Here is a 72,089-nt window from a genome sequence, read left to right as displayed (position 1 = left end):
TTAAAATTTAAAGTTTTAATAATTAAAGTTTTAAAATTTAATATTTAAGTTTTTAAATTTTAAAATTTAAAGTTTTAATAATTAAATTTTTAAAATCTAGTATTTAAATTTTTAAATTTTAAAATTTAAAATTTTAATATTTAAATTTTTAAAATTTAGTATTTAAATTTTTAAATTTTAAAATTTAAAATTTTAATATTTAAATTTTTAAATTTTAAAATTTAAAATTTTAATAATTAAGTTTTTAGAATTTAGTATTTAAATTTTAAAATTTTAAAATTTAAAGTTTTAATAATTAAATTTTTAAAATTTAGTATTTAAATTTTTAAATTTTAAAATTTAAAGTTTTAATAATTAAATTATTATAATTTAGTATTTAAATTTTTAAATTTTAAATTTTAAAGTTTTAATAATAAAATTTTTAAAATTTAGTATTTAAATTTTTAAATTTTAAAATTTAAATTTTTAAATTTTAAAATTTAAAATTTTAATAATTAAATTTTTAAAATTTAGTATCTAAATTTTTAAATTTTAAAATTTAAAGTTTTAATTCTTAAATTTTTAAAATTTAGTATTTAAATTTTTAAATTTTAAAATTTAAATTTTTAAATTTTAAAATTTAAAGTTTTAATAATTAAATTTTTAAAATTTAGTATTTAAATTTTTAAATTTTAAAATTTAAAATTTTAATAATTAAATTTTTAAAATTTAGTATTTAAATTTTTAAATTTCAAAATTTAAATTTTTAAATTTTAAAATTTAAAGTTTTAATAATTAAAGTTTTAAAATTTAATATTTAAGTTTTTAAATTTTAAAATTTAAAGTTTTAATAATTAAATTTTTAAAATCTAGTATTTAAATTTTTAAATTTTAAAATTTAAAATTTTAATATTTAAATTTTTAAAATTTAGTATTTAAATTTTTAAATTTTAAAATTTAAAATTTTAATAATTAAATTTATAAAATTTAGTATTTAAATTTTAAAATTTTTAAATTTAAAGTTTTAATAATTAAATTTTTTAAATTTAGTATTTAAATTTTTAAATTTTAAAATTTAAAGTTTTAATAATTAAATTTTTATAATTTAGTATTTAAATTTTTAAATTTTAAAATTTAAATATTTAAATTTTAAAATTTAAATTTTTAAATTTTAAAATTTAAAATTATTATTATTAAAACTTTAAATTTTAAAATTTAAAGTTTTAATAATTAAATTTTTAAATTTAGTATTTAAATTTTTAAATTTTAAAATTTAAAGTTTTAATAATTAAATTTTTAAAATTTAGTATTAAAATTTTTAAATTTTAAAATTTAAAGTTTTAATAAATAAATTTTTAAAATTTTGTATTTAAATTTTTAAATTTTAAAATTTAAAGTATTAATAATTAAATTTTTAAAATTTAGTATTTATATTTTTAAATTTTAAAATTTAAAATTTTAATATTTAAATTTTTAAAATTTGGTATTTAAATTTTTAAATTTTAAAATTTAAAATTTTAATAATTAAATTTTTAAAATTTAGTATTTAAATTTTAAAATTTTAAAATTTAAAGTTTTAATAATTAAATTTTTAAAATTTAGTATTTAAATTTTTAAATTTTAAAATTTAATGTTTTAATAATTAAATTTTTATAATTTAGTATTTAAATTTTTAAATTTTAAAATTTAAATTTTTAAATTTTAAAATTTAAAATTATTATTATTAAAACTTTAAATTTTAAAATTTAAAGTTTTAATAATTAAATTTTTAAAATTTAGTATTTAAATTTTTAAATTTTAAAATTTAAAGTTTTAATAAATAAATTTTTAATATTTAGTATTTAAAATTATAAATTTAAAATTTAAAATTTTAATAATTAAATTTTTAAAATATAGTATCTAAATTTTTAAATTTTAAAATTTAAAGTTTTAATACTTAAATTTTTAAAATTTAGTATTTAAATTTTTAAATTTTAAATTTTAAAGATTTAATAATTAAATTTTTAAAATTTAGTATTTAAATTTTTAAATTTTAAAATTTAAATTTTTAAATTTTAAAATTTAAAATTTTAATAATTAAATTTTTAAAATTTAGTATCTAAATTTTTAAATTTTAAAATTTAAAGTTTTAATTCTTAAATTTTTAAAATTTAGTATTTAAATTTTTAAATTTTAAAATTTAAATTTTTAAATTTTAAATTTTAAAGTTTTAATAATTAAATTTTTAAAATTTAGTTTTTAAATTTTTAAATTTTAAAATTTAAAATTTTAATAATTAAATTTTTAAAATTTAGTATTTAAATTTTTAAATTTCAAAATTTAAATTTTTAAATTTTAAAATTTAAAGTTTTAATAATTAAAGTTTTAAAATTTAATATTTAAGTTTTTAAATTTTAAAATTTAAAGTTTTAATAATTAAATTTTTAAAATCTAGTATTTAAATTTTTAAATTTTAAAATTTAAAATTTTAATATTTAAATTTTTAAAATTTAATATTTAAATTTTTAAATTTTAAAATTTAAAATTTTAATAATTAAATTTATAAAATTTAGTATTTAAATTTTAAAATTTTTAAATTTAAAGTTTTAATAATTAAATTTTTTAAATTTAGTATTTAAATTTTTAAATTTTAAAATTTAAAGTTTTAATAATTAAATTTTTATAATTTAGTATTTAAATTTTTAAATTTTAAAATTTAAATATTTAAATTTTAAAATTTAAATTTTTAAATTTTAAAATTTAAAATTATTATTATTAAAACTTTAAATTTTAAAATTTAAAGTTTTAATAATTAAATTTTTAAATTTAGTATTTAAATTTTTAAATTTTAAAATTTAAAGTTTTAATAATTAAATTTTTAAAATTTAGTATTAAAATTTTTAAATTTTAAAATTTAAAGTTTTAATAAATAAATTTTTAAAATTTTGTATTTAAATTTTTAAATTTTAAAATTTAAAGTATTAATAATTAAATTTTTAAAATTTAGTATTTATATTTTTAAATTTTAAAATTTAAAATTTTAATATTTAAATTTTTAAAATTTGGTATTTAAATTTTTAAATTTTAAAATTTAAAATTTTAATAATTAAATTTTTAAAATTTAGTATTTAAATTTTAAAATTTTAAAATTTAAAGTTTTAATAATTAAATTTTTAAAATTTAGTATTTAAATTTTTAAATTTTAAAATTTAATGTTTTAATAATTAAATTTTTATAATTTAGTATTTAAATTTTTAAATTTTAAAATTTAAATTTTTAAATTTTAAAATTTAAAATTATTATTATTAAAACTTTAAATTTTAAAATTTAAAGTTTTAATAATTAAATTTTTAAAATTTAGTATTTAAATTTTTAAATTTTAAAATTTAAAGTTTTAATAAATAAATTTTTAATATTTAGTATTTAAATTTATAAATTTAAAATTTAAAATTTTAATAATTAAATTTTTAAAATTTAGTATCTAAATTTTTAAATTTTAAAATTTAAAGTTTTAATACTTAAATTTTTAAAATTTAGTATTTAAATTTTTAAATTTTAAATTTTAAAGTTTTAATAATTAAATTTTTAAAATTTAGTATTTAAATTTTTAAATTTTAAAATTTAAATTTTTAAATTTTAAAATTTAAAATTTTAATAATTAAATTTTTAAAATTTAGTATCTAAATTTTTAAATTTTAAAATTTAAAGTTTTAATTCTTAAATTTTTAAAATTTAGTATTTAAATTTTTAAATTTTAAAATTTAAATTTTTAAATTTTAAAATTTAAAGTTTTAATAATTAAATTTTTAAAATTTAGTATTTAAATTTTTAAATTTTAAAATTTAAAATTTTAATAATTAAATTTTTAAAATTTAGTATTTAAATTTTTAAATTTCAAAATTTAAATTTTTAAATTTTAAAATTTAAAATTTTAATAATTAAATTTTTAAAATTTAGTATTTAAATTTTAAAATTTTTAAATTTAAAGTTTTAATAATTAAATTTTTTAAATTTAGTATTTAAATTTTTAAATTTTAAAATTTAAAGTTTTAATAATTAAATTTTTATAATTTAGTATTTAAATTTTTAAATTTTAAAATTTAAATTTTTAAATTTTAAAATTTAAATTTTTAAATTTTAAAATTTAAATTTTTAAATTTTAAAATTTAAAATTATTATTATTAAAACTTTAAATTTTAAAATTTAAAGTTTTAATAATTAAATTTTTAAAATTTAGTATTTAAATTTTTAAATTTTAAAATTTAAAGTTTTAATAATTAAATTTTTAAAATTTAGTATTTAAATTTTTAAATTTTAAAATTTAAAGTTTTAATAAATAAATTTTTAAAATTTTGTATTTAAATTTTTAAATTTTAAAATTTAAAGTATTAATAATTAAATTTTTAAAATTTAGTATTTATATTTTTAAATTTTAAAATTTAAAGTTTTAATAATTAAATTTTTAAAATTTAGTATTTAAATTTTTAAATTTTAAAATTTAAAATTTTAATAATTAAATTTTTAAAATTTAGTATTTAAATTTTTAAATTTAAAGTTTTAATAATTAAATTTTTAAAATTTAGTATTTAAATTTTTAAATTTTAAAATTTAAATTTTTAAATTTTAAAATTTAAAATTTTAATAATTAAATTTTTAAAGTTTAGTATCTAAATTTTTATATTTTAAAATTTAAAGTTTTAATTCTTAAATTTTTAAAATTTAGTATTTAAATTTTCAAACTTTAAAATTTAAATTTTTAAATTTTAAAATTTAAAGTTTTAATAATTAAATTTTTAAAATTTAGTATTTAAATTTTTAAATTTTAAAATTTAAAATTTTAATAATTAAATTTTTAAAATTTAGTATTTGAATTTTTAAATTTCAAAATTTAAATTTTTAAATTTTAAAATTTAAAATTTTAATAATTAAAGTTTTAAAATTTAATATTTAAGTTTTTAAATTTTAAAATTTTAAGTTTTAATAATTAAATTTTTAAAATCTAGTATTTAAATTTTTAAATTTTAAAATTTAAAATTTTAATATTTAAATTTTTAAATTTTAAAATTTAAAATTTTAATAATTAAGTTTTTAGAATTTAGTATTTAAATTTTAAAATTTTAAAATTTAAAGTTTTAATAATTAAATTTTTAAAATTTAGTATTTAAATTTTTAAATTTTAAAATTTAAAGTTTTAATAATTAAATTTTTATAATTTAGTATTTAAATTTTTAAATTTTAAAATTTAAATTTTTAAATTTTAAAATTTAAATTTTTAAATTTTAAAATTTAAATTTTTAAATTTTAAAATTTAAAATTATTATTATTAAAACTTTAAATTTTAAAATTTAAAGTTTTAATAATTAAATTTTTAAAATTTAGTATTAAAATTTTTAAATTTTAAAATTTAAAGTTTTAATAAATAAATTTTTAAAATTTTGTATTTAAATTTTTAAATTTTAAAATTTAAAGTATTAATAATTAAATTTTTAAAATTTAGTATTTATATTTTTAAATTTTAAAATTTAAAATTTTAATATTTAAATTTTTAAAATTTGGTATTTAAATTTTTAAATTTTAAAATTTAAAATTTTAATAATTAAATTTTTAAAATTTAGTATTTAAATTTTAAAATTTTAAAATTTAAAGTTTTAATAATTAAATTTTTAAAATTTAGTATTTAAATTTTTAAATTTTAAAATTTAATGTTTTAATAATTAAATTTTTATAATTTAGTATTTAAATTTTTAAATTTTAAAATTTAAATTTTTAAATTTTAAAATTTAAAATTATTATTATTAAAACTTTAAATTTTAAAATTTAAAGTTTTAATAATTAAATTTTTAAAATTTAGTATTTAAATTTTTAAATTTTAAAATTTAAAGTTTTAATAAATAAATTTTTAATATTTAGTATTTAAATTTATAAATTTAAAATTTAAAATTTTAATAATTAAATTTTTAAAATTTAGTATCTAAATTTTTAAATTTTAAAATTTAAAGTTTTAATACTTAAATTTTTAAAATTTAGTATTTAAATTTTTAAATTTTAAATTTTAAAGTTTTAATAATTAAATTTTTAAAATTTAGTATTTAAATTTTTAAATTTTAAAATTTAAATTTTTAAATTTTAAAATTTAAAATTTTAATAATTAAATTTTTAAAATTTAGTATCTAAATTTTTAAATTTTAAAATTTAAAGTTTTAATTCTTAAATTTTTAAAATTTAGTATTTAAATTTTTAAATTTTAAAATTTAAATTTTTAAATTTTAAAATTTAAAGTTTTAATAATTAAATTTTTAAAATTTAGTATTTAAATTTTTAAATTTTAAAATTTAAAATTTTAATAATTAAATTTTTAAAATTTAGTATTTAAATTTTTAAATTTCAAAATTTAAATTTTTAAATTTTAAAATTTAAAATTTTAATAATTAAATTTTTAAAATTTAGTATTTAAATTTTAAAATTTTTAAATTTAAAGTTTTAATAATTAAATTTTTTAAATTTAGTATTTAAATTTTTAAATTTTAAAATTTAAAGTTTTAATAATTAAATTTTTATAATTTAGTATTTAAATTTTTAAATTTTAAAATTTAAATTTTTAAATTTTAAAATTTAAATTTTTAAATTTTAAAATTTAAATTTTTAAATTTTAAAATTTAAAATTATTATTATTAAAACTTTAAATTTTAAAATTTAAAGTTTTAATAATTAAATTTTTAAAATTTAGTATTTAAATTTTTAAATTTTAAAATTTAAAGTTTTAATAATTAAATTTTTAAAATTTAGTATTTAAATTTTTAAATTTTAAAATTTAAAGTTTTAATAAATAAATTTTTAAAATTTTGTATTTAAATTTTTAAATTTTAAAATTTAAAGTATTAATAATTAAATTTTTAAAATTTAGTATTTATATTTTTAAATTTTAAAATTTAAAGTTTTAATAATTAAATTTTTAAAATTTAGTATTTAAATTTTTAAATTTTATAATTTAAAATTTTAATAATTAAATTTTTAAAATTTAGTATTTAAATTTTTAAATTTAAAGTTTTAATAATTAAATTTTTAAAATTTAGTATTTAAATTTTTAAATTTTAAAATTTAAATTTTTAAATTTTAAAATTTAAAATTTTAATAATTAAATTTTTAAAGTTTAGTATCTAAATTTTTATATTTTAAAATTTAAAGTTTTAATTCTTAAATTTTTAAAATTTAGTATTTAAATTTTCAAACTTTAAAATTTAAATTTTTAAATTTTAAAATTTAAAGTTTTAATAATTAAATTTTTAAAATTTAGTATTTAAATTTTTAAATTTTAAAATTTAAAATTTTAATAATTAAATTTTTAAAATTTAGTATTTGAATTTTTAAATTTCAAAATTTAAATTTTTAAATTTTAAAATTTAAAATTTTAATAATTAAAGTTTTAAAATTTAATATTTAAGTTTTTAAATTTTAAAATTTTAAGTTTTAATAATTAAATTTTTAAAATCTAGTATTTAAATTTTTAAATTTTAAAATTTAAAATTTTAATATTTAAATTTTTAAATTTTAAAATTTAAAATTTTAATAATTAAGTTTTTAGAATTTAGTATTTAAATTTTAAAATTTTAAAATTTAAAGTTTTAATAATTAAATTTTTAAAATTTAGTATTTAAATTTTTAAATTTTAAAATTTAAAGTTTTAATAATTAAATTTTTATAATTTAGATATTTAAATTTTTAAATTTTAAAATTTAAATTTTTAAATTTTAAAATTTAAAATTATTATTATTAAAACTTTAAATTTTAAAATTTAAAGTTTTAATAATTAAATTTTTAAAATTTAGTATTTAAATTTTTAAATTTTAAAATTTAAAGTTTTAATAATTAAATTTTAATAATTAAAATTTTAAAATTTAGTATTTAAATTTTTAAATTTTAAAATTTAAAGTTTTAATTTTTAAATTTTTAAAATTTAGTATTTAAATTTTTAAATTTTAAGATTTAAAGATTTAATAATTAAATTTTTAAAATTTTGTATTTAAATTTTTAAATATTAATATTTAAAATTTTAATATGTAAATTTTTAAAATATAGTATTTACATTTTTAAATTTTATAATTTAAAATTTTAATAATTAAATTTTTAAAATTTAGTACTTAAATTTTTAAATTTTAAAATTTAAAGTTTTAATAATTAAATTTTTAAAATTTAGTATTTAAATTTTTAAATTTCAAAATTTAAATTTTTAAATTTTAAAATTTAAAGTTTTAATAATTAAAGTTTTAAAATTTAATATTTAAGTTTTTAAATTTTAAAATTTAAAATTTTAATAATTAAAGTTTTAAAATTTAATATTTAAGTTTTTAAATTTTAAAATTTAAAGTTTTAATAATTAAATTTTTATAATTTAGTATTTAAATTTTTAAATTTTAAAATTTAAATTTTTAAATTTTAAAATTTAAAATTATTATTATTAAAACTTTAAATTTTAAAATTTAAAGTTTTAATAATTAAATTTTTAAAATTTAGTATTTAAATTTTTAAATTTTAAAATTTAAAGTTATAATAATTAAATTTTAATAATTAAAATTTTAAAATTTAGTATTTAAATTTTTAAATTTTAAAATTTAAAGTTTTAATATTTAAATTTTTAAAATTTTGTATTTAAATTTTTAAATATTAATATTTAAAATTTTAATATGTAAATTTTTAAAATATAGTATTTACATTTTTAAATTTTATAATTTAAAATTTTAATAATTAAATTTTTAAAATTTAGTATTTAAATTTTTAAATTTTAAAATTTAAAGTTTTAGTAAATAAATTTAAATAAATTTTTAAAATTTAGTATTTAAATTTATAAATTTTAAATTTTAAAGTTTTAATAATTATATTTTTAAAATTTAGTATTTAAATTTTTAAATTTTAAAATTTAAATTTTTAAATTTTAAAATTTAAAATTTTAATAATTAAATTTTTAAAATTTAGTATCTAAATTTTTAAATTTTAAAATTTAAAGTTTTAAATCTTAAATTTTTAAAATTTAGTATTTAAATTTTTAAATTTTAAAATTTATATTTTTAAATTTTAAAATTTAAAGTTTTAATAATTAAATTTTTAAAATTTAGTATTTAAATTTTTAAATTTTAAAACTTAAAATTTTAATAATTAAATTTTTAAAATTTAGTATTTAAATTTTTAAATTTCAAAATTTAATTTTTTAAATTTTAAAATTTAAAGTTTTAATAATTAAATTTTTAAAATCTAGTATTTAAATTTTTAAATTTTAAAATTTAAAATTTTAATATTTAAATTTTTAAAATTTAGTATTTAAATTTTTAAATTTTAAAATTTAAAATTTTAATAATTAAATTTTTAAAATTTAGTATTTAAATTTTAAAATTTTAAAATTTAAAGTTTTAATAATTAAATTTTTAAAATTTAGTATTTAAATTTTTAAATTTTAAAACTTAAAATTTTAATAATTAAATTTTTAAAATTTAGTATTTAAATTTTTAAATTTCAAAATTTAAATTTTTAAATTTTAAAATTTAAAGTTTTAATAATTAAAGTTTTAAAATTTAATATTTAAGATTTTAAATTTTAAAATTTAAAGTTTTAATAATTAAATTTTTAAAATCTAGTATTTAAATTTTTAAATTTTAAAATTTAAAATTTTAATATTTAAATTTTTAAAATTTGGTATTTAAATTTTTAAATTTTAAAATTTAAAGTTTTAATAATTAAATTTTAATAATTAAAATTTTAAAATTTAGTATTTAAATTTTTAAATTTTAAAATTTAAAATTTTAATAATTAAATTTTTAAAATTTAGTATTTAAATTTTTAAATTTTAAAATTTAAAATTTTAATATTTAAATTTTTAAAATTTAGTATTTAAATTTTTAAATTTTAAAACTTAAAATTTTAATAATTAAATTTTTAAAATTTGGTATTTAAATTTTAAAATTTTAAAATTTAAAGTTTTAATAATTAAATTTTTAAAATTTAGTATTTAAATTTTTAAATTTTAAAATTTAAAGTTTTAATAATTAAATTTTTATAATTTAGTATTTAAATTTTTAAATTTTAAAATTTAAATTTTTAAATTTTAAAATTTAAAATTATTATTATTAAAACTTTAAATTTTAAAATTTAAAGTTTTAATAATTAAATTTTTAAAATCTAGTATTTAAATTTTTAAATTTTAAAATTTAAAATTTTAATATTTAAATTTTTAAATTTTAAAATTTAAAATCTTAATAATTAAGTTTTTAGAATTTAGTATTTAAATTTTAAAATTTTAAAATTTAAAGTTTTAATAATTAAATTTTAATAATTAAAATTTTAAAATTTAGTATTTAAATTTTTAAATTTTAAAATTTAAAGTTTTAATACTTAAATTTTTAAAATTTAGTATTTAAATTTTTAAATTTTAAAATTTAAAGATTTAATAATTAAATTTTTAAAATTTTGTATTTAAATTTTTAAATATTAATATTTAAAATTTTAATATGTAAATTTTTAAAATATAGTATTTACATTTTTAAATTTTATAATTTAAAATTTTAATAATTAAATTTTTAAAATTTAGTTTTTAAATTTTTAAATTTTAAAATTTAAAGTTTTAATAAATAAATTTTTAAAATTTAGTATTTAAATTTATAAATTTTAAATTTTAAAGTTTTAATAATTAAATTTTTAAAATTTAGTATTTAAATTTTTAAATTTATAATTTAAATTTTTAAATTTTAAAATTTAAAATTTTAATAATTAAATTTTTAAAATTTAGTATTTAAATTTTTAAATTTTAAAATTTAAAATTTTAATAATTAAATTTTTAAAATTTTGTATTTAAATTTTTAAATATTAATATTTAAAATTTTAATATGTAAATTTTTAAAATATAGTATTTACATTTTTAAATTTTATAATTTAAAATTTTAATAATTAAATTTTTAAAATTTAGTATTTAAATTTTTAAATTTTAAAATTTAAAGTTTTAATAAATAAATTTTTAAAATTTAGTATTTAAATTTATAAATTTTAAATTTTAAAGTTTTAATAATTAAATTTTTATAATTTAGTATTTAAATTTTTAAATTTTAAAATTTAAATTTTTAAATTTTAAAATTTAAAATTATTATTATTAAAACTTTAAATTTTAAAATTTAAAGTTTTAATAATTAAATTTTTAAAATTTAGTATTTAAATTTTAAAATTTTAAAATTTAAAGTTTTAATAATTAAATTTTTAAAATTTAGTATTTAAATTTTTAAATTTCAAAATTTAATTTTTTAAATTTTAAAATTTAAAGTTTTAATAATTAAATTTTTAAAATCTAGTATTTAAATTTTTAAATTTTAAAATTTAAAATTTTAATATTTAAATTTTTAAAATTTAGTATTTAAATTTTTAAATTTTAAAATTTAAAATTTTAATAATTAAATTTTTAAAATTTAGTATTTAAATTTTTAAATTTCAAAATTTAATTTTTTAAATTTTAAAATTTAAAGTTTTAATAATTAAATTTTTAAAATCTAGTATTTAAATTTTTAAATTTTAAAATTTAAAATTTTAATATTTAAATTTTTAAAATTTAGTATTTAAATTTTTAAATTTTAAAATTTAAAATTTTAATAATTAAATTTTTAAAATTTAGTATTTAAATTTTAAAATTTTAAAATTTAAAGTTTTAATAATTAAATTTTTAAAATTTAGTATTTAAATTTTTAAATTTTAAAACTTAAAATTTTAATAATTAAATTTTTAAAATTTAGTATTTAAATTTTTAAATTTCAAAATTTAAATTTTTAAATTTTAAAATTTAAAGTTTTAATAATTAAAGTTTTAAAATTTAATATTTAAGATTTTAAATTTTAAAATTTAAAGTTTTAATAATTAAATTTTTAAAATCTAGTATTTAAATTTTTAAATTTTAAAATTTAAAATTTTAATATTTAAATTTTTAAAATTTGGTATTTAAATTTTTAAATTTTAAAATTTAAAGTTTTAATAATTAAATTTTAATAATTAAAATTTTAAAATTTAGTATTTAAATTTTTAAATTTTAAAATTTAAAATTTTAATAATTAAATTTTTAAAATTTAGTATTTAAATTTTTAAATTTTAAAATTTAAAATTTTAATATTTAAATTTTTAAAATTTAGTATTTAAATTTTTAAATTTTAAAACTTAAAATTTTAATAATTAAATTTTTAAAATTTGGTATTTAAATTTTAAAATTTAAAAATTTAAAGTTTTAATAATTAAATTTTTAAAATTTAGTATTTAAATTTTTAAATTTTAAAATTTAAAGTTTTAATAATTAAATTTTTATAATTTAGTATTTAAATTTTTAAATTTTAAAATTTAAATTTTTAAATTTTAAAATTTAAAATTATTATTATTAAAACTTTAAATTTTAAAATTTAAAGTTTTAATAATTAAATTTTTAAAATCTAGTATTTAAATTTTTAAATTTTAAAATTTAAAATTTTAATATTTAAATTTTTAAATTTTAAAATTTAAAATCTTAATAATTAAGTTTTTAGAATTTAGTATTTAAATTTTAAAATTTTAAAATTTAAAGTTTTAATAATTAAATTTTTAAAATTTAGTATTTAAATTTTTAAATTTTAAAATTTAAAGTTTTAATAATTAAATTTTTATAATTTAGTATTTAAATTTTTATATTTTAAAATTTAAATTTTTAAATTTTAAAATTTAAAATTATTATTATTAAAACTTTAAATTTTGAAATTTAAAGTTTTAATAATTAAATTTTTACAGTTTAGTATTTAAATTTTTAAATTTTAAAATTTAAAGTTTTAATAATTAAATTTTAATAATTAAAATTTTAAAATTTAGTATTTAAATTTTTAAATTTTAAAATTTAAAGTTTTAATACTTAAATTTTTAAAATTTAGTATTTAAATTTTTAAATTTTAAAATTTAAAGATTTAATAATTAAATTTTTAAAATTTTGTATTTAAATTTTTAAATATTAATATTTAAAATTTTAATATGTAAATTTTTAAAATATAGTATTTACATTTTTAAATTTTATAATTTAAAATTTTAATAATTAAATTTTTAAAATTTAGTATTTAAATTTTTAAATTTTAAAATTTAAAGTTTTAATAAATAAATTTTTAAAATTTAGTATTTAAATTTATAAATTTTAAATTTTAAAGTTTTAATAATTAAATTTTTAAAATTTAGTATTTAAATTTTTAAATTTATAATTTAAATTTTTAAATTTTAAAATTTAAAATTTTAATAATTAAATTTTTAAAATTTAGTATTTAAATTTTTAAATTTTAAAATTTAAAATTTTAATAATTAAATTTTTAAAATTTAGTATTTAAATTTTTAAATTTCAAAATTTAAATTTTTAAATTTTAAAATTTAAAGTTTTAATAATTAAAGTTTTAAAATTTAATATTTAAGTTTTTAAATTTTAAAATTTAAAGTTTTAATAATTAAATTTTTAAAATCTAGTATTTAAATTTTTAAATTTTAAAATTTAAAATTTTAATATTTAAATTTTTAAAATTTAGTATTTAAATTTTTAAATTTTAAAATTTAAAATTTTAATAATTAAATTTTTAAAATTTGATATTTAAATTTTAAAATTTTAAAATTTAAAGTTTTAATAATTAAATTTTTAAAATTTAGTATTTAAATTTTTAAATTTTAAAATTTAAAGTTTTAATAATTAAATTTTTATAATTTTGTATTTAAATTTTTAAATTTTAAAATTTAAATTTTTAAATTTTAAAATTTAAAATTATTATTATTAAAACTTTAAATTTTAAAATTTAAAGTTTTAATAATCAAATTTTTAAAATCTAGTATTTATATTTTTAAATTTTAAAATTTAAAATTTTAATATTTAAATTTTTAAATTTTAAAATTTAAAATTTTAATAATTAATTTTTAGAATTTAGTATTTAAATTTTAAAATTTTAAAATTTAAAGTTTTAATAATTAAATTTTTAAAATTTAGTATTTAAATTTTTAAATTTTAAAATTTAAAGTTTTAATAATTAAATTTTTATAATTTAGTATTTAATACTTAAATTTTTAAAATTTAGTATTTAAATTTTTAAATTTTAAATTTTAAAGTTTTAATAATTAAATTTTTAAAATTTACTATTTAAATTTTTAAATTTTAAAATTTAAATTTTTAAATTTTAAAATTTAAAATTTTAATAATTAAATTTTTAAAATTTAGTATCTAAATTTTTAAATTTTAAAATTTAAAGTTTTAATTCTTAAATTTTTAAAATTTAGTATTTAAATTTTTAAATTTTAAAATTTAAATTTTTAAATTTTAAAATTTAAAGTTTTAATAATTAAATTTTTAAAATTTAGTATTTAAATTTTTAAATTTTAAAATTTAAAATTTTAATAATTAAATTTTTAAAATTTAGTATTTAAATTTTTAAATTTCAAAATTTAAATTTTTAAATTTTAAAATTTAAAGTTTTAATAATTAAAGTTTTAAAATTTAATATTTAAGTTTTTAAATTTTAAAATTTAAAGTTTTAATAATTAAATTTTTAAAATCTAGTATTTAAATTTTTAAATTTTAAAATTTAAAATTTTAATATTTAAATTTTTAAAATTTAGTATTTAAATTTTTAAATTTTAAAATTTAAAATTTTAATATTTAAATTTTTAAATTTTAAAATTTAAAATTTTAATAATTAAGTTTTTAGAATTTAGTATTTAAATTTTAAAATTTTAAAATTTAAAGTTTTAATAATTAAATTTTTAAAATTTAGTATTTAAATTTTTAAATTTTAAAATTTAAAGTTTTAATAATTAAATTATTATAATTTAGTATTTAAATTTTTAAATTTTAAATTTTAAAGTTTTAATAATAAAATTTTTAAAATTTAGTATTTAAATTTTTAAATTTTAAAATTTAAATTTTTAAATTTTAAAATTTAAAATTTTAATAATTAAATTTTTAAAATTTAGTATCTAAATTTTTAAATTTTAAAATTTAAAGTTTTAATTCTTAAATTTTTAAAATTTAGTATTTAAATTTTTAAATTTTAAAATTTAAATTTTTAAATTTTAAAATTTAAAGTTTTAATAATTAAATTTTTAAAATTTAGTATTTAAATTTTTAAATTTTAAAATTTAAAATTTTAATAATTAAATTTTTAAAATTTAGTATTTAAATTTTTAAATTTCAAAATTTAAATTTTTAAATTTTAAAATTTAAAGTTTTAATAATTAAAGTTTTAAAATTTAATATTTAAGTTTTTAAATTTTAAAATTTAAAGTTTTAATAATTAAATTTTTAAAATCTAGTATTTAAATTTTTAAATTTTAAAATTTAAAATTTTAATATTTAAATTTTTAAAATTTAATATTTAAATTTTTAAATTTTAAAATTTAAAATTTTAATAATTAAATTTATAAAATTTAGTATTTAAATTTTAAAATTTTTAAATTTAAAGTTTTAATAATTAAATTTTTTAAATTTAGTATTTAAATTTTTAAATTTTAAAATTTAAAGTTTTAATAATTAAATTTTTATAATTTAGTATTTAAATTTTTAAATTTTAAAATTTAAATATTTAAATTTTAAAATTTAAATTTTTAAATTTTAAAATTTAAAATTATTATTATTAAAACTTTAAATTTTAAAATTTAAAGTTTTAATAATTAAATTTTTAAATTTAGTATTTAAATTTTTAAATTTTAAAATTTAAAGTTTTAATAATTAAATTTTTAAAATTTAGTATTAAAATTTTTAAATTTTAAAATTTAAAGTTTTAATAAATAAATTTTTAAAATTTTGTATTTAAATTTTTAAATTTTAAAATTTAAAGTATTAATAATTAAATTTTTAAAATTTAGTATTTATATTTTTAAATTTTAAAATTTAAAATTTTAATATTTAAATTTTTAAAATTTGGTATTTAAATTTTTAAATTTTAAAATTTAAAATTTTAATAATTAAATTTTTAAAATTTAGTATTTAAATTTTAAAATTTTAAAATTTAAAGTTTTAATAATTAAATTTTTAAAATTTAGTATTTAAATTTTTAAATTTTAAAATTTAATGTTTTAATAATTAAATTTTTATAATTTAGTATTTAAATTTTTAAATTTTAAAATTTAAATTTTTAAATTTTAAAATTTAAAATTATTATTATTAAAACTTTAAATTTTAAAATTTAAAGTTTTAATAATTAAATTTTTAAAATTTAGTATTTAAATTTTTAAATTTTAAAATTTAAAGTTTTAATAAATAAATTTTTAATATTTAGTATTTAAATTTATAAATTTAAAATTTAAAATTTTAATAATTAAATTTTTAAAATTTAGTATCTAAATTTTTAAATTTTAAAATTTAAAGTTTTAATACTTAAATTTTTAAAATTTAGTATTTAAATTTTTAAATTTTAAATTTTAAAGTTTTAATAATTAAATTTTTAAAATTTAGTATTTAAATTTTTAAATTTTAAAATTTAAATTTTTAAATTTTAAAATTTAAAATTTTAATAATTAAATTTTTAAAATTTAGTATCTAAATTTTTAAATTTTAAAATTTAAAGTTTTAATTCTTAAATTTTTAAAATTTAGTATTTAAATTTTTAAATTTTAAAATTTAAATTTTTAAATTTTAAAATTTAAAGTTTTAATAATTAAATTTTTAAAATTTAGTATTTAAATTTTTAAATTTTAAAATTTAAAATTTTAATAATTAAATTTTTAAAATTTAGTATTTAAATTTTTAAATTTCAAAATTTAAATTTTTAAATTTTAAAATTTAAAGTTTTAATAATTAAATTTTAATAATTAAAATTTTAAAATTTAGTATTTAAATTTTTAAATTTTAAAATTTAAAGTTTTAATATTTAAATTTTTAAAATTTTGTATTTAAATTTTTAAATATTAATATTTAAAATTTTAATATGTAAATTTTTAAAATATAGTATTTACATTTTTAAATTTTATAATTTAAAATTTTAATAATTAAATTTTTATAATTTAGTATTTAATACTTAAATTTTTAAAATTTAGTATTTAAATTTTTAAATTTTAAAATTTAAAATTTTAATATTTAAATTTTTAAATTTTAAAATTTAAAATTTTAATAATTAAGCTTTTAGAATTTAGTATTTAAATTTTAAAATTTTAAAATTTAAAGTTTTAATAATTAAATTTTTAAAATTTAGTATTTAAATTTTTAAATTTTAAAATTTAAAGTTTTAATAATTAAATTATTATAATTTAGTATTTAAATTTTTAAATTTTAAAATTTAAATTTTTAAATTTTAAAATTTAAATTTTTAAATTTTAAAATTTAAAATTATTATTATTAAAACTTTAAATTTTAAAATTTAAAGTTTTAATAATTAAATTTTTAAAATTTAGTATTTAAATTTTTAAATTTTAAAATTTAAAGTTTTAATAATTAAATTTTAATAATTAAAATTTTAAAATTTAGTATTTAAATTTTTAAATTTTAAAATTTAAAGTTTTAATACTTAAATTTTTAAAATTTAGTATTTAAATTTTTAAATTTTAAAATTTAAAGATTTAATAATTAAATTTTTAAAATTTTGTATTTAAATTTTTAAATATTAATATTTAAAATTTTAATATGTAAATATTTAAAATATAGTATTTACATTTTTAAATTTTATAATTTAAAATTTTAATAATTAAATTTTTAAAATTTAGTATTTAAATTTTTAAATTTTAAAATTTAAATTTTTAAATTTTAAAATTTAAAGTTTTAATAATTAAATTTTTAAAATTTAGTATTTAAATTTTTAAATTTTAAAATTTAAAATTTTAATAATTAAATTTTTAAAATTTAGTATTTAAATTTTTAAATTTCAAAATTTAAATTTTTAAATTTTAAATTTTAAAGTTTTAATAATTAAAGTTTTAAAATTTAATATTTAAGTTTTTAAATTTTAAAATTTAAAGTTTTAATAATTAAATTTTTAAAATCTAGTATTTAAATTTTTAAATTTTAAAATTTAAAATTTTAATATTTAAATTTTTAAAATTTAGTATTTGAATTTTTAAATTTTAAAATTTAAAATTTTAATAATTAAATTTTTAAAATTTAGTATTTAAATTTTAAAATTTTAAAATTTAAAGTTTTAATAATTAAATTTTTAAAATTTAGTAATTAAATTTTTAAATTTTAAAATTTAAAGTTTTAATACTTAAATTTTTAAAATTTAGTATTTAAATTTTTAAATTTTAAAATTTAAAGTTTTAATAATTAAATTTTTAAAATTTAGTATTTAAACTTTTAAATATTAATATTTAAAATTTTAATAATTAAATTTTTAAAATTTAGTATTTACATTATTAAATTTTAAAATTTAAAATTTTAATAATTAAATTTTTAAAATTTAGTATTTAAATTTTTAAATTTTAAAATTTAAAGTTTTAATAAATAAATTTTTAAAATTTAGTATTTAAATTTTTAAATATTAATATTTAAAATTTTATTAATTAAATTTTTAAAATTTAGTATTTACATTATTAAATTTTAAAATTTAAAATTTTAATAATTAAATTTTTAAGATTTAGTATTTAAATTTTTAAATATTAATATTTAAAATTTTAATAATTAAATTTTTAAAATTTAGTATTTACATTATTAAATTTTAAAATTTAAAAATTTAATAATTAAATTTTTAAAATTTAGTATTTAAATTTTTAAATATTAATATTTAAAATTTTAATAATTAAATTTTTAAAATTTAGTATTTACATTATTAAATTTTTAAATTTAAAATTTTAATAATTAAATTTTTAAAATTTAGTATTTAAATTTTTAAATTTTAAAATTTAAAGTTTTAATAAATAAATTTTTAAAATTTGGTATTTAAATTTTTAAATTTTAAATCTTAAAGTTTTAATAATTAAATTTTTAAAATTTAGTATTTAAATTTCTAAATTTTAAAATTTAAAATTTTAAATTTTAAAATTTAAAATTTTAATAATTAAATTTTTAAAATTTAGTATTTAAATTTTTAAATTTTAAAATTTAAAGTTTTAATAATTAAATTTTTATAATTTAGTATTTAAATTTTTAAATTTTAAAATTTAAATTTTTAAATTTTAAAATTTAAAATTATTATTATTAAAACTTTAAATTTTAAAATTTAAAGTTTTAATAATTAAATTTTTAAAATTTTTAAATTTTAAAATTTAAAGTTTTAATAAATAAATTTTTAAAATTTAGTATTTAAATTTTTAAATTTTAAATCTTAAAGTTTTAATTCTTAAATTTTTAAAATTTAGTATTTAAATTTTTAAATTTTAAAATTTAAATTTTTAAATTTTAAAATTTAAATTTTTAAATTTTAAAATTTAAATTTTTAAATTTTAAAATTTAAAGTTTTAATAATTAAATTTTTAAAATTTAGTATTTAAATTTTTAAATTTTAAAATTTAAAATTTTAATAATTAAATTTTTAAAATTTAGTATTTGAATTTTTAAATTTCAAAATTTAAATTTTTAAATTTTAAAATTTAAAGTTTTAATAATTAAAGTTTTAAAATTTAATATTTAAGTTTTTAAATTTTAAAATTTAAAGTTTTAATAATTAAATTTTTAAATTTTAAAATTTAAAGTTTTAATAAATAAATTTTTAAAATTTAGTATTTAAATTTTTAAATTTTAAATCTTAAAGTTTTAATAATTAAATTTTTAAAATTTAGTATTTAAATTTCTAAATTTTAAAATTTAAAATTTTAAATTTTAAAATTTAAAATTTTAATAATTAAATTTTTAAAATTTAGTATTTAAATTTTTAAATTTTAAAATTTAAAGTTTTAATAATTAAATTTTTATAATTTAGTATTTAAATTTTTAAATTTTAAAATTTAAATTTTTAAATTTTAAAATTTAAAATTATTATTATTAAAACTTTAAATTTTAAAATTTAAAGTTTTAATAATTAAATTTTTAAAATTTTTAAATTTTAAAATTTAAAGTTTTAATAAATAAATTTTTAAAATTTAGTATTTAAATTTTTAAATTTTAAATCTTAAAGTTTTAATTCTTAAATTTTTAAAATTTAGTATTTAAATTTTTAAATTTTAAAATTTAAATTTTTAAATTTTAAAATTTAAATTTTTAAATTTTAAAATTTAAATTTTTAAATTTTAAAATTTAAAGTTTTAATAATTAAATTTTTAAAATTTAGTATTTAAATTTTTAAATTTTAAAATTTAAAATTTTAATAATTAAATTTTTAAAATTTAGTATTTGAATTTTTAAATTTCAAAATTTAAATTTTTAAATTTTAAAATTTAAAGTTTTAATAATTAAAGTTTTAAAATTTAATATTTAAGTTTTTAAATTTTAAAATTTAAAGTTTTAATAATTAAATTTTTAAAATCAAGTATTTAAATTTTTAAATTTTAAAATTTAAAATTTTAATATTTAAATTTTTAAATTTTAAAATTTAAAATTTTAATAATTAAGTTTTTAAAATTTAGTATTTAAATTTTAAAATTTTAAATTTTAATGTTTTAATAAATAAATTTTTAAAATTTAGTATTTAAATTTATAAATTTTAAATTTAAAAATTTAAAATTTTAATAATTAAATTTTTAAAATTTAGTATCTAAATATTTAAATTTTAAAATTTAAAGTTTTAATAATTAAATTTTTAAAATTTAGTATTTAAATTTTTAAATTTTAAAATTTAAAATTTTAATAATTAAATTTTTAAAATTTAGTATTTAAATTTTCAAACTTTAAAATTTAAATTTTTAAATTTTAAAATTTAAAGTTTTAATAATTAAATTTTTAAAATTTAGTATTTAAATTTTTAAATTTTAAAATTTAAAATTTTAATAATTAAATTTTTAAAATTTAGTATTTGAATTTTTAAATTTCAAAATTTAAATTTTTAAATTTTAAAATTTAAAATTTTAATAATTAAAGTTTTAAAATTTAATATTTAAGTTTTTAAATTTTAAAATTTTAAGTTTTAATAATTAAATTTTTAAAATCTAGTATTTAAATTTTTAAATTTTAAAATTTAAAATTTTAATATTTAAATTTTTAAATTTTAAAATTTAAAATTTTAATAATTAAGTTTTTAGAATTTAGTATTTAAATTTTAAAATTTTAAAATTTAAAGTTTTAATAATTAAATTTTTAAAATTTAGTATTTAAATTTTTAAATTTTAAAATTTAAAGTTTTAATAATTAAATTTTTATAATTTAGATATTTAAATTTTTAAATTTTAAAATTTAAATTTTTAAATTTTAAAATTTAAAATTATTATTATTAAAACTTTAAATTTTAAAATTTAAAGTTTTAATAATTAAATTTTTAAAATTTAGTATTTAAATTTTTAAATTTTAAAATTTAAAGTTTTAATAATTAAATTTTAATAATTAAAATTTTAAAATTTAGTATTTAAATTTTTAAATTTTAAAATTTAAAGTTTTAATTTTTAAATTTTTAAAATTTAGTATTTAAATTTTTAAATTTTAAGATTTAAAGATTTAATAATTAAATTTTTAAAATTTTGTATTTAAATTTTTAAATATTAATATTTAAAATTTTAATATGTAAATTTTTAAAATATAGTATTTACATTTTTAAATTTTATAATTTAAAATTTTAATAATTAAATTTTTAAAATTTAGTACTTAAATTTTTAAATTTTAAAATTTAAAGTTTTAATAAATAAATTTTTAAAATTTAGTATTTAAATTTATAAATTTTAAATTTTAAAGTTTTAATAATTAAATTTTTAAAATTTAGTATTTAAATTTTTAAATTTTAAAATTTAAATTTTTAAATTTTAAAATTTAAAGTTTTAATAATTAAATTTTTAAAATTTAGTATCTAAATTTTTAAATTTTAAAATTTAAAGTTTTAATTCTTAAATTTTTAAAATTTAGTATTTAAATTTTTAAATTTTAAAATTTATATTTTTAAATTTTAAAATTTAAAGCTTTAATAATTAAATTTTTAAAATTTAGTATTTAAATTTTTAAATTTTAAAATTTAAAATTTTAATAATTAAATTTTTAAAATTTAGTATTTAAATTTTTAAATTTCAAAATTTAAATTTTTAAATTTTAAAATTTAAAGTTTTAATAATTAAAGTTTTAAAATTTAATATTTAAGTTTTTAAATTTTAAAATTTAAAGTTTTAATAATTAAATTTTTAAAATCTAGTATTTAAATTTTTAAATTTTAAAATTTAAAATTTTAATATTTAAATTTTTAAAATTTAGTATTTAAATTTTTAAATTTGAAAATTTAAAGTTTTAATAATTAAATTTTTAAAATTTAGTATTTAAATTTTTAAATTTCAAAATTTAAATTTTTAAATTTTAAAATTTAAAGTTTTAATAATTAAAGTTTTAAAATTTAATATTTAAGTTTTTAAATTTTAAAATTTAAAATTTTAATAATTAAAGTTTTAAAATTTAATATTTAAGTTTTTAAATTTTAAAATTTAAAGTTTTAATAATTAAATTTTTATAATTTAGTATTTAAATTTTTAAATTTTAAAATTTAAATTTTTAAATTTTAAAATTTAAAATTATTATTATTAAAACTTTAAATTTTAAAATTTAAAGTTTTAATAATTAAATTTTTAAAATTTAGTATTTAAATTTTTAAATTTTAAAATTTAAAGTTTTAATAATTAAATTTTAATAATTAAAATTTTAAAATTTAGTATTTAAATTTTTAAATTTTAAAATTTAAAGTTTTAATATTTAAATTTTTAAAATTTTGTATTTAAATTTTTAAATATTAATATTTAAAATTTTAATATGTAAATTTTTAAAATATAGTATTTACATTTTTAAATTTTATAATTTAAAATTTTAATAATTAAATTTTTAAAATTTAGTATTTAAATTTTTAAATTTTAAAATTTAAAGTTTTAGTAAATAAATTTAAATAAATTTTTAAAATTTAGTATTTAAATTTATAAATTTTAAATTTTAAAGTTTTAATAATTATATTTTTAAAATTTAGTATTTAAATTTTTAAATTTTAAAATTTAAATTTTTAAATTTTAAAATTTAAAATTTTAATAATTAAATATTTAAAATTTAGTATCTAAATTTTTAAATTTTAAAATTTAAAGTTTTAAATCTTAAATTTTTAAAATTTAGTATTTAAATTTTTAAATTTTAAAATTTATATTTTTAAATTTTAAAATTTAAAGTTTTAATAATTAAATTTTTAAAATTTAGTATTTAAATTTTTAAATTTTAAAACTTAAAATTTTAATAATTAAATTTTTAAAATTTAGTATTTAAATTTTTAAATTTCAAAATTTAATTTTTTAAATTTTAAAATTTAAAGTTTTAATAATTAAATTTTTAAAATCTAGTATTTAAATTTTTAAATTTTAAAATTTAAAATTTTAATATTTAAATTTTTAAAATTTAGTATTTAAATTTTTAAATTTTAAAATTTAAAATTTTAATAATTAAATTTTTAAAATTTAGTATTTAAATTTTAAAATTTTAAAATTTAAAGTTTTAATAATTAAATTTTTAAAATTTAGTATTTAAATTTTTAAATTTTAAAACTTAAAATTTTAATAATTAAATTTTTAAAATTTGGTATTTAAATTTTAAAATTTTAAAATTTAAAGTTTTAATAATTAAATTTTAATAATTAAAATTTTAAAATTTAGTATTTAAATTTTTAAATTTTAAAATTTAAAATTTTAATAATTAAATTTTTAAAATTTAGTATTTAAATTTTTAAATTTTAAAATTTAAAATTTTAATATTTAAATTTTTAAAATTTAGTATTTAAATTTTTAAATTTTAAAACTTAAAATTTTAATAATTAAATTTTTAAAATTTGGTATTTAAATTTTTAAATTTTAAAATTTAAAGTTTTAATAATTAAATTTTAATAATTAAAATTTTAAAATTTAGTATTTAAATTTTTAAATTTTAAAATTTAAAGTTTTAATACTTAAATTTTTAAAATTTAGTATTTAAATTTTTAAATTTTAAAATTTAAAGATTTAATAATTAAATTTTTAAAATTTTGTATTTAAATTTTTAAATATTAATATTTAAAATTTTAATATGTAAATTTTTAAAATATAGTATTTACATTTTTAAATTTTATAATTTAAAATTTTAATAATTAAATTTTTAAAATTTAGTATTTAAATTTTTAAATTTTAAAATTTAAAATTTTAATATTTAAATTTTTAAAATTTAGTATTTAAATTTTTAAATTTTAAAACTTAAAATTTTAATAATTAAATTTTTAAAATTTGGTATTTAAATTTTAAAATTTTAAAATTTAAAGTTTTAATAATTAAATTTTTAAAATTTAGTATTTAAATTTTTAAATTTTAAAATTTAAAGTTTTAATAATTAAATTTTTATAATTTAGTATTTAAATTTTTAAATTTTAAAATTTAAATTTTTAAATTTTAAAATTTAAAATTATTATTATTAAAACTTTAAATTTTAAAATTTAAAGTTTTAATAATTAAATTTTTAAAATCTAGTATTTAAATTTTTAAATTTTAAAATTTAAAATTTTAATATTTAAATTTTTAAATTTTAAAATTTAAAATCTTAATAATTAAGTTTTTAGAATTTAGTATTTAAATTTTAAAATTTTAAAATTTAAAGATTTAATAATTAAATTTTTAAAATTTAGTATTTAAATTTTTAAATTTTAAAATTTAAAGTTTTAATAATTAAATTTTTATAATTTAGTATTTAAATTTTTATATTTTAAAATTTAAATTTTTAAATTTTAAATTTTAAAATTATTATTATTAAAACTTTAAATTTTGAAATTTAAAGTTTTTATAATTAAATTTTTACAGTTTAGTATTTAAATTTTTAAATTTTAAAATTTAAAGTTTTAATAATTAAATTTTAATAATTAAAATTTTAAAATTTAGTATTTAAATTTTTAAATTTTAAAATTTAAAGTTTTAATACTTAAATTTTTAAAATTCAGTATTTAAATTTTTAAATTTTAAAATTTAAAGATTTAATAATTAAATTTTTAAAATTTTGTATTTAAATTTTTAAATATTAATATTTAAAATTTTAATATGTAAATTTTTAAAATATAGTATTTACATTTTTAAATTTTATAATTTAAAATTTTAATAATTAAATTTTTAAAATTTAGTATTTAAATTTTTAAATTTTAAAATTTAAAGTTTTAATAAATAAATTTTTAAAATTTAGTATTTAAATTTATAAATTTTAAATTTTAAAGTTTTAATAATTAAATTTTTAAAATTTAGTATATAAATTTTTAAATTTATAATTTAAATTTTTAAATTTTAAAATTTAAAATTTTAATAATTAAATTTTTAAAATTTAGTATTTAAATTTTTAAATTTCAAAATTTAAATTTTTAAATTTTAAAATTTAAAGTTTTAATAATTAAAGTTTTAAAATTTAATATTTAAGTTTTTAAATTTTAAAATTTAAAGTTTTAATAATTAAATTTTTAAAATCTAGTATTTAAATTTTTAAATTTTAAAATTTAAAATTTTAATATTTAAATTTTTAAAATTTAGTATTTAAATTTTTAAATTTTAAAATTTAAAATTTTAATAATTAAATTTTTAAAATTTGGTATTTAAATTTTAAAATTTTAAAATTTAAAGTTTTAATAATTAAATTTTTAAAATTTAGTATTTAAATTTTTAAATTTTAAAATTTAAAGTTTTAATAATTAAATTTTTATAATTTTGTATTTAAATTTTTAAATTTTAAAATTTAAATTTTTAAATTTTAAAATTTAAAATTATTATTATTAAAACTTTAAATTTTAAAATTTAAAGTTTTAATAATCAAATTTTTAAAATCTAGTATTTATATTTTGAAATTTTAAAATTTAAAATTTTAATATTTAAATTTTTAAATTTTAAAATTTAAAATTTTAATAATTAATTTTTAGAATTTAGTATTTAAATTTTAAAATTTTAAAATTTAAAGTTTTAATAATTAAATTTTTAAAATTTAGTATTTAAATTTTTAAATTTTAAAATTTAAAGTTTTAATAATTAAATTTTTATAATTTAGTATTTAATACTTAAATTTTTAAAATTTAGTATTTAAATTTTTAAATTTTAAAATTTAAAATTTTAATATTTAAATTTTTAAATTTTAAAATTTAAAATTTTAATAATTAAGCTTTTAGAATTTAGTATTTAAATTTTAAAATTTTAAAATTTAAAGTTTTAATAATTAAATTTTTAAAATTTAGTATTTAAATTTTTAAATTTTAAAATTTAAAGTTTTAATAATTAAATTATTATAATTTAGTATTTAAATTTTTAAATTTTAAAATTTAAATTTTTAAATTTTAAAATTTAAAATTATTATTATTAAAACTTTAAATTTTAAAATTTAAAGTTTTAATAATTAAATTTTTAAAATTTAGTATTTAAATTTTTAAATTTTAAAATTTAAAGTTTTAATAATTAAATTTTAATAATTAAAATTTTAAAATTTAGTATTTAAATTTTTAAATTTTAAAATTTAAAGTTTTAATACTTAAATTTTTAAAATTTAGTATTTAAATTTTTAAATTTTAAAATTTAAAGATTTAATAATTAAATTTTTAAAATTTTGTATTTAAATTTTTAAATATTAATATTTAAAATTTTAATATGTAAATATTTAAAATATAGTATTTACATTTTTAAATTTTATAATTTAAAATTTTAATAATTAAATTTTTAAAATTTAGTATTTAAATTTTTAAATTTTAAAATTTAAATTTTTAAATTTTAAAATTTAAAGTTTTAATAATTAAATTTTTAAAATTTAGTATTTAAATTTTTAAATTTTAAAATTTAAAATTTTAATAATTAAATTTTTAAAATTTAGTATTTAAATTTTTAAATTTCAAAATTTAAATTTTTAAATTTTAAAATTTAAGGTTTTAATAATTAAAGTTTTAAAATTTAATATTTAAGTTTTTAAATTTTAAAATTTAAAGTTTTAATAATTAAATTTTTAAAATCTAGTATTTAAATTTTTAAATTTTAAAATTTAAAATTTTAATATTTAAATTTTTAAAATTTAGTATTTGAATTTTTAAATTTTAAAATTTAAAATTTTAATAATTAAATTTTTAAAATTTAGTATTTAAATTTTAAAATTTTAAAATTTAAAGTTTTAATAATTAAATTTTTAAAATTTAGTATTTAAATTTTTAAATTTTAAAATTTAAAGTTTTAATACTTAAATTTTTAAAATTTAGTATTTAAATTTTTAAATTTTAAAATTTAAAGTTTTAATAATTAAATTTTTAAAATTTAGTATTTAAACTTTTAAATATTAATATTTAAAATTTTAATAATTAAATTTTTAAAATTTAGTATTTACATTATTAAATTTTAAAATTTAAAATTTTAATAATTAAATTTTTAAAATTTAGTATTTAAATTTTTAAATTTTAAAATTTAAAGTTTTAATAAATAAATTTTTAAAATTTAGTATTTAAATTTTTAAATATTAATATTTAAAATTTTATTAATTAAATTTTTAAAATTTAGTATTTACATTATTAAATTTTAAAATTTAAAATTTTAATAATTAAATTTTTAAGATTTAGTATTTAAATTTTTAAATATTAATATTTAAAATTTTAATAATTAAATTTTTAAAATTTAGTATTTACATTATTAAATTTTAAAATTTAAAAATTTAATAATTAAATTTTTAAAATTTAGTATTTAAATTTTTAAATTTTAAAATTTAAAGTTTTAATAATTAAATTTTTAAAATTTAGTATTTAAATTTTTAAATATTAATATTTAAAATTTTAATAATTAAATTTTTAAAATTTAGTATTTACATTATTAAATTTTTAAATTTAAAATTTTAATAATTAAATTTTTAAAATTTAGTATTTAAATTTTTAAATTTTAAAATTTAAAGTTTTAATAAATAAATTTTTAAAATTTGGTATTTAAATTTTTAAATTTTAAATCTTAAAGTTTTAATAATTAAATTTTTAAAATTTAGTATTTAAATTTCTAAATTTTAAAATTTAAAATTTTAAATTTTAAAATTTAAAATTTTAATAATTAAATTTTTAAAATTTAGTATTTAAATTTTTAAATTTTAAAATTTAAAGTTTTAATAATTAAATTTTTATAATTTAGTATTTAAATTTTTAAATTTTAAAATTTAAATTTTTAAATTTTAAAATTTAAAATTATTATTATTAAAACTTTAAATTTTAAAATTTAAAGTTTTAATAATTAAATTTTTAAAATTTTTAAATTTTAAAATTTAAAGTTTTAATAAATAAATTTTTAAAATTTAGTATTTAAATTTTTAAATTTTAAATCTTAAAGTTTTAATTCTTAAATTTTTAAAATTTAGTATTTAAATTTTTAAATTTTAAAATTTAAATTTTTAAATTTTAAAATTTAAATTTTTAAATTTTAAAATTTAAATTTTTAAATTTTAAAATTTAAAGTTTTAATAATTAAATTTTTAAAATTTAGTATTTAAATTTTTAAATTTTAAAATTTAAAATTTTAATAATTAAATTTTTAAAATTTAGTATTTGAATTTTTAAATTTCAAAATTTAAATTTTTAAATTTTAAAATTTAAAATTTTAATAATTAAGTTTTTAAAATTTAGTATTTAAATTTTAAAATTTTAAATTTTAATGTTTTAATAAATAAATTTTTAAAATTTAGTATTTAAATTTATAAATTTTAAATTTAAAAATTTAAAATTTTAATAATTAAATTTTTAAAATTTAGTATCTAAATATTTAAATTTTAAAATTTAAAGTTTTAATAATTAAATTTTTAAAATTTAGTATTTAAATTTTTAAATTTATAATTTAAATTTTTAAATTTTAAAATTTAAAATTTTAATAATTAAATTTTTAAAATTTAGTATCTAAATATTTAAATTTTAAAATTTAAAGTTTTAATTCTTAAATTTTTAAAATTTAGTATTTAAATTTTTAAATTTTAAAATTTAAATTTTTAAATTTTAAAATTTAAAGTTTTAATAATTAAATTTTTAAAATTTTGTATTTAAATTTTTAAATTTTAAAATTTAAAATTTTAATAATTAAATTTTTAAAATTTAGTATTTAAATTTTTAAATTTCAAAATTTAAATTTTTAAATTTTAAAATTTAAAGTTTTAATAATTAAAGTTTTAAAATTTAATATTTAAGTTTTTAAATTTTAAAATTTAAAGTTTTAATAATTAAATTTTTAAAATCTAGTATTTAAATTTTTAAATTTTAAAATTTAAAATTTTAATATTTAAATTTTTAAAATTTAGTATTTAAATTTTTAAATTTTAAAATTTAAAATTTTAATAATTAAATTTTTAAAATTTAATATTTAAATTTTAAAATTTTAAAATTTAAAGTTTTAATAATTAAATTTTTATAATTTAGTATTTAAATTTTTAAATTTTAAAATTTAAATTTTTAAATTTTAAAATTTAAAATTATTATTATTAAAATTTTAAATTTTAAAATTTAAAATTTTAATAATTAAATTTTTAAAATTTAGTATTTAAATTTTAAAATTTTAAAATTTAAAGTTTTAATAATTAAATTTTTAAAATTTAGTATTTAAATTTTTAAATTTTAAAATTTAAAATTTTAATAATTAAATTTTTAAAATTTAGCATTTAAATTTTTAAATTTTATAATTTAAAGTTTTAATAAATAAATTTTTAAAATTTAGTATTTAAATTTTTAAATATTAATATTTAAAATTTTATTAATTAAATTTTTAAAATTTAGTATTTACATTATTAAATTTTAAAATTTAAAATTTTAATAATTAAATTTTTAAAATTTAGTATTTAAATTTTTAAATATTAATATTTAAAATTTTAATAATTAAATTTTTAAAATTTAGTATTTACATTATTAAATTTTAAAATTTAAAAATTTAATAATTAAATTTTTAAAATTTAGTATTTAAATTTTTAAATTTTAAAATTTAAAGTTTTAATAATTAAATTTTTTAAATTTAGTATTTATATTTTTAAATATTAATATTTAAAATTTTAATAATTAAATTATTAAAATTTAGTATTTACATTATTAAATTTTTAAATTTAAAATTTTAATAATTAAATTTTTAAAATTTAGTATTTAAATTTTTAAATTTTAAAATTTAAAGTTTTAATAAATAAATTTTTAAAATTTAGTATTTAAATTTTTAAATTTTAAATCTTAAAGTTTTAATAATTAAATTTTTAAAATTTAGTATTTAAATTTCTAAATTTTAAAATTTAAAATTTAAAATTTTAAAATTTAAAATTTTAATAATTAAATTTTTAAAATTTAGTATTTAAATATTTAAATTTTAAAATTTAAAGTTTTAATAATTAAATTTTTATAATTTAGTATTTAAATTTTTAAATTTTAAAATTTAAATTTTTAAATTTTAAAATTTAAAATTATTATTATTAAAACTTTAAATTTTAAAATTTAAAGTTTTAATAATTAAATTTTTAAAATTTAGTATTTAAATTTTTAAATTTTAAAATTTAAAGTTTTAATAAATAAATTTTTAAAATTTAGTATTTAAATTTTTAAATTTTAAATCTTAAAGTTTTAATCCTTAAATTTTTAAAATTTAGTATTTAAATTTTTAAATTTTAAAATTTAAATTTTTAAATTTTAAAATTTAAAGTTTTAATAATTAAATTTTTAAAATTTAGTATTTAAATTTTTAAATTTTAAAATTTAAAATTTTAAGAATTAAATTTTTAAAATTTAGTATTTGAATTTTTAAATTTCAAAATTTAAATTTTTAAATTTTAAAATTTAAAGTTTTAATAATTAAAGTTTTAAAATTTAATATTTAAGTTTTTAAATTTTAAAATTTAAAGTTTTAATAATTAAATTTTTAAAATCTAGTATTTAAATTTTTAAATTTTAAAATTTAAAATTTTAATATTTAAATTTTTAAATTTTAATATTTAAAATTTTAATAATTAAGTTTTTAAAATTTAGTATTTAAATTTTAAAATTTTAAAATTTAAAGTTTTAATAATTAAATTTTTAAAATTTAGTATTTAAATTTTTAAATTTTAAAATTTAAAGTTTTAATAATTAAATTTTTATAATTTAGTATTTAAATTTTTAAATTTTAAAATTTAAATTTTTAAATTTTAAAATTTAAAATTATTATTATTAAAACTTTAAATTTTAAAATTTAAAGTTTTAATAATTAAATTTTTAAAATTTAGTATTTAAATTTTTAAATTTTAAAATTTAAAGTTTTAATACTTAAATTTTCAAATTTTAGTATTTAAATTTTTAAATTTTAAAATTTAAAGTTTTAATAATTAAATTTTTAAAATTTAGTATTTAAATTTTTAAATTTTAAAATTTAAAGTTTTAATAAATAAATTTTTAAAATTTAGTATTTAAATTTTTAAATTTTAAAATTTAAAGTTTTAATAATTAAATTTTTAAAATTTAGTATTTAAATTTTTAAATTTTAAAATTTAAAGTTTTAATACTTAAATTTTTAAAATTTAGTATTTAAATTTTTAAATTTTAAATTTTAAAGTTTTAATAATTAAATTTTTAAAATTTAGTATTTAAATTTTTAAATTTTAAAATTTAAAGTTTTAATAATTAAATTTTTAAAATTTAGTATTTAAATTTTTAAATTTTAAAATTTAAAATTTTAATAATTAAATTTTTAAAATTAAGTATTTAAATTTTAAAATTTAAAGTTTTAATAATTAAATTTTTAAAATTTAGTATTTAAATTTTTAAATTTTAAAATTTAAAGTTTTAATAATTAAATTTTTAAAATTTAGTATTTAAATTTTTAAATTTTAAAACTTAAAGTTTTAATACTTAAATTTTGAAAATTTAGTATTTAAATTTTTAAATTTTAAAATTTAAAGTTTTAATAATTAAATTTTTAAAATTTAGTATATAAATTTTTAAATATTAATATTTAAAATTTTAATAATTAAATTTTTAAAATTTAGTATTTAAATTTTTAAATTTTAAAGTTTAAATTTTAAAATTTAAAAATGTAAATACTAAATTTTAAAAATTTAATTATTAAAATTTTAAATATTAATATTTAAAAATTTAAATACTACATTTTACATTTTACATTTTACATTTTACATTTTACATTTTGTTACATTTTACATTTTACATTTTACATTTTACATTTTACATTTTACATTTTACATTTTACATTTTACATTTTACATTTTACATTTTACATTTTACATTTTACATTTTACATTTTACATTTTACATTTTACATTTTACATTTTACATTTTACATTTTACATTTTACATTTTACATTTTACATTTTACATTTTACATTTTACATTTTACATTTTACATTTTACATTTTACATTTTACATTTTACATTTTACATTTTACATTTTACATTTTACATTTTACATTTTACATTTTACATTTTACATTTTACATTTTACATTTTACATTTTACATTTTACATTTTACATTTTACATTTTACATTTTACATTTTACATTTTACATTTTACATTTTACATTTTACATTTTACATTTTACATTTTACATTTTACATTTTACATTTTACATTTTACATTTTACATTTTACATTTTACATTTTACATTTTACATTTTACATTTTACATTTTACATTTTACATTTTACATTTTACATTTTACATTTTACATTTTACATTTTACATTTTACATTTTACATTTTACATTTTACATTTTACATTTTACATTTTACATTTTACATTTTACATTTTACATTTTACATTTTACATTTTACATTTTACATTTTACATTTTACATTTTACATTTTACATTTTACATTTTACATTTTACATTTTACATTTTACATTTTACATTTTACATTTTACATTTTACATTTTACATTTTACATTTTACATTTTACATTTTACATTTTACATTTTACATTTTACATTTTACATTTTACATTTTACATTTTACATTTTACATTTTACATTTTACATTTTACATTTTACATTTTACATTTTACATTTTACATTTTACATTTTACATTTTACATTTTACATTTTACATTTTACATTTTACATTTTACATTTTACATTTTACATTTTACATTTTACATTTTACATTTTACATTTTACATTTTACATTTTACATTTTACATTTTACATTTTACATTTTACATTTTACATTTTACATTTTACATTTTACATTTTACATTTTACATTTTACATTTTACATTTTACATTTTACATTTTACATTTTACATTTTACATTTTACATTTTACATTTTACATTTTACATTTTACATTTTACATTTTACATTTTACATTTTACATTTTACATTTTACATTTTACATTTTACATTTTACATTTTACATTTTACATTTTACATTTTACATTTTACATTTTACATTTTACATTTTACATTTTACATTTTACATTTTACATTTTACATTTTACATTTTACATTTTACATTTTACATTTTACATTTTACATTTTACATTTTACATTTTACATTTTACATTTTACATTTTACATTTTACATTTTACATTTTACATTTTACATTTTACATTTTACATTTTACATTTTACATTTTACATTTTACATTTTACATTTTACATTTTACATTTTACATTTTACATTTTACATTTTACATTTTACATTTTACATTTTACATTTTACATTTTACATTTTACATTTTACATTTTACATTTTACATTTTACATTTTACATTTTACATTTTACATTTTACATTTTACATTTTACATTTTACATTTTACATTTTACATTTTACATTTTACATTTTACATTTTACATTTTACATTTTACATTTTACATTTTACATTTTACATTTTACATTTTACATTTTACATTTTACATTTTACATTTTACATTTTACATTTTACATTTTACATTTTACATTTTACATTTTACATTTTACATTTTACATTTTACATTTTACATTTTACATTTTACATTTTACATTTTACATTTTACATTTTACATTTTACATTTTACATTTTACATTTTACATTTTACATTTTACATTTTACATTTTACATTTTACATTTTACATTTTACATTTTACATTTTACATTTTACATTTTACATTTTACATTTTACATTTTACATTTTACATTTTACATTTTACATTTTACATTTTACATTTTACATTTTACATTTTACATTTTACATTTTACATTTTACATTTTACATTTTACATTTTACATTTTACATTTTACATTTTACATTTTACATTTTACATTTTACATTTTACATTTTACATTTTACATTTTACATTTTACATTTTACATTTTACATTTTACATTTTACATTTTACATTTTACATTTTACATTTTACATTTTACATTTTACATTTTACATTTTACATTTTACATTTTACATTTTACATTTTACATTTTACATTTTACATTTTACATTTTACATTTTACATTTTACATTTTACATTTTACATTTTACATTTTACATTTTACATTTTACATTTTACATTTTACATTTTACATTTTACATTTTACATTTTACATTTTACATTTTACATTTTACATTTTACATTTTACATTTTACATTTTACATTTTACATTTTACATTTTACATTTTACATTTTACATTTTACATTTTACATTTTACATTTTACATTTTACATTTTACATTTTACATTTTACATTTTACATTTTACATTTTACATTTTACATTTTACATTTTACATTTTACATTTTACATTTTACATTTTACATTTTACATTTTACATTTTACATTTTACATTTTACATTTTACATTTTACATTTTACATTTTACATTTTACATTTTACATTTTACATTTTACATTTTACATTTTACATTTTACATTTTACATTTTACATTTTACATTTTACATTTTACATTTTACATTTTACATTTTACATTTTACATTTTACATTTTACATTTTACATTTTACATTTTACATTTTACATTTTACATTTTACATTTTACATTTTACATTTTACATTTTACATTTTACATTTTACATTTTACATTTTACATTTTACATTTTACATTTTACATTTTACATTTTACATTTTACATTTTACATTTTACATTTTACATTTTACATTTTACATTTTACATTTTACATTTTACATTTTACATTTTACATTTTACATTTTACATTTTACATTTTACATTTTACATTTTACATTTTACATTTTACATTTTACATTTTACATTTTACATTTTACATTTTACATTTTACATTTTACATTTTACATTTTACATTTTACATTTTACATTTTACATTTTACATTTTACATTTTACATTTTACATTTTACATTTTACATTTTACATTTTACATTTTACATTTTACATTTTACATTTTACATTTTACATTTTACATTTTACATTTTACATTTTACATTTTACATTTTACATTTTACATTTTACATTTTACATTTTACATTTTACATTTTACATTTTACATTTTACATTTTACATTTTACATTTTACATTTTACATTTTACATTTTACATTTTACATTTTACATTTTACATTTTACATTTTACATTTTACATTTTACATTTTACATTTTACATTTTACATTTTACATTTTACATTTTACATTTTACATTTTACATTTTACATTTTACATTTTACATTTTACATTTTACATTTTACATTTTACATTTTACATTTTACATTTTACATTTTACATTTTACATTTTACATTTTACATTTTACATTTTACATTTTACATTTTACATTTTACATTTTACATTTTACATTTTACATTTTACATTTTACATTTTACATTTTACATTTTACATTTTACATTTTACATTTTACATTTTGTTACATTTTACATTTTACATTTTGTTACATTTTACATTTTACATTTTACATTTTACATTTTACATTTTACATTTTACATTTTACATTTTACATTTTACATTTTACATTTTACATTTTACATTTTACATTTTACATTTTACATTTTACATTTTACATTTTACATTTTACATTTTACATTTTACATTTTACATTTTACATTTTACATTTTACATTTTACATTTTACATTTTACATTTTACATTTTACATTTTACATTTTACATTTTACATTTTACATTTTACATTTTACATTTTACATTTTACATTTTACATTTTACATTTTACATTTTACATTTTACATTTTACATTTCACATTTAACATTTTACATTTTACATTTTACATTTTACATTTTACATTTTACATTTTGTTACATTTTACATTTTTGAATTTTGAATTTTGAATTTTGAATTTTGAATTTTGAATTTTGAATTTTGAATTTTGAATTTTGAATTTTGAATTTTGAATTTTGAATTTTGAATTTTGAATTTTGAATTTTGAATTTTGAATTTTGAATTTTGAATTTTGAATTTTGAATTTTGAATTTTGAATTTTGAATTTTGAATTTTGAATTTTGAATTTTGAATTTTGAATTTTGAATTTTGAATTTTGAATTTTGAATTTTTACATTTTACATTTTACATTTTACATTTTACATTTTACATTTTACATTTTACATGTTACATTTTACATTTTACATTTTACATTTTACATTTTACATTTTACATTTTACATTTTACATTTTACATTTTACATTTTACATTTTACATTTTACATTTTACATTTTACATTTTACATTTTACATTTTACATTTTACATTTTACATTTTACATTTTACATTTTACATTTTACATTTTACATTTTACATTTTACATTTTACATTTTACATTTTACATTTTACATTTTACATTTCACATTTAACATTTTACATTTTACATTTTACATTTTACATTTTACATTTTACATTTTGTTACATTTTACATTTTACATTTTACATTTTACATTTTACATTTTACATTTTACATTTTACATTTTACATTTTACATTTTACATTTTACATTTTACATTTTACATTTTACATTTTACATTTTACATTTTACATTTTACATTTTACATTTTACATTTTACATTTTACATTTTACATTTTACATTTTACATTTTACATTTTACATTTTACATTTTACATTTTACATTTTACATTTTACATTTTACATTTTACATTTTACATTTTACATTTTACATTTTACATTTTACATTTTACATTTTACATTTCACATTTAACATTTTACATTTTACATTTTACATTTTACATTTTACATTTTACATTTTGTTACATTTTACATTTTACATTTTACATTTTACATTTTACATTTTACATTTTACATTTTACATTTTACATTTTACATTTTACATTTTACATTTTACATTTTACATTTTACATTTTACATTTTACATTTTACATTTTACATTTTACATTTTACATTTTACATTTTACATTTTACATTTTGTTACATTTTACATTTTACATTTTACATTTTACATTTTGTTACATTTTACATTTTACATTTTACATTTTACATTTTGTTACATTTTACATTTTACATTTTACATTTTACATTTTACATTTTACATAATACATTTGACATTTTACATTACATTGAATTTTGAATTTTGAATTTTGAATTTTGAATTTTGAATTTTGAATTTTGAATTTTGAATTTTGAATTTTGAATTTTGAATTTTGAATTTTGAATTTTGAATTTTGAATTTTGAATTTTGAATTTTGAATTTTGAATTTTGAATTTTGAATTTTGAATTTTGAATTTTGAATTTTGAATTTTGAATTTTGAATTTTGAATTTTGAATTTTGAATTTTGAATTTTGAATTTTGAATTTTGAATTTTGAATTTTGAATTTTGAATTTTGAATTTTGAATTTTGAATTTTGAATTTTGAATTTTGAATTTTGAATTTTGAATTTTGAATTTTGAATTTTGAATTTTGAATTTTGAATTTTGAATTTTGAATTTTGAATTTTGAATTTTGAATTTTGAATTTTGAATTTTGAATTTTGAATTTTGAATTTTGAATTTTGAATTTTGAATTTTGAATTTTGAATTTTGAATTTTGAATTTTGAATTTTGAATTTTGAATTTTGAATTTTGAATTTTGAATTTTGAATTTTGAATTTTGAATTTTGAATTTTGAATTTTGAATTTTGAATTTTGAATTTTGAATTTTGAATTTTGAATTTTGAATTTTGAATTTTGAATTTTGAATTTTGAATTTTGAATTTTGAATTTTGAATTTTGAATTTTGAATTTTGAATTTTGAATTTTGAATTTTGAATTTTGAATTTTGAATTTTGAATTTTGAATTTTGAATTTTGAATTTTGAATTTTGAATTTTGAATTTTGAATTTTGAATTTTGAATTTTGAATTTTGAATTTTGAATTTTGAATTTTGAATTTTGAATTTTGAATTTTGAATTTTGAATTTTGAATTTTGAATTTTGAATTTTGAATTTTGAATTTTGAATTTTGAATTTTGAATTTTGAATTTTGAATTTTGAATTTTGAATTTTGAATTTTGAATTTTGAATTTTGAATTTTGAATTTTGAATTTTGAATTTTGAATTTTGAATTTTGAATTTTGAATTTTGAATTTTGAATTTTGAATTTTGAATTTTGAATTTTGAATTTTGAATTTTGAATTTTGAATTTTGAATTTTGAATTTTGAATTTTGAATTTTGAATTTTGAATTTTGAATTTTGAATTTTGAATTTTGAATTTTGAATTTTGAATTTTGAATTTTGAATTTTGAATTTTGAATTTTGAATTTTGAATTTTGAATTTTGAATTTTGAATTTTGAATTTTGAATTTTGAATTTTGAATTTTGAATTTTGAATTTTGAATTTTGAATTTTGAATTTTGAATTTTGAATTTTGAATTTTGAATTTTGAATTTTGAATTTTGAATTTTGAATTTTGAATTTTGAATTTTGAATTTTGAATTTTGAATTTTGAATTTTGAATTTTGAATTTTGAATTTTGAATTTTGAATTTTGAATTTTGAATTTTGAATTTTGAATTTTGAATTTTGAATTTTGAATATTGGGTTTGCTACGTTTAGCATTCGGTTCGTCCCCGCAAACGAGTCGGGTTGAAAGTTATCGAGGCCAATGCTGTCTTCACCAATAACCTCTACAAGGAAATTGCGAAGGAAAAGAGGAACGTCTTCTAAATTCTGTTAAAGATAATTTTCAATCGGAAGTGCAAGAATTGAACTTTGCGGAAAGTACAAAATGAGCTGATGTCATCAACGGATGGGTTGAAGACAAAACCAAGAAAAAAATCAAAAACTTGATTTCACCTGACTCCTTGTCTGGTGACACTCATTTGATCCTCGTAAACGCCATTTACATGAAAGGAGATTACAAATTCGATACCAAGAACACCCAAAAGCAGCTCTTCTTCCTCAACGAATTTGACGAACAAATTTTGATCAATGTAGTATATTAATTTATATTTTAAAAATATTACTTAGAAATAATGCTAATGTGATTCATGATAACGTAAAAATATGGTGAGCGTTTTATATATTTTTATTGCTTACATTGCTAGGCAATAGCATTGCCAAAATCGATCGACTGTTTTTGTTGGCAAGGTTTTGTGGTCGTCCCGTTGTGATTTATTAAAATTTAAACCATACTGTTGTATCGAAAACTTACACACACTATCTAACTATCATCGTAGTCAAAAACAAGGGGTCTTCAAAACACTAACCAAACGAGCCTAAGGATATCTGCCATACACTACAGAAGAACAAGAACACGCAGAAGAACAGGCCAATGGCCAAACGCTCAGAAATAAGACGAACAATGAGACTTCATGATAATAATAAAGATACACCTAGTGAGCCCACGATTGGTAAAGCTTTTCTCCCATATATATCTAAAGTTACCGAGAGAACAGGAAAAATCTTATTAAAACAAACAACACAGTCTCAGATCTACCAAAGATAGGAGAGGCTTCTGGGATTTACCGCAAACCATGCTCTTGTGGGAAAGTATATATCGGTATTACAAAAAGTTCAAGAGGGTCTAGAATTAAGGAACACAAAATAAGAGCAAGAAAGCCGTTATTAAATGACTCTTTCTATGATTCTGACTCTTAAGGGTCTTAAGTCACCACCTACTTCACCCCCTTCCTAGAATCCGAGTTTATAAAAACTCTGGGATTCATTTATTTCGGAAGATTTTACCCGAATTTTTCAAGTGTTAAGATCGATGTTCTTTTAGTTAATTTTACTTACTGTTTGTCAAAACAATGATTTTAATATTCGTTAAGTTCAACCCTTTTGCCAAGTATTTAAGTAAATCTATATCTTTCAATTTTTATATTTTAATTGTTTTGATTTTGTTTTTCTTATATTTATTTTGTTAATATAGTTAGGTTGTTTATAACTAAGTTTTAATGAATCCCGAACTATATATTTAAGTACAATAAAACAGTGAGTAGAAATTATCTAATATTTCGGTATGGTGAAAGGTGTGAGTATTGAGTGTAATACATCACCTTAGTTGAAGGAGATCTGTTCAACAAAAACAATGGTTAGTGATATTGAAATTATAGAGTAAGAACTGTATAGTCTAACCTCATCAATATCTTGTGTAAAATTAAATCGCTCCCCTTAACCTGTTGTAACGAGTCTTTCAAAAAGACTTTGGTTATACCGATTGAATTATCATCGGTAACCCGTTACAACATCGAACTGAAATTATGTACACCTTATATTTTATCTTTAACTCACGCTGCGACAAATATATATTTTTTCTTTTGCTATCTCATATGGAAGACAACAACACCTTCTGTAAAATTTGAAGCAAACCATCATTTTTATTTTGTATCGATAACAAAATCTGATAGAAATCTATTCTTCAGGCACAACAAATATATTTTACTTATTAGAATGTAAATTATATATATAATAATAAACATGAATGGAAATATAATTGCAGTCCTAGACAAAAGTTTACAAATCCTAGGATATAATTGTTTGAAATAACAAATAAACAAAAACTATAAAAAATAATATTAAACTAAACACTCTGTATATTAAAATACAAAATAATAATAAAAATACACAGTGTATACTGCAGTTTATTTTTGTATTATAAAAAAATTATAAAAAGTAGACAAAGCCCTAGATTTTTAAAACCTTTTAAATTTCATTTATTTTGGCAATTTACCAATATTGTTTAACTTTTCATTATAGTGTGCGAATTAAAAATATTAGTTTTAATCATGGCAAAGCGAAAGGAAATCCCAATGGACTTACGAAAACAAATGATAAATTTTAGAAATGAAAGTATGTCGCACAATCTGATTAGTGAAATTCTGCGTAGCAATAAAGGGACCATATCCAAAATTGTAAATAAATCTGATACTCGTGGATCTGTTGCGGACCTCGCAGTACGGATACAATTCGCATAAAGCGTATATCCCAGAAAAATCCCAGATTGATAGCCAGTGATTTTCATCAAGAATTACTACAGGGTAATGTACAAACTTTCTTCGATAAGACTGTGCGGAGAAAATCGGATTATTTGGAAGAAAACCTGCAAAGAAACCCCTTATATTAAAGAAAAATAGATAGAACATGCTTAGTTTTGCAAGAGAGCATCTTTCGTGGTCCAACGAGAAGTGAGGATTGATGTTATTTAGCGATGAAAGTAAGTTTAATTTATTTGGAAATGATACACAAACAGTCCCTTAAAAACACTAATTATCGACACTTAACATGGAGGAAGCAATGTTATAGTATGGGCCTGAAAAAATGGATCGATTTATTTCTGGAAACATATTAAAGGACCATCATCTTTCGTGGTTTATAATATGCCATTAAGATGATTGTTTCAACTGGACAACAATCCCAAGCATACTTCCAAGTGAATAGAAGTATGTTTCGAACAAGAAGAAGTACAAACTTTGGTATGGCCTTCACAGTCACTGGATATAAACCCCATCTTTGGAACTATTTAGGAAGAAATGTACGGCAGCATACAATAAAAAATAAGACACAGCTACTGAAAAGGCTGCAAATGGAATACCAATGGAATTTACCAAAATATTGATTGACTCCATAAGAACAAAAGTTGTGCAGCGGTTATACAAGGTGATGATTCTACAATGAAATATTAATGCTTCTATTGTTTTGCGTTTATTATTCGAAAATTATTTTTTTTTTGTATAAAATTCTATTTTACTTTATAATATCTTAATAAAAGTAAATACAATTTCTAGAAGCACTTTTATTAATATTGAATTTCCAAATATTAAAATTTTTTGATTTTTTTTTTATTGTTAATGCTTATCTATACATATAAATAAAATTGGTGTGTCAGTTTGTAATATTGAAATAACTGTTTTTTACTACATGCATATGAATATAAATACGGTACATACACCAAAATAACATTTTTTCCAATTTTTGTCTCTCTGTCTGTTTGTTCCGGCTAATCTCTGAAATGGCTGGACCGATTTTGACGGGACTTTTAATGGCAGGTCGCTGATGTAATAAATAAAGAGTAACTTAGGCTACTTTTATTTTAGAAAAATAAAGTAATGTCGCAATGTCCAAGTACTGTCCAGTACCACGCGCAGCTCACGCGCAGCTCACTGGGCCGTCATGTCAGGCGTCTCCCAACACTTCCCCCCCCCAACGATTGTATGATAGTTTGATCTTACAAATTATATATTACGGATGTCCATGTCTAAGTCGAATGAGAGTAGTTCTGAGAGGAATGAACGATTACAATTAGATAGAACGCGTCCTTCATTGTTAAGGACTCAAGAATCTTTGGAATCATCGTCTAGAAAACAATCGTATTTAACACGCTATCGGACGAAGTCGCGAGTACAGCTAGTTTTTATTATAATTATAATGCATGTTTAATAAATAATAATAATTAGTAGCTATATTATATCTTTTTCATATTTCCTTTAAAAATGTTTTTTTTTTGTTGTTTTAAATTTATTTTGAGGTAAATCGAAATTTTTTTACTAATGTCGGCAAAATTTTAAAATCTTGAAGTTTTACTTTAAATATTTTGATACCAGTTTTATGTAACGATTCTTCTTTTAACAATTCATTAATTTAAATTTTTATAAAATTTTATCAGTTTATTATTAATTTTGAGCTGTCTTATTGTTTGTGGATATCCCACGTTTCATCCGTTTTGAAGGCAACATAATTATAGTATTTGCTGGTATTTTAAGAACGTTCATCAGTCAATACTTCGTCATGATCATAATCTGTTCAAACAAAAATTAAAATCCCTGATTGATTTTATCGCATAATATTCTTTTTTTGATCAAACACCCCGGTAACATTTATCGGACTTGAAGATAAAATTCGCCCAGAAGAAATAGATCAAATTATTTCAGCTGAAATAAAGGAAAATTTTCAATTTTTGTCAATGACCATAAAAATTTTCACAAAATTTATTTGGTCTTAACTTAAAACTATTAAGGATCAATTTTAAATAAATAGTCAATCAATAAAGAATAGTACTCAATTTTTTATTATTATGATTAATGAATACATCAAAGAAATTATGTATATAAGTAATCTACTTCAATTTTCGATTTACAAAGTAAATGAGGTTATAGTTGCTTTATTCGAAAAGTTGTAAATCTACATATCAGATTGACAACTGTCTAAAATTTTTCTTCCTTATGTATAATGAATATTATTTCGGATATTTTTTTACGTCAAATATGTCAGTTCACTTCTAAACGAATTGGAAGAAAAATTAAAATTTAAATAATGAAAATTTTATTCAATAATTTAAATTAATATATGCTAAATACAGTCTTAACAAAATTGTGCCCAACAAAAAAGGACCCACTGTTGTAATAATTAGGTTTCACAGTGTGACTGATACATTTTTGGATTCTAAAAAACCCTATTTTCTACTTTTTATGTATTATTATATAAATATACATATCTACATTGTGATTTTGGTCTAGATGTCTAGACGCTTTATTTCTACATCATATTTTGTTAAATTTACTAACTCGTATTTTAGTCCAAAAATATCATTTATTACTTGAAACCAATAAAAAATAATAATAATTAGCTCTTATTTTTCTTAGATTATTGTTATAAACTAAAGATAGAGGAAACTGTTTACGTCCTCTACAGAGTACAACTTTTTCTACATTTATTTCACATGTTGATTTTAATTATACAGTTTAATTGTTATTGCGTACAGACGTACAATAGTAGTTGTATTAGTATGTAGATTTATCTCAAAATCATTCAATTTAATAAATATTCTGTTATATTTTTGATACATTTTAAATTTTATTAACAAATTTGTTATTTAATCCCATTGACAATATTTTAGAGAATACTGTACTACGATAACCATATCTGATTGATTTGAATTCAATCTTCATTTCATTAATTATATCGAAATAAAGACGTCAAGCATATTACACCATATACTGTGTGAGGACGTTAAACACCCTGTATATTTTCAAATACACAGACATGTGCAAACATTATTGTACTAACCAATGATGAAGATATTTAATCGCAATTGCTCAAGAGAAGACAATTTTCGGTTGAATCCTTCATTTCCGAATCTTGATTGATAATTGTTTGGTACTCTTCTGTATTTATTAGGTCATTTTCATTGTCTGTACTAAAATCTTTGGTTAAATTACATTCCATAACAGTTTTCTCATCTGATTTTGATGTGGAGCTATCGTGGGATTCGTCTTCTTCTTTCACCATTTCCATTGTTATTGCTCCTTAAATGTGACATGAAATGTAATAATACGGACTTAATTTATAAAATATGCGTAATTTGTTACCAGGTGAAGCTGGGGCTGTACTTGGAGACATTTTTCCACATTTCCCTAACAAATAATAGGTCATCAATTGACCTTTGCCTTTAACTGCAACGAGACCGCGTTGTTCGAATAGGTACCCGAAATGTTGAAGAATTTGACATGTTTCCTCGGTAACCTAATAAAATTTAATAATCCCAAATACATATATGCCAATGAAAAGCTAGTTAATGAAGCACATAAGACTATTATGAACATACCTGAATACAGCCTGCTTTTCCCGTACTCTCCATTCTAGAAGCAACATTCACAGTGTTTCCCCAAATATCATAATGGGGTTTTCTGGCACCGATCACGCCCGCTGTAATAGGTCCATGATTGATTCCTAACTTGAGCACGAAGTGATTGAACGATTGTTCGTTAATGCTTTGCAGAGCTTTCTTTAACTCCAGAGCAAACTCGACTAATAAAGCTAAATGGGTCCAGCGAATGGTTATTGGATCATCAGGCTGAAAAGGTAAATAAAAATGGAGCATAATTATACTTAATTGTCTTTAAATAAACGACTTAATTAACCTTTACTTGTCTTGTTGGATTGAGCCCACTGGCTGCCATGTAAGTAGAGCCGATTGTCTTAATTTTAATAACATCTTGAAACTGAGGCCATTCTAAAAGCTAAAATTATTTATTTTATTTCATGTTTGAACTGAAACTAAATTGAGCTCACCGCATCAAAATCAGATATCACTTCGTTTAAAAATCTTAAACATTCAAGACCTTGATTGTTTACGGTTTCTTCCGAATAAAAATCTGTAAACGTTTAACACATATTGAAATCTTATAGCTAATTTTTTAATAGTGGTACCTGAAAAATTAGGCATAGAAGCGAATAGAACACCAACTTCTGCATAGCTCTGGGAGTAAAGTTCGTCGTGTTTTCTATTTCTATTACCCATGAAATGGGTTGCAACGTGTGGTGGTAAAATATTATAAACGAGAGCTTCATTTCGTCGTTTCATGTCTTCAGCAAAATCACGTTGCTCATCTACTTCAGAACGCCATAAAAACAAAACACGTGCCACTTGTTCCATCTTAAAAACGAAAATGTCGTTTAATATTATCACAGGTAGTTCTATTTATCGTATTTATACATACATGTCTTGTTAGAAAGGACAATACCAACGTAGCAGTTAATAGTAGGCCGGAGAGTGTATATTTACCTTTAGTTAGGCTAAAACATTTGAAAAACAATTAACAACTAGTCATACCATAATAACCAATAGATACCTAGTCCAATGTTTACGAGATTCCTCACAGTCTAACGCTGAACCCAAGACGAATATATTAACTAAACATTGCACACAAGTTATTAATATCATTAGTATACTTTTCCATAAATATGATAAACATGTAGGCAGAGAAGAAGCGACCAAAATTAAAACTAAATAATAACTAAAGTAAGAAGGATATAAACATGCAGAATTTAAATCCTCTGTTGATGAACAATTATCTGGACCCCTTTGGAATTGGCTGCATGAAACCTAAAATCAATTATGTACGTACCTATAAAGGAGTAATTTACACAAAAAAAAAATGGATTACCGTATCAATTATATTTACGGACCCTAATAGTACTATGCAAGTCGTTGATAGAATTCGCCGTAAAGCCATCGATTCCTTGAAAACTCTCCAACATTTAGGCTAAAACATTACAATATACATGGGGTTACTGTCAGTTGATTTGCCTACCGTGACCGGATATTCTTCCACTATGGTAACAATCACTAATAACATAAATACTGAATTCTGTGTACAATATGCAAAGTCGACAGTAAGGTCGCTAAAAAAATAATTATAGGAAATATTTACCATTTCTTTTATACACACATATATAAATATTGAAATGTGCATACCTTGGCATAATTATAAATGTGGTAACAGCTATGGCTAATCTCACTATTAAAAACATCAATAAAGTAAAACTGGAAAAAGTTTCAATGTGTTGATGATATGATTTCTCTTTTTGCGGGTCTGTAAATGCTAACGTGATTAATTTTGTGTTCTTCGACAATTCTCTAAAACAATACAATATTTTTTTGTTGCAGTCACATTTTTAATGAATAAATTATATACTTGTGTCCATCTCTGCTAACTAATTCCTTCCTTAATCGGATTTTAAAGTCTGCCGAATCTGTTCTGCATCTGTTAACGTTCGTTTTCTGAAATAAATTGCTACTAAACTGGTCGTTCAATTTTTACATTTCTAACTTACGTTAGCCTCTTCTTCTTTCACATCCGAAGATATATCAGCTATTACACAACTTTCTTCATCTGGCATAATTCCACCACCATTTTGTACTTCGGCCTTTGATTCCTGGAACTGGAACACTTGGCATTAACAAGCTTTTATATTTAATATGATATGTACATACTGGTTTAAGAACTCTGACAATGAAATAAGTTTTTAAGCCAGCTATTCTAAGCGCCTCATCTCTTTTCTCACCATAAGCTGGTTCAACTTCAAACTCTCCGTTAAGAAACGAAAGCGTTGTCGCTGAAATATGAACCCTCCTGAAAATACATAATTATTTCCAATTATGTAAATTATTTCAGCACTCAATAGATAAATGACTGACCCTGCCATTCCGCTGCTCTCCATTTTATTTGCGAGTTCAACATCTTTCGAATAAACATCGAATTGCCATTGCCTTTGGCCCAAAACACCAGCTAAAACAGCACCGGTATGAATACCGACTCTCATGTCAACCGGGGAATTCGCCGTTTGTTGAACATATCTAAAATTGTTAATTAAATGTTTGTACAAACGGTTAAATTATTTTTATACTTTATTGCTTTGACCATCGATAGCCCCATATGTACACATAAAACAGCATGGTCTGGTTTTTCTTTGGGTGCACCACTAATACAATAATAGCAGTCGCCCAATATTTTTATCCTCAATTGTTGGTATTTCTGCAAAAAAGAAATTAATACAAATTATCTTACATAAATTGTGGCTTTTACCTCGGCAAGTTTATCAAATCTGGCGAACAATTCGTTCAGCATTTTGACCAGTTCTTGAGCGGAATAGGTCGACGATATTGCCGTGAATCCTACGATGTCTGCGTACAAAATACTAAAATCGTTTTATTTTAAATTAATGTTGAATTAAGTTGAATGAATTGAATACTTGCCTTACGTTCTCATGCCTGTTCATGTAAATCTTCTTAAATTGACTGTCAGTTTGGTCCAGGTCTTGCCTCATTTCCACAGCCACGTGTTCTGGCAAAACCGACAGGAGAAGATTTTCCTGTAAATTAATAATGAAATCGAAATGTGTTTTGTGCGTATTAAAATAGAATTATTGTCGTCACCTGTTCGGTACTTTGTTCCTCTATTACCAATTTCATTTGAAGAGATTGTCTTGTTTCTAAGAAAGCTCGCCGTTGTTGTTTATCATCCACCAAATACAACGTTAAGCCCAATAAGTTTGTTGTAAACAACAATATAAAATTTGATACATGCTGAAAATGTAATAGACTTAGACAAGCACATATATTCATAGCCGTATTACCTGTTCGACAAAATGTAAATTAGATTTAGAAAGTCCAATAACAGCAGCAATATACGAAGTACAAGTCCCTATGCTCAGAATTATGCAATATCTCAATCTTAATGGTAAAGTAACATAAATTAAGTAGTCCAAGAGCAACACCCAACCCAAACTGTCCCTCGATGTAACTTCGTTCTTCTTTAAAAATAACGCCGCCAAAACTTGAGCATTAGCAATGTGCCAACTTATGTGCGGAATTGCCGCCCAAATTAATTTCGATTTGTAATTTTGCTTGCACCATATTAATAAGGAACAGTTCATTACCAAAAATGCCCCCATAAAACCAAAAATAAACAAATCTTGACCACTAGGAACCTGAAACCATTTGAACATATATCATAATTTCATTAAGATGCTGCTTGGTCATGTGTTATGGAATTCAAACAAACACTTACTGCAATCATGTAAATATCGAATAAAATAGCAGCAATTAGGAAACATTCGAGACCGGCCCTTTTTTGTTTAACGCTAAAGCTTTGGTACAATCTTTCTAAAGAGGAATCGGTAAAAGTGCTCACCAAAAAGCACTTTTCCTTCATCTTGTCACGATCTTTATCTTTTTGCTCCTCCATGGTCATTGTCGTTATTTTTGTATTTTATTTATGGTTTATTAACATCATCTAAAATATACAAGAGAGATCTAAATCTACGATTTTATTCAGAGTTTGAATCTACTTTATTACACTGATGACAAGCAAATAATATTTTTATATGTTATTAATAAAGGAAAATAATTGTATGTATTTTGCTTATTTCTTTAATACATTTATCATCGCCGAAAATCGAATTGTTATTAATGCATTCGACCTAATGAAGCAATACTGATGAGCAGCACAGAAAAAGAAGAAGAAGAACTACTACTACATCCAGTTGCAATCGGACAAACAAACCGTATTAATCGCAGCAGAGAACGACATTCATGTTTCGCGTCGTTTTCGATTTTCAGTTTGAAATTATTTCACATAACCTATATAATTATGTATTCGTCGGGTTATCGATTGGGAAATTGGTGGCGGTGTTGTGGGGGTGCGCGGACCGAATTCGAGCTTGGGAGGAAGCTTACTGCCACCCGGAGCCCGAAACACCCGGAGCGGCGGGACACTCGAGCATGCGTCCAACACCAAAGCTCGTTATATCTGCTACTCTTGACAACTGCAATGATTTCTTTGCATCTCTAAGAAGATGAATATCTATTTAATTTTACTGGCTATCGGTTCTCCTAATTATTTTTGCCCTAACAATATAAAAATTTAATGACGATATTATAAAATGAATAAATTTTTAAAATATCTTTATTTGCAATTAATATTATAATCACCCTCGTTAACAACAACCTCTTGCCACCTAGTGTGCAAATTTTCATTCCCGAGGATAAAAATCAATTGGTTTTTGGGTAAAATCTCTCGGGATGGTTTATTGAAGATCATCCAAAATTTCAAATTAGTAATAAATGGAAATCCGAGGATACAATATCAGATGAGTATGGTGGGTGAGACAGTGTCTCCCATCCCAATTCATTTTTCGAGTGTTCATCTTGTATAGTGTAGTCTTACATTATCTTGAAAATATTCAAAAATAAATAACACATACGTGCATATTTATAATATTCTTGATAACATATGACGGCAATTATTGTAGACAAATTTATAATCTGGAAAGCCTTTGACCCTACTGGATTTTGAGAGAGAATGCATGACAGAGAGTAAAAGATTCTCACTACGAAGCAAATTTGTATACTTTTACTGTCTCTGTCGTACATGGTCTCTTTCAAAATTCAGTCGGATGAAATGATTTTCAATTGATATATCTATAGTTGTCCAGGTTTATTCATCGACGTTTGTTAGAATTGTTTCCTGACGTTTCGTTAGCACGAGAGGCTAGCATATTCAGAGGTCTGATTTGGTTCGTGTCACTTTGACATCTGATTGACAATGAAATGACATCTTAGATAATTGATGTTCTATAAATTCTTATCTGCTTAGCGATTTTGGTGTTTTTGGCCATATTTTATCAAGCTTCAATATGAGAGAAAAGTTGTAACCGCCGTGAAGTTACTGGGTTGTTCTTTCCTATTGGTATGAGGTCTCATTCTTCGTCTTATTTCTGAGTGCTTATATCCGTGCCTGTAGTGTTTTTTCTAAATGCTTGCTCTTCAGCGAAGTGGTGTGTGACTCATTCGATTAGTGTTTTGATGATATTTTGTTTTTAACTTGGATAATGGATAATTGACCAGTTTTTGAAAATGCCGATCAGTGTGTGTAAGTTTCCGGCATACTTTATGGTCCAACTGTTCACCCATCCAAGACATCCAAAAAAGATATTTGGTTATCCTTCTTTAATTCCATTATAATTTGATGTTCTTAAGTTGAGGTGTTTTAGAAACTGTTCTAGTTTTTCTTGTCTATGTTTCCATATGACGAAAGTATCATCTACGTAATGACATTACGTCTGTGGCAAATATTTCTGATACCATGTGTAAAGATTCATGGACAGAAACATTAGTAAAAAATGGCACTATGTATAAACTGACCAGTTTATCATTTATATCAAGATGTAATCATTTAAATATCTCAAAAAATGAGTGAAATCTTTGATAAAAATTGGGGTGTGTCTGATATGAGGTTGTAGTAATTTGGTAAAATATTTAGTTAAGTTATATGTTCTTCTTCTGATTTGATTAATTGCTTTTGGATATCTGTTGGTATAGACGTTTTCTTGATGGTGTTTTTTAACTTTCTCTGTGTTGGATTTTTAGTTGGTTCTCTATAGCTTAAGGGTCCAGGACTTATTTAATCTTGTTTTTGCAATCCTCAGATTTCATTATAACAGTTGCATTTCCTTTATCTGCTTGAAAACTATGATACTTTTATTCAAGTTTAGAATTTTAATCTCTCGTCACTTCATACTTGTTAGATTGTTTATCGGTGGTTTAGCTTTCTTCAGAATGTTAAAGGTTTCCACGCGAATTTTCTTAGCTACATTTTCATGTATACCGAAAACTTACACATTAAACGGTATTTATATAAATTGTCCAACTATGATCCAAGTCAAAAACAAGAGGTCATCAAAATACTAACCGAACTAGCGAACAGAATATGTGGCACACATCACCTCGCTGAAGAACAAGAGCAGTTAGAAAAACAAACCTAACAAATATTGATACGAAAGCCTTAACCTTTACAATATAATTTTTTTATCTTCCTTTACATATATTTGCTAAACAATGACTTGTTTTTGTTGTCATTCTGTTAAGCGCTGAAGAGGATTTATAATAGAACTGATAAATCGATCAATCAATTAATATAATAAATATATTTTCTATGTTTATATAATAAAAACTTATCGGTGGTTTGTGCTAATTTTCTCAAACAGTTTAAAAAGAATTTTAAATGATGATAGCACTCAATAATGGGTCTGTTGTATTGTTTTCCAGTTAGGTTCTTGATAACATTCTATTGGTAATAATGACAAATTTGTTTTATCTTTTTACATTTTTATCTTTATATCAATTGTACTTTGCGCAAAATAATAGAAGTAATCAACAAGACAAAATAAACGTAGTTTTAAAAACTTTTTGATGTCTTTAAATTTTTCAATTTGAACTAATTTTAAGTTCAATGCATAATATTGTTAAACAAGTAACAAGAATTGTTATGGAACAAATGACGAAACAAGTGTTACAAAATTATAAATACATGTATATAAAATATACAATAGAAGAAACTATTTCTAAAGCAGAAAAACGTCAATTCAAAAAATATGCAATGAAACTGGAAGTGACGATATTAAAATTAGCAAATTATAATTTAAAATTACATGTTTGTTTAGTTTTAGATGGAAGTATGTTCGATTATATAATAGTAGGAGCTGATATATCTGATGCTGTTTTTGGTATCTGATTGTCTGATACTGAAAGTAACAAGGAGCTAATCCTCAAACCCGGTTTACCACCTAATTTACTAACAGTCCATGTTTCTGGATTTACTAGGATCGCAATGAACATGATAGCAAGTCGAGGTTACTCGGTATTCCCTAAATATATTAATAAGACATCTGGCTGTTCCAGAGTATGATCCGATTGGCAAATGTGCAGTGGGTAAAGATCGGAATAAAGGAACTGGCGTTCGATTCACAAAACAAATGGATATAAAAACCTGCGTGTAGATGATGCGAGTCTAATTCCTATATCCTCATCATCCCATGCCGATTTGTATGATCTTATTCGAGAAGAGTGACAGTGAAATCATACAAGGGAGTGTAAATTAAATACAATGTTTATTTATAATTTCAATATTAATTATTAGGCATAATTAATTGAAATAAAAATCATGTCTAAACACATATTACATTCATAAAATATATTATTTTCCTGATGCTGAAAGTGTTTGTCAAAATATGCGCCATCTACAAACGGATAGATAAAATTAGAGATGTAAACTACACTGAAGTAACCATAATCAATACATTTCATTCAAAACTGTATGTCACACAAATATAAATTTTAACATCAAGTATATTTAAAATAGTTTACGTTATCTGTTTAATTATTTAAAAAACGTAATATTCCGATATGTCCAATTGTTAATATAAATAAGTTATGCTTATTATTTAAACATAACACCGATAATGATAGTTTCTAATTGTTTTATTTACGTAAAAATTTACATAAATAGCAGGCCGTTTTGTAAATACCACAGTTTAAAAAGTTAATTTTTGCAGATAAGTTTGATGGTGTATGTTTATCTCTCACATTATATATGTTAATCTTTCCTCCCAGAACTATAGGATTGAACGAGAAACCTTTGAAATGTTGCTTAGAATAATATATTTAAGTATAAGTGTTACCTTATTACTTGCATATTGTATCAGCGCAGAAAAAAATGACTGCGTCGAAAAATACGAAACCATGATAAATGAAGCCGTAAAACATGCCACAAATTACACATTTGCAAAAGATGCTAAGAGTTATAAACCACAAAATTCTTCTGTTGTAAACTGTAGGTAGTAGTTTTTATAAAGTTAGTAATAAAACTTTAGGTTTTTATATAATTTTATAATTGTTGGTGGTGGAGCAACCGGTTGTGTCATTGCCAGTCGATTATCGGAAATAAAAAAGTTACTTTTAGAAGCAGGAGACGTACTGATGAATTCATTAACATTCCAGGACTTGCTTAGGTGGGAATGAACAGCAAACATAATTGGGGATTCTATAGAGTCCCCCAGAAAACCGCATGTAGGAGGTACCTCCTTGTTAAATGGACTGATGTTAACCAGATGTGGAAGTCCCGCAGTTTTTGATCGCTGGGAGTCTTTAGGATGTACAGGTTGGTCTTATAAAGACGTGCTGCCATTCTTTAAAAATTTCGAAGACTTTCACAAAACCCGATCGAATACGGTTGTCAATTGGGAGTATCATGGAAGTGGAGGAATGGATTACGTTAGATTTAGTCCGTTGAATAATTCCAGAATTACCCCATTTTATGAGGGTTTAAAAGAACTTGGTTATAATCAAACAGATTACAATAGCCCCCATCAAGTTGGTGCCGGACCGATCCAGTTTAGTATGAAGGATGGAAAAAGATATGATTCATATACAGACGTTATAAAACCAATGCTATACAAATCTAATTTAGTCGTACAAGGAAATAGTTATTTCAGTTATAATAACAAAAACTATTTTGCTGAAGCGAAACAAGAAGTAATTATATCAGCTGGTGCGATTCAGTCACCTCAGTTACTTATGTTATCTGATGTTGGACCAGCAGCTCATCTAAAAGAAATGAATATTGATATAATTAAAGATTTACCAGTAGGTAGCAATTTAAGAGATCATCCTCTACTGAATATCATTATAACTCATAATAAAACGAATGGTACGAACACATCCTTGCGCCAGGATACTAAAGATCTTTGTGAAGACCGTGGAGTACTTTCATCGTTTGGAGGGTTTTCTGATGTATTTTATTATTCATCAGAATTACAAGAAAACAAAACTGATCCAGATTTAGAATTTATTTTATCTCCTGTAACTATAACTTCCATTCCAGATTTAAGTAATCGAATAACCCGAATTAAACCGGAAATTATAAAAAACATTCTCGACACTGTAGGTAAAAGGAACGCGTTTTCGTTTTACGGTAATAATGAATACCCAGAATCTGTAGGAACAATTAGACTTAAAAGCAACGATCCCTACGTGTATCCTTTAATCGATCCCAATATATTGGATAAACCGAATGATGTAAAGCGCATGTTATTAATAATTTCCACTCTTGTAAGATTAACACAGACCGAAGCTTTCAAGAAAATCGATGATCAACTCGTGCCGGTAGACATTGAAGAGTGCAGCAAGCTCGAAGCTAATTCCGAGAAACAATAGTTATGCATTATAAGACACATGACGAATTCATCCTACCATCCAGTTAATTCTTGTCCAATGGGAACAGATCCATCAAATGGAGCTGTTGTTAATCCTAAATTAGAAGTACATGGTATAAATGCTTTAAGAGTTGCAGATGCATCTTTCCGACGGCCTTGTCCAATCATCCGATGGCAACTTGTATGATGATTGGTGAAAAAGTTTCTACTGACATTGTTAACAAATACAATAAAATTATATAGTTCAATTAAATAATACTTTTATAATTAAATTAGGTACGCCAGTTGTATTTAAACTACAATAGTATTGCAAAATATAAATTAGAAAAGTATAATTAACTAAAAAGTAGTAAATAATCCACGTCTTAATTACGCGAGGAAATTAACTTTTTATTGCGCATAATTCAATATTAAAAATTCGTTTTACCCTTTTTTAAAATTACTTTTAAATTTAGTTTTGAAGAAGAACAAACTCATTTTGGATGCATTTCGAGGGGTAAAGTTGGTTGTTAATAAAATTTTGTGCGTTAAAATTAAAAAGAGAATTTATTATTATTTTAAATAAATACGACGTGGTCAATTAGTCAAGTAAACTGTAACAAGAAAAATTGTTATCTGTAGATAGATAGGTAGGTAGGTAGTAAGTTGACACAATTGTAAATTATAGTGTTTGTGTCCGTTTGTGATTTACTCCCTTTCACCTCTCCTTTTGTGTACGTTCGGCCTTCTTTGGAATTCTTATCTACATTTACACCAGCATCCAATTGTACACAGATGGCTTTATACCAACTTCAACTCTTCTCCTCTTCTCCATTTCATTTGTCGACAACAAAAGGAAACAATTTCTGAAACTGCCTCTATTTGCAATTATGCCGGGGGGAGAGATGCTGCTGATAAAAATGTGCTTGCACAGAACACACAAATCTCACTCATTGTCGCCTTAATTAATATATATAATATCAATAAAATATTGAATATTTAAGATTTTGACTGATCAAGTTTTACTTGAGTCATTTTAGGTGCTACAAAACTATAAGTGTACTATATTCATAAATATAATTCATTATACAAGCATTAACAAACGAGCAGATAAAATGTATAGACTGAAACAATTTCACGGTTGTTGAATTGGGCTCGTTCTCGGATGCGAATAAAACAGACATAGAGAGTGGAAAGTGTCAGTAGTAAATAAAAAAATATAAAACAAATCCGTTTGATAACGTGATTGATCATTCGTTTAATATTTCACCTAGGCAAAAAGAAAAAAGCTATTTGCAACCGACCATAAATCTCGAAGGCGTTCAACCAGCATAGCTGCTCCTTTTACTGCTTTTGCTGCCTGCTTTTTAAAATAACTCTCATTTTTGCGAATACAATGGCCACATAAAATATTTTATGCTTCCCCGACTATGATTTACTATGAGAGTTTACCATAACTGCGACATATACAAACATCTCTTTAAAGAGAGGCCGCCCTGTCGTGGAACCCAGGGATCCTTTCCTCTCATCTCTATCGACCATGAAAAAATATTGCCAAATCGCCAATACATGGACTCGACTTCACTGAACGAACAGCAATATCAGATAATTTTTTTCATTATATTCATGCTAAAAATATGACAAGTCTAAGAAAAACTTTATTTATCATTCATTTATTGATAAATTAACATCTAGAAGCTATTATCCAAGTGTTACAAACAATTTAAATCCTAAATGAAATCAGACAGAACCAGAAAGTAAGAAGGTAAGTCGATGTTGATGTTAACGTCGATCTCGGTGTATCGAACGCACGAACCAACGATGTTGTTTCCGATTTAGTCCCAGTTGTTTATATTGGAGATTTGATTGATCAGCAACGTAACAGAACACAGAAGTGCACAATTGAAATCAATTGAGTGCGGCGTGTTTGTTTATTGACCCAAAACGTGGACGGACGGGGATGGACATCGCATCGTCACCATACGATTTATCTTTGATGTTACAAACATATTGTGAATAATCCATCTGCAAATATCCATATTACAGTATTTTACTGTTAATTAGAATGTTTCCAACGTTAAATACACAGCATAAATAAAAAATTTAATTGAAAAAATTTATTTCAACATCATTTGTTTGGTAGAAGTCTGTCTGATGTTTCCTGGTTTCACTTTATCACATTCTTTAAGGTAGAGTAATAGACATTTGTCATAAAGTGCGTATTAGGCCATAAATCCACATAAAAGAGTCCCGACGTACCTAAATTCAAATAAAAATTCTAGATGGTGATGGTGATGAGAATGTTCTGCCGCAGTGAAAATATATGACACACTAAAAACAATATTTCTAAAGTAGGTACATTATTTCTCTAAAATCCACTTCAATAAATATGGAAAATTATGTTTTAATTACGTTTGTAAATGTTCTTTTCAATAGAGAATATCACACATAAGAGTTTAAAGTTTGTTTTAAAGTATCACCGATCAATATAGTCTCCTACTTTCAGATCATTGTAGTCGTCGTACGTGATACTCAACTTGATACTTTCATCATATGTTTAAACTCATTTACTTATCATCATAATTTTGTGAACGCATATGTAAATATTAAATTTTTACATTTTAAATTGACATATATATCCAAGCCGATTATTGTTGTTGGCAAAGTCATCAAACATATCAAACAAAAGTCGTTTAATAGACAGGCTAAGTTTTCGTGTATTCCATCAATATTTGGTAAAGCATAGATGGCGAGATGAAAATTATCGAGCGGTGAAAGTTTCGAATTCGCGTCCTGGTAAATGACAAATGGCCGGAAACGACTGCAGCCATTCCCAAAGATAAATGAATTATCCTTCGATTATGCATAATTCCTGTCCTTTCGGTTAACATCCTTTGCAGGACTCACTCCCACTAACATTTCCCGCTCGTTTCACGTCCTAAACAGAAAATTTCATTTCGATATGTGTTATTGACTGAGACTGACTTTTACCCAACCACAATAGAACCAACCCTAAATAACCAATTTTGAGTCTTTGTATTCTAATCTCCGGCATTCGTATTATTCAATGATTTATCCCACCATTTATCATCGTTAATTTTTTTTCTCTTTATTCTAATATTTACTTTCACTATTCATTCATTCTCTCTGTTACGTCTTAATGATATAATAAAGTTGTGTTCTGAAATATTCATCTCGAGTAACTTTCAGAAAATATAAATATAGGAATAGATTGGAAAAAGACAACGTAAAAAGCGTTTGAAAAGCTTAGAAATTAGACTTGGAAAAGATTATTTCCTGATGTGTGAAATAAATATTCTGGAATCCTTTTAGCTTCTATAAATTTATTCAGAAAAATATAAAAGGAAAAAAATTTAGTAGCGAACCGTTTTTTTTTTTTTCAATGGTCGACCCTTACACTGCTAAGTAACATAGCAGGATCGGAAAAGCAGGAATAGGAAATACAAGTCGACAGGAAACGATGTACTTTAACATTAAAACCTTGACAGAGAATTTACATCGTTCTTTCCTGGTTTAAGCCATTTCCATTTGGGGAAAACAGTGTGTGTGTGCGAGTGTGTTGTTTCGTTTTCTGCTTGAAGAAACCACACTATTCCACAATCCGGGACTTTGATAAACATTCCAGTAGAGAGAGTCAGGTAAATATGTGTGGACTTCGGACTAGACAACTTCAGTCCAACTTATACCATGCTGTACTATTTTACAACCGCGGTGAATATTTACACAATATCCACTAACGGGCGGTTTAATTGTTTCATTATCCCCAACCAAATATTTTGTTAAGCTCTTGACATTTTTGTTGTAATTAAAGTTATGGATGGCAATTAAATGTAAATATATGTTTGTCACATCATTTAATTTTAATTATTTCAAAATGAGATATTAAATTTCACCGTTGACCAATGTACGACAAGAAATAACGTTTGGAATTTGGCGGGAATCACATGTAAATCTGATATCCGGACATCTAAAAAGACGCTCACAGAGGCAGTAGGTAGGTAGGTAATCCTGGTGGATCGTAGGATCTGGAGGAGAGGAAAGGTCGCGTCGTGTCGCGTCGTGTCACACGTCGCGTTCCCTGAAATTGACAGGTTAATCGCGTTATGAATCGGATGGGAGGAGAAAGAAGAGATAGGGAGGAACATCTCTTAACCCGTACGAACATTTATCATAAACTTACTTATTACCAAATCCGAGCCAAACCGAACCCAGATATAAATTTATATACATGTTCTTGCCCTTTATACTCCACATTCTGTATGTCTGTCTGTCTGACTGTTCGTGACACGTTATAACATTAATACTAGTGCCCGTTCTGACACTGACAATGACACGATATTCATGACCTGTCCATACATTTATCACACTCTGCATTACTTGTTACAAAATAATATAACCATTGATTTTACTTATTTTAAGCCTGTTTTACTAGTTTGATCCAACATTACATTTAATTTCATTACATTACTTTAAACACCAAAATCTGTAATTTAAAAGTGGCAAAAGAATTAAAATACGTAAGCTTTGTAACAACTTTAATTGGATTTAATCTAATCATATGTATACTCCATAATAACTTTAATTGGTTTTAATCTAATCACAAAGAGAATAGGTATTATTATTGAAATATGATATTTTTTATCATTTTTACCAAGGTAAGGTAAAATGACGCAAAATAAATCTATTAAATTGATTAAAAATAAATGAAAGAAGTTAAACGTAAAAAGTTGACCGATGTTTCATGGCCGTTTCTTTCTAACTTGAAGGAAGAGGTGGACTTTTTGCCGTTTTTCTGTCCGTCCAATCTTTAGTTTTTTTTTCTCGTAGTAGATACAAGTTTCCACGATTGCACAGAGAAATTACTCCCTTCGGTAAGTTTGCCTTTCTTTCATTCTTTCTTTGCCACCTTGCATGAACTTCAATACTAACGAATCGCAGTGTCCTTAATGATACTATTCCAAGTTTGAACCTTTTTTATATCAGTCTTAAAATAAATGTATACACGTTTCTTTCAATACCAGGAAAAATAATAAATAATTTAGTAACGAAAACGTTTTAATTTTTACATTTCCAATAATTAAATTGTTAGGAGCAAAATCGTTAACGTCATTTGTGACAATATAGCAAATACAACACTAAATGGCATAGGGGGGATATACAAAACGAAACAGTGTTAGACAGAAACAAAGTGAGGGAGTGAGGGAAGTGAATGTTTGGTGTGAGCTGGACACAAAACCGCTTAATGCACACTTGTGTCTTTATTTTTCCACAACTGGTCTCTCAACCACATTGCCAAACAAACTAATGTTCGTACATAACTTGACAATGATTAAAACAATCGCATAATTGGCTCATGACAAAAAAGAACTTGAGTAAAATTCATTATTATTATTAAAAATGACATTGTTTTAAAGTCATTCATATATTTAATGATAGCTTAATAATAACAAACCAATATGGCAAAAAATACAAATCATTAACAACAACATATCTTTCGATTCAAATGAACTTGTCATGTATTCTTTTTTTTTTGCTTCGATTGTGTTAATTTTTAATGTTACAAATGTTATATAAAAGCAGAAACAGTTTAGTTGACATAAATCTTAATTTCCTCCTTGGTGAGGCTGCATATATTTATTCTGCAGGATATCAACCCCCAGTGTCCCAAATCGCATGTTATATTATATATTGTACCAATTGCTTTGGGACTAAGAGATCCTTACATAATTACTAACCATAATATCTTGCTACGTCAAGGCCATAACTACTCAATTATTGTTATATTTAGAATGTGATCTTTCTATTTTAGATAGCATATTGAGTAATTGTAATAAACGATTAATAATAAATTTAGGTTATTTCTGTAATAGAAATAGGCATCCCAGTTGTTTGAGTTAATGTCGAGAACGAAGTGAACTAATAAGAGCAAACATTTCGGCTTGGAATACTAATTTAATTTCGGGGTGTAGAATTTTAGAGGCGCGCACAGCAAGCGCACTTCTCCTCACAATCCGGCACATAAAAGTTTATCTTGAATAACTCGCTTTAAATCTGTCATAATCTGGAGTTATGAAGAGGAAGGCGACACATCTGGAATTCTGGAGACGACCTGAGGTTAAATTGTATCTTGGAGCCTCTTGGGGATTGTCCGTCCGTCCGGTCCTGAAATTGTGCGATAAAAGCGGCCGGTTCATTTGTGCTGTTTTTCTACACGCCGCAACTTGCAACTTCTTACCGACTTTTTGCGGATAATTCCACTTGTGAAATCGTCCCCGACATCTTATGTTAAGCACCTGACGAGATGAAACGATCGATCGATGGTTCCACTGCCATACCACTTTTACTACTATAAGTAGCTCGTGGAGATTGCGATTGCACGACGAAAAAATATTAAATTATATTTTTTGCTCTTCCCTCTTCTCCCTTCACACTCACTGCTTCCACTTAACACCAGATTCAAACCATCAATTTCTTCTACATGTTATAAACGTATGTAGATACTTATTTCTTCTTCCCTGATTAATTATATATTATAACTTGTTGGAGAGAGTTATAAAATATGATATTAATAAAAGAAATAATAAATCCTCCAAGTTGCACTGTGGCCAATTTTAAATTCACAGTTGGCAATGAGTTCTAAAATTACGGGACGTTTTCACTTTTTTTATAAAATATTTTTGCGGCTTTTTCTAATTATACATGTTATAAATTCATGTTCAATATGCCGAGTAAATTATGTTCCATTTTAATTGGTTTCGTGTCTTTATTCTAATTTCTCCTTCATAATTTCTGATAACTAATCTTGCTTAATGAATCTAACTTACAGGACAAATGGAAACAAGGGAAATAAATTGTTTAAATACAAGAGTAATTTATGAATTAGGGACTATACGTTTGTTTTATCATTACTATCAAAACATTATTTACAAGTCTGTTGATAAATTATGATATATAAAGTATGTACTTTTGTACATTATCATACGCTGTATTGTCGTGTAATGTAGTATACCCTTGTGCAAAGTAATTTTTCTTATCAAATTGTCCAATTGGGATTACCGCTAAATACCTACTTATATATAATATATTTATTTTGATCTATTTACACACTTAAATATATGGGTTTATTTATGTAAATATTACTGTGTCCAATAAATACCCGGAATCTTGTTATAAAATAAAAGAAATATTTTTTCTTCCAAATGTCCATCAACATCTTCGATTCGGCTTTTATGTACACAATCCACTCGTCCTCGAAGTGTTTTTTGAGTCTAGCGAATATACAGAGCTAAATCAAAATTCAGTGTTTTCAGTACCAATCGAGATCTGGCCCAAGACATCCTTGAAAATAATAATGACGGTCTTTTTGATATGCCAGTATCAAAGCAAGGTCACTTATTGTTCGCTTTGCAAGGACCAATTCCTTAATTTGGCGACACAATAGTTTAAATAGACAGATTCTGGGTACTTTTTAGATACAATAGTATTACTTTGAAAATTAATTTTGAGCAATTTCGTATCTTTTTAATAAATGAATAAATCGTTTTAAAACTAATTTTTTACCTGAACTATTGATTATACTGTCTTGTAATTTTATTGGAAGGATAATTAAAATCCGTTTTGATGGGTTCATTAATTATTAAAACTCATTAATTATATTCTTTAGACATGCCATCTAATTTGTCTTTGAAGAATGCCATAAGCTACTGAGTCAATCAAGAAACCAAGTGTTTTTACCGGATTAATTAAACATATTAAAAAATTATTAAACTGTCGACGATATGGTCCTACCAAATAACACAATAAAAACCGGAAAGAAATAACAAATTTCGACTTATAATTTATTTAAAATATTTGATCTGATTTTAATTCTGAATTAATGACATTATCAGTATCGAGTTGTTCACTTCATTTTGTACATAACGTAAATAAGAATCGTTAGTGATTATCAAGACAAAAACAAATTATAAAAAGCAAAGAGAAGAGAATAGAAATGATTGAATATATCCGTAAAAAGTAAAACTGTGTAATACCTAGTGTAAAGAATCTACTTTCTGGCTTAAGAAAAGGTGGAGGGGGTGAGCGAGCGTAATCTGAGAGCATTTGAACGTTTGTTTTGTTGCGGAAGGTCGCATTAAAGCACGGAAACAATCAAAATAATAGCCGGGCCTAAAATAAGGAGGGCAAGAAAAAAGAGGAATGCGAAGTGTATACCTCAATATACCTACGCACACTTAGTCCATCAAATAGGTAAAAGAGCTACCAAGCAAGTAAAGGAACAAACAGTATTCCAGTATTCCCGTCCTATCCGGGAATCGATTCCCTTGCGCCGCGCCGCGTTGAACCGACCGTACTTTGCAGAGCACCGATTCTCAATTCCAGAGCCGGTGCCAGACTGGCAGTTGTAAAGCGGTCGCAGTTGACGTAGGGAGTTGGACACACGCAGTTACCATTCGAACGCGAGGGCGTCGCGACGCAATCATTTTTGGTTCTGTGATTTGTGTCGATCCTGTTACAAGACAAGATTGTGTCCGACGTGCTTGCTGTGTTTCTTAATTCGTGTGTTGTATCTGGAACAACAACAATCTGCAATTATGTGGCGATCCAAGAATTGTGGATTATAGAGATAGGTGAGTTTCAATGGAGAAAAAACGCTTGACGTTTTCTCCGCAGGTTCTAGGTTAAGTACTACTAGGTAGGTTGTCGACGACGTCGTTGTCGTCGTTGCCGTCGTAGTCGACGTAGCGGTTGTCGTCACTCAATCCAGTTAAATATTTCAATTCACATTTCAACGAGACTAAAAATATTCGATATAGTTATGCTTTAAAACTATATTGTATATGTATAATTAGGAAACAGATTGCATATATTAAATAATAATAAATATGTTAAAGTATGATAAATTGTTACGCATATATATATGTACACGAACTGAATTATTTTAAAATATAAATCAATGTTTAAGAGAATTTAAAATGTAGTGATAAATAAATATGTATAAATGGAATAAATTACATATATCTGGAAATAAAATAAAATCGAATAGAATTTGCGGTCATAATTTAAAGAGAGTAATTCGATAAAGTTTGTGTTGTGTAGTGTTCCAAACATCAAGCAAAAGTTTATTAAAACAAAGTTTCGAAATGAATGAATTATAATACACTACTATAGGACAATGTAATTACAAATTCTATTAATATTTTTTCCCACACTTTCCCTCTCTCCCGCTCCTCTCTCCCTCTCGTTTTACTTCAACCCGTTTAAATTCCCGCAAAGTTAAAAACATTGCAGGTATTTAATTAAAATTTTAAACATTCGACCAGAGTTTTTTTAAATGAAATTTAATATTTGTATTCATGTTTCATTAGAATTTCACCATCGGTTATTGGTTTCAAACAAATTAATAATGAATGACAAAAAAACTTTTTATTGTGTAAAATCCATTCGTTTTATTAAAAATTGAATAGATAAACAAAAATAAAATTGTGAAATGGTTTTTGTTAGTTAGTGAGAGATGAACGAAATAAAATTTAATATAACACGTTCAAGATTTTCTACTAACATTACTCATAAAGATGGTTGAAGATGAGAGAAAGCGGCCAGATATTATAAATTTTCCCTCCTTTTCCCCATCGCATATAATCCAGAATATAGTGTACGCAAAGGCGGCATTCAACACCTCATAAAACATTACTACAATTATTTATGTTTTTCTATTAAAAATAATAAATGAGGTAAGTTACCTATTCAGTGTGAATATTTCGAATGTATTTACATTTTAAATACATTTCAACATACATATATGTTAACAAACACCACAGCAATGCGGAAATAATTTATACATTCCTGAAAAAATAATTAAATCCCTAAAAAATGATGGAACGAAAATCGTGCGCATTGTTAAAATACGAGCAATTAAACTCGATTGGAAAAACAAACATCGTTATTCATTCGTCGGTGGGGTGGCGCATTTCATCAGCGAGGCGAAAATGACGAAAATGGCGAAATGCATTTCCTCACATCAGAAATCGAGATTGCACCTACGACTCACTCAAATTAACTTTATCCGACTGGTAGGGGAGACTATTCATTGTGTGCTTGCACTTTGACGAATTGCAATTGCAACTGCTGCTTTTAAGAATCAAAATCGACAAAAATACGATCGTTTCAATCGAATCAAAATTTCCACTTAAAACGAAATCAATTTATTATCCTTTTAAAGGGTATTTACTTTCCTTTCAATTATTTTAATAATACGTAACTCTTTGTGACTTTATAAAATTATTTATATTGATTTTGTTTGATGTTTCATTAGATGTTAAGCTTGATAAATCGGTATCAATTGATTAATGAATGTTTTCTAGAGTGGCCAATTCGATTTCGGCTTTCCAAGATAAATCTCCGGCGATTATTTCGTATCCAGGTGTTGATACTAATTTAACCAAAACCAAATTATTAATGAATTTCACATTGCCCCCTCTAGACGTTTTTTTTAAGTCAAAGTAATTAGGATATTTCAACCATTAGGAACCGCTAATACGGTTTGGGCTGCCTCTAATTAGTCCTAAACATGCATTCAACGCAATAAATAATCGCATGGCATCGAATTACCATAATAGGTAAATAGTTTTATGTTTAAAGCAGAAATGACGTAATTATACGAAACGTACACCGATTTACCGGTCTTTGAAACCATATAATTTATTATAGGAAATATATACCTACTGTTTGTTTGTTTACAGGTGAATTATGACCATAACTTACTACGACCCTATTTGTAAACAACCCTAATGAGATACATCTAAATCGATGTTACAATTTGGTTTTACTAATTAACTGATCCATTAATTCTAATTAAACGATAATAATTATAGCATGGTTCTCGAATAATTTTAATTTCTAATATTTTGTCTGTTCGAATTCGAAAATATTTATTACAATATAATTATCAGGTTGCGATCCAATTAAACCGTACAAAATAAATCACTTAAAAAAATGTCTCTATTAAGTGCAACATAGTAAAGTAGAGTGCAGAATACGAAATAGTTTTCCGCGACAATTAATCGTAAAAACGTACAAGTTCCAAAGGAAAAAAGGGTAAAAAGCAGCGTCGCGCAAACTGGGGAAAACGTTCTGTTTTTCAGCTGTTGAGAGAGAGGAAAATAGAGCCCAAAATACATAGAGAATAGAGAATAGAGAAGATTGAGAATAGAGATCGATGAGCCAATGAAAGGCGGCGACTCTACGTTCTACGTTCGGGCAACGAGCTGCAAAACAAGACGGAATTATATTTGCCAGAAACCGAACCAAAGTCGCAATGCGAGAAACGTTCAGACACCAACGCGATTTCACTTCGCTTTGATTTTTTCACATGCGAAATTATTCATTCTCTTTTATCAAATGATTGATTTTTAAAATGTTATCTATTATTTTTGTCGGTTGTCGGAATGAATTAAGATACGTGGTTACTTTGTTTGGAGATTTAGTTATGTGCGTTGTGGGAATTGTTTATTCAAATTAGGTCTACTTGTACACTTTTATGTTGTACCTTGTACCCAACAACCGCTTATCAACCGACGCATATATGAATATCATTTTCTCATATTTTCATTTTTATTTACTTTAACAAATTTTGAATTAATTTTATAGAAACAGATTATTTAATAAAATTTAAGTGATTTTAATTAATTTTACCTTAGTCCACATTAATTCCGAATTAGTAGGTGTTTTTAATTTCATTACTACCTTTTCGATATTTCCAAACACATGCAGCTTTTTAATATGTGAAAGTAAAATACAATTATTATGATACTATTATTGGAAGAACGGTTTTTAATTAAGCTTCGTATAAAAAGTGATAAATTATATAAAATGTTTGGTAATTAAAGTTTCCGTCTCGACACAGGGTATTCGAAGTGTTTCTGCTTCTGTTTTTGGGTCGGTTGCCACCATTGAAATTGCCTCCTCTTAAAACTTATTAAGGAATAATAATATAAATTTTAATTAAAAGCCCGCTGATTATGTCGTACACAAACGTTGAAAGAGTAATAAAATTTAATATTACTCCACTTTTATTTAGTTCGCATTGTGTGTTTACTTCTGAAAGACTTTAGATAGATTATTTAAGATTTTTTGAATTAAAATGGATATTACAATACTTCTTTTCATCAATATTAATTCTCTCATTCTCATTTTTGCAAATCTGCTCGGCTTACTTTTGCATTTCTAATGGATCGAGTCATACTGAATTAAGCACAAATAATTAAAAGAGAATGTTTTTAATGGTGCCTCCCCCGTTTTATAAAGTTAGCTCTCAGTGAAACAAATGTGCAATATAAAAAACCTTCAAATCCACTCTCCTATTTCACAAAAATGTTCGATAAATGAAACAGTTAGGCAAGTTAGTTGTTTCTAGATTAGGCAGTTGTGATTAGTTAGCGGCGATCGGTCGAGTGGATCTGGTTACCGTTACCGTTACCGTTAAATTAGTTTTCGGAGTTCGGTTCTCGCCTTAATAAAGTGAATTAGCCGCTGCCGTTTTAATGAAATAATATAGAAATTCGCCTCGTCGACAATTAGGGCGGTGTTTTCCGGGTGTTCCGGGGACCGCAACTGCTGCTCGTTTTCAGTTTGAGCAAGACGGATTTTAATCACACACACACAAGACCCTTCTGACCCTTTCACGTCCACTTTCAGAAGATGCTAATCGGTTAGGTTTGGGGAGTTGCAACTTGTTACAAAGGTAACAACATAATATGAGACATAATGGAAACATATTATCCTCCGCTACCGCCAAAATTTACACTCAACGAGCGCACTGATTAATTTATAATTGTCCATTAAGCCGCTGGTTATATTTTCAGAAATATACAAATACATTTTTTTGGCTAAACACGGAATGCATACTTCTTTTTTAGTTATTTAAACCAGTTTTTTTAGAGTAGATTAAATTACAGTATTGAATTTATTTTGACCAAAAAATAGTTACATATGGCTAACGAAATTTCAAATGTTAAGTATTGTTCGAGTAATTTTCAACTATTTTCATTCAATTATTAGGAAGGCAGGAAAGTAATATCAATCAATTTATAATAAGCCTTTATTTTTAATTAATAATATATTCACCCACGTTATCAACAATCCTTTGCCAATTAGTGCAAATTAGTGTTAAACTTTCTGTTTGAAATTATGGTGAATGCGCACTACATAAAACGAGAAATATTTACAGCAGTACAGTTACTATTTTATATGCGTCTTTATTCAATTCTTGCCAAGTAGATTTTCAATCCCAGTCCGAAAAAAATTAATCGGTTATGAGTAAAATATCTCGAGGTGGCATTTTAAACATCAAATTTTTAAAATTTTAAGCCACTAAGAAAATGTTGTAGGGTTAATGATAAATAAAAAGCTGAGGGTGCAATATCAAGAGAATATAGTGGGTGAGGTAGTACCTCCCATTCCAATTCATTAATTTTTTCCAGTATTTATTTTACACAGTGTGGTTTTGCATTGTTGTGTTGCAGAACGCCTTTTCTATTGACAATCACCGGATACTTTACTACTAAATATACTAATATTTCAATACAATTGTTTATAGTAAAGGTCCCCATTAACAGTTTGTCAAGGTTTCAGTATTTTAAAGTCCAGTTCAATTCCGCGAATACTCCAACAAATATACCCGGATTTATATTACTTGGTGTTGTTTCATTTGGAGAGAATATTTTTTACGTTTTAAATTGTTTGATCAAAGTGTTCTGTATAGCACCGTTGAAGCAATACGTTCATGTAATGGATCGATTGGCGTTGTTCTCGACAGACAGACAACAACAGCTCTGCGTATTTTTTCAATTTGCAGTAAATGTTCCTGGATGGTCCACCAAGGTTACTTCCACTTTTACTTTTAGCATTTCGCAAGTCTTTCTGACATAAAAAAATTTAAATATTTGGAACTGGTCGAAACGAATTCTATAAATGTACCTCATTCTCGTCACTAGTAGTTTATGTAAAACCATAAATACAAAATACCAAAGTCAACTAATTACCTAGTTGAAGAAAGAGAGTTTATAACGTGATAGATATATTCAAGTTATCATAAAAAATGGAATAGAAAGATTGTACATTTTAATTGTAAAATAGTATGTGTAAAATAATATTTGTTAATTGTATTTAAATTATATTCAAAACTAAACGGACACATAATTTTAAACAATAAAAACAAACTTTATTCTATGTTCAAAAGCTAAGCTTTACGATTTCTTTACACTTCCCTCGGGGATTTGTTTCATTTGACTGGATGGTCCATACAAATAAATATTCTCTCCTCTAAAATACGGAAATATTCCCGCAACATTATTGTTTTCTCCCGTTCAATTCGGAAAACTTCAGTTCTGATAGGAAGAATAACAGAGGAAGAAGTAGAAGAAGAAGAAAAGGAATCAGATTACTTAAAAATATATATTCAGTCTGGTAATTTAATAGCGGATTGAATACAAATTTATTCATAAGGTCGAGATTGAAATGAGTTCGAGTTGGAGGCGCAGCCGAAATGCAAAATGTTTATGAATTTAGATTTGTTTGGCAGTGTACACTGTACATTAAAATTGAGGCATGCATTAAAGAATCACTTCCTCCTGCTCCTTCTCCTTCCCTTCTATATTTAATTTCTCTTTCCCTCTTCCCCCTTTTCGGGATTATTGCATAAATATTAAACGTGGATCTGACTGTTTAGCATAAACATGTTTCCACTTACTACTTAGGTTCCACTATCGATTCCCCCGTTGTTTAGTTGTGTCCACCTTATTATTTGGATATGGTTCGTGTTTCCAATTTGACGATGACTTGATAAAATTCGGGCCGAAACGGGATCGTTCATTTGTCATCTATTTTCAACGTGCGTTATTATAATTATGTCAGATTAATCTTAATGATTTATATTCCACTTTAAAGTTCATCTCAAACATCTGACTACTTCAAAACTAAGTGAAAACTAATTTCTTCCAGAATATGAGAATAGTAAAAAATAAATTTTAATTTTCAGCAGCACAGTAAAAACAAAAAAAAACAAACAAATACGATGGATAAAATAAATTTCTCGCCCTAATTGAGTTTCGATGTTAGTTTTGCAGGAGTAAGGAATAAATTCCGGGAAATAATTAACATCGCCATGTCATAATTTTGTTATTGAAGGATATAAATCTTCGCGGAACAAAAGCAATCAACTATAAAATATTCCCTCTTCCTCCACTTTCCATCATGATTTATTGAATCAGGTCGAAACTGGCCCGTTTCCATCCTATACGAATTATTCTGAATCGCTTTCGAACTGATAATTAACATCTCTTTTATTAAAATAAAAACAAATTTAATTGGAATTCAAAATATATTTATACGGTAGTAAAATAATTAAAATGAGCTAAATTACTTGAATTAGTTTCCAATATATGTTGTTTTTTCTATTATTGTTATTGACAAATAAGATTATTAAAAGTTTATAGCTAAATAAGTTAGTCGTTTCCTGAATTAATAAAAAATTTGGAGAATAATTCCAACAAAAATTATTCAGCCAGTTCCAAAATATTGAAAGAGTGTTAAATGGATAATTCGAATGTCAAAAACTCAAATTAATTGCAACCTGGGGGAAACAGGAGTTACTGAAATTTAGTTTAAGGGTGAGAAAAAGATAACTGGATGGGGGTTTGTTTAGTTAGAGACACTACTTTCTATCATGAATGTGAAGACCCGATTTCAATTTGCTCAGAATCACTTTCACTAAATCACAGGACGATAGGTATGGTGAGTCTACATTTTATTTATTTAAAAATGGTAGTTTAGCTCATGTTAGGTATCCTACAGGAACAAAACTACACAAAATTTTTGTTATATCAATTGTGAAAAGGAGTGGTGATTTAATTATGGTCTAGGAATACCTTTCTGATCCTAGTCCTGCATGGTGTAAAAGGACACATGCATCGATTTATTATCTACCGATTCCAAAGTGTTGTTCCTTGCAGCAAAAATTTTGGGCTCGAAAAATAACCGGTTTTTTAAGTTTAATCGTAAAGCTAGACCTCGCTCTAAGTTTCAAAGACAAGGGCTATCGAATCCAAAATTTTTAAATACAAGAATTTCGATAGGCTGAAATTATAAAGTAAAAAGAATAGTTTGCAAAGTAATAACGTCTTTAAATTTGTTGCAGTAATTACATATATTTTATAGTGGTATAAAGAATCACACTGCAAAATGCGAATAATTTTAAAACTTCTTTATTCAAGCATACATTGTGAAATATTTGGGTATGTGAACAGAACAATAATGTGCAAAGTTATAATATTAAAATCAACGTTACACATTTATTAGAAAAAATTAAGAATAAGAAAATATTAGATTTTGGAACAGAGTATAAAATAAGAAAATGTTCATAATCATTACGCCACAGGGCGGAAACAAGTTTAAATCACTTTTATATGGCACTTTGAAGCATAAACTGTTCATTTATGAAACTTGTCTATTGGAATAACTATTTTTTAGTCAGAATGCCATTCTGAAATAAAAAATATGAGGTACATATTTGAGTTATTCCCTGAGAAATGGTAAAGTACTTGTTACTCAAAATATTTGCAAGTTTTTGATCAAAAAATTCACGCTGTATATATAGATATACGGATAAAATATACGGAATTATGTTGAATGCGCAAACTTAGAGCGAAATAAAATATTCACAGTATAGCTTATATAAACAAATGTTTGTTGGTTCTATTACACCATTTCGAATTATTTAAATAAACATGTCTATAAATTAATTGCAGTAGTTATATATATTTTAAAGGGGTATAAAAAATTACACTACAAAATGCGAACAACTTTAAAACTTCTTTATTCACGTATACGTTGTGAAATATTTGGCTATGTGAACAGAACAAAAATGTTGAAAATGTTACACGATCAACCGCGATCGATGGTAAAGCCGAAAGAAAGTGCATTCTTGTGTTTTTAACTTGGCTAATATGGTTGTTTCGCTCTAAAAGTTTATTTGGTAGTTATCACTTTCGTTTCGTTCACATTATTTTGTTTTCAAACAAGTGTATAGTTCTAATTACAAATGATGAAAAATGGAACGGTATCACCATAAAGTATCCCCAAAAGTGACATTTTATTTATTTAAAAATGGCGGTTTAACTTATGTTAGAAGTTCTACAGAGACAAAGCTACACAAAATGTTTGTTATTCCAATTGTGGAAAATAAAGATTTAATTATGATCTGGGAATGCCTTTCTGATTCTAATCCTTCATGGTATAGAAGGACATATGGACCAATTTATGCCCAGGTATCTACCAATTCCGAAGTGTTCCTAGTACTGAAATTTCGGCTCAAAGCAAAAATCTTGGGTTCAAAAATAAACGTATT

At 17.6% G+C, this 72,089-nt stretch overlaps 2 protein-coding genes across 3 annotated transcripts; one reads left to right on the top strand and one right to left on the bottom strand.

The window, feature by feature from the left end:
• Window positions 1–43,419: 43,419 nt before the first annotated feature.
• On the bottom strand, window positions 43,420–49,348 carry LOC109599040 (adenylate cyclase type 3). Of its 2 annotated transcripts, none has more exons than XM_049966053.1 (22): window positions 49,201–49,348; window positions 48,706–48,930; window positions 48,272–48,625; window positions 48,072–48,221; window positions 47,892–48,007; window positions 47,722–47,833; window positions 47,543–47,670; window positions 47,334–47,492; window positions 47,130–47,268; window positions 46,970–47,077; window positions 46,831–46,916; window positions 46,611–46,772; window positions 46,447–46,537; window positions 46,300–46,398; window positions 45,985–46,238; window positions 45,853–45,928; window positions 45,563–45,788; window positions 45,425–45,507; window positions 45,274–45,372; window positions 44,958–45,206; window positions 44,722–44,875; window positions 43,420–44,658 (listed from the first exon to the last, which is right to left on the bottom strand). In XM_049966053.1, exons 2-22 carry the CDS (start codon window positions 48,886–48,888, stop codon window positions 44,435–44,437), a joined length of 3,252 nt encoding a protein of 1,083 aa, XP_049822010.1. In that variant the 5' UTR covers window positions 48,889–48,930; window positions 49,201–49,348; the 3' UTR covers window positions 43,420–44,434. The 2 variants fall into 2 exon arrangements, with proteins under 2 accessions (XP_049822010.1, XP_019870532.2); XM_020014973.2 differs by having other exon boundaries at window positions 45,280–45,372.
• Window positions 49,349–53,573: 4,225 nt separating this feature from the next.
• LOC126265329 (oxygen-dependent choline dehydrogenase-like) lies at window positions 53,574–54,689 on the top strand. The gene is made up of 2 exons (XM_049966390.1): window positions 53,574–54,183; window positions 54,421–54,689. Exons 1-2 carry the CDS (start codon window positions 53,574–53,576, stop codon window positions 54,687–54,689), a joined length of 879 nt encoding a protein of 292 aa, XP_049822347.1.
• The last annotated feature ends 17,400 nt before the right edge of the window (window positions 54,690–72,089 follow it).

Source organism: Aethina tumida, chromosome 4 (genome assembly GCF_024364675.1).
Source record: "Aethina tumida isolate Nest 87 chromosome 4, icAetTumi1.1, whole genome shotgun sequence".
Taxonomy (NCBI): Eukaryota; Metazoa; Arthropoda; class Insecta; order Coleoptera; family Nitidulidae; genus Aethina; species Aethina tumida.
Note: the sequence above shows the minus strand (reverse complement) of the source record. Positions and strands in the feature narration are given on the sequence as shown.

Excerpts from the sequence above, each read along its gene's own strand:
- LOC126265329 (XM_049966390.1), top strand. The coding sequence starts at position 53,574 with ATGTTAACCAGATGTGGAAGTCCCGCAGTTTTTGATCGCTGGGAGTCT. Across the intron at positions 54,184-54,420 it reads AACTCATAATAAAACGAATG|GTAAAAGGAACGCGTTTTCG; the intron begins GTACGAACACAT and ends TCGACACTGTAG.
- LOC109599040 (XM_049966053.1), bottom strand. The coding sequence starts at position 48,888 with ATGACCATGGAGGAGCAAAAAGATAAAGATCGTGACAAGATGAAGGAA. Across the intron at positions 45,789-45,852 it reads TGTCCTTTCTAACAAGACAT|ATGGAACAAGTGGCACGTGT; the intron begins GTATGTATAAAT and ends TTCGTTTTTAAG. Across the intron at positions 44,876-44,957 it reads GAAAAGCAGGCTGTATTCAG|GTTACCGAGGAAACATGTCA; the intron begins GTATGTTCATAA and ends AAATTTTATTAG.